Consider the following 61,795-nt stretch of genomic DNA (forward strand, 5'->3'; position numbering starts at 1 on the left):
TTGAACTTAAAACTGTATAATGTCAGAAAACTTTTTTAAATCCACTAAACTAAATGGGAAACAACTGGATTTACTTGAGAGGAAGAACAGTAGCAAACAACAAACAAAAACAAAAACAAAAACAGGCACAATAAAAAGATAGGAAAATCAGAAGCAAAGAACACGGAAGAAATTTATTGAAGCACAAAGTACAGACTGGCCAATAACTGCTTTCTACAATCCCAACAGTAAATAACAGAGCTACAGGAAAGTACAAATTTTGTTATAAAATAGTTTTAATTCAATTCTTTTCGCATTACAAACATTCTCTGAAACAGGCAATGGAATTTGTTTGTGGTCACCCTCCCCCCACTTTCACAATACTGAACCTGGAATAGCTGTTATCAAAATATACAATACATCTGTTCACCATAAAAAAAAAACCTGGGTTTTGCTGCCCCCTCATGTCTTACAACAGGTATAAAAAATTATAAATATGTACACCCTTTGTTACTCACATTCTTTACATGCAAACACAGGGATCCAAAGGACAGCCCCGCAGTCGCCTGGGTGCTGGGCTTGCAACAGATTCACACGGCATCTGGCAAAAAAACCCTGCCTGATTGCTAGCTGAGTTAAGGCCAACTTCCTCACCTGCATTCCAATAAATGGCCTGTAGTCAAGTCCAAGTGGTCTGAGAGCTTGTCCCCAGCTGTGCACTTGTGTTCACATGAAATCACTGGGGGTGGGAGGGAAAGGGCAACACCAAGCGTTCCCTCGTAGGAGTGGAGAAGACTATCCCCCAGCTACTTAGAGGAAAGTGGGGGGTGGGAGATGGGACAAGCAAGAACAAATCAGTTCCCAAAGGGGGACTCAGCTGCTCCGGGGAGAAATCTTTTAGCTAAACCAGCGCAGGGGATTGTAAGGAACAGGTCACAATAAAACATCACTGCTCTTATGGCAAACTTAATATCCCATTCCTTCCTACTAGTAAGATAACTACATTTTATGCCAGCAACCCAAGCCAAACTCTCAGCTATCACATCCTTCCTCCAGCACAGTTCACACCCACATGAGTTCAGGGAGGAACTAAAAAAGGTTAAGACTTCAAACCTTCAGTGCTAGGCCAGAAAAGCATTTTCGGGTTATCATGACTACCAGCACTAAAAGGCAATTTAAAAAAAAAAAAAGAAAAAAAACTTTGGTCCACAATTTTTGCAGAAAAACCCTGAAAAATGTATTAAGAGATCTGTTTTGCAAATAAACAGGCTAAAGATTAAACAAAGATGTAAGGCAACATCGGATTTTGTGAAAAGAGAAGGCAGAATGGCATGGGGAGAAGCGAGGACCATACACTAAGGCCACCTGAACATAGTACAAGTTGGCTCAGCCCACTAGATGTAACTCATCTGCTGCAGAATTTATAGCCGTTTTTCCCTAAGTTCTGAATCTGAGGGGGTGGGTTAAAAAAATTTTTAGCCTGGGTCCATTCATTCAATAATCCAACTCAGAAGCCACTGTTTGCTGCTTTGAACATTTACATCTATTTAAACCCAATTTTCCAATCAATTAGTTTCCCTTTACTGATCATCACAGCCATGACCGCAGCTTGATAAATCAAAACTAAATTCCTGCCCTACAATTTCACTTAATTACCAAAGAATAAAATAAAAGCACAGTATACAAGGGTAATACCACAAGAGTAAATTTAGATTACACTTATACCATTTTTAATCCTCTTCTATAAAAGTTACTTAAACTATCTTTTGCATATAAATGAAAAAAAGATTAGAATATTTGGTCAACTGGAATATTGCTAGGCACAGATGACAGCAACTGCATCAAAAGTATAATACAAAGATTCAAACAAATGCTGAAGACAAGCAACAGGGACGATGGTAGGAACTACTTGGTCTCAATAAAGGTCAAACTGGAGTCATGAATATACTTCAGCTTAACATATCACTAACTTAGGGGCTTTACCCTACAAAAGAAATCCCAAAAATCACTACATGCACCTACAAATTTGGAAAAATTCATGCTGATTCATCTTCAAAAGGGTTCAATCAATGATGAAGTATAATAAGCTTGATCAAGTCATAGGCAGGGACTCAACTGCTGTCAACACAGGAATAAAAATGTATGACAAGGGAAATTGACTTGCTCAGACCTATTTGCTTGGTCAACTGAATGTTTCTAACCAACCCCACTGACTTCTGCTGGAAACAGAATACCGATGGAGACACATTGGAAAGATACATGATATGCAGATTATGAGACAATTCACGGACAGTAGAGACAATGCCCAATATTTTCTTTATCCACTTGGCCAACTTCTCATCTGCTCTGAGCAGAATGAGCTTCTCCTCATCCCCTTCAATGCTCCAAGCTCAAAACCTATTTTTCTGCTGATCTACCATGGTAGTTCCCTGCTTCCCCACTCTCCCAAAAGAAAAAAAAAAGTTTAAGGCACAGGATAGCAGAATCCAGGGTTAGGAGCATGATCCTAAAACCCAGGACTTGGATGGGTCAGGGAACCCATCCTATACTTTGCAAGATCCTGACTCTCAGGCGACAGAGTGATCACACAGTGGTTTGGGGGTCTTTTAAAGGCTTGACTGGGTAAAGAAAATTAAAAGGCATCAATGTGAAACCTGATAAACTTGTTAGGATTCTTTTTAGGGGGTGGGGAGAAAATTCCCAGAGCAGTTTCCAAAAAAGCGTAAACTTAACTTGTGATTTTTCATCATGTAGCTTTTGTACAGTCACCAAGATTGTTATCCCACCACCGCAAGGTTAACAATGTGAATTAGATTTAATTTTTTTAAAAACAGGTAAACTGATTCACTTAAAAAAATAAAATCTCTGGTCTTTTTTAAGGTCACTTCAGCTGCTTTTAAAGTGGCTTTTTAAATCTGGAATGATGGAAGTGATCCCAGGTGCTCAGCCTTTTACAGACCAGGCTGAAACCCTGGGGTTCTCGTCAGTCAGGTTCATTCTGTCTGGTGCCTTCTCAAATTTTAAATGGTAGACTTTGAGAAGGACACACGAAGGTGGTGGTTTTCTCCAAGGTCATGGTTATGAAGGTCAATAAGGGACTGAATGGCCTCTTCCACTGAGCCCATCTGGATCAGAGCCATCTTCCGGTCCTTTCTGCCAAGACAAAAACAAAAAACAGCTATATTGCTGCTATTCTCAAGAACCTGTTTCCTCCTGCATCTAGCACAGTACCTGGGGCAGGTTATCAATTAATAGGAAAGTTTTTGGTGCTTAGTTTGTCATGTTGGTTTTGCTTAGCAAAAATACTATAGTGGCTTGTCATTGGCTTCTCCAGTTAATTTCAGAGATTAGGAAGCTGAGGCAAGCACAAATTAAGTGACTTGCCCCAGGCTACACAGCTAAAAAGTATCAGGCTGGATCTGAAATTGGCCCTCCAGGCTTGGTACTCAATCACTGTACCACCTACCTACCCAAAGAAATGTTGGTTTCCCTATTTGGGGGAAACCCAGTGATTACATTTTTCCTCCCACTATACTAATTTCTAATATGAAATAGTAACTTTACTTACTGGAAGAACTTGAATCCTTTGACCATTCCCCCATTACTTGAGAACAACATCTTAAGGTCTTCTTCAGATATAGAAGGCCTGAAAGTAAAAGTTAGATATTTTACCATCTGATACCTTTAGCTTCATATTCCCGTCCTCTGTCTTGGAAGGAAATGACAAAGACTGAAGAGACAACTAAAGAATCAATCTCCCATTCTTGACAGAGCCAGTTTCACCCCACCCTCACCTCCACCCCCCAAAAAACACTTTGGCTCCTCCTTACAATTTCTACACCTCCATCCCGCCCCGCTTGGGGGGGGGGGGCCGCAATAGATAATGTATTATTTTGCCCAGGACCTGGGATCAATGAGCCCAAACATAACCTCGAAGAGATTAACTGACTTGTCCAAGGTTATGCAGCCAGGAAGCAGAAAGACCAGACGTGGCTCCTTGGCCACTCACTGTCCACTGAGCTATGCTAACCAAGGGAAACAGGAAGACCAAAGAAGCGACACAACCCTTTGATTTGGGTAGGGCTGGGACAGTGGTGGTAGTAAATTTGAGAATCTCACGCTTTGTTCACCTGGTCAGACACAAAGCCTTTCCTGCTGGAAGGTGATTAACATCCCCCACAAAACAGGACTTTAGTAGACTATTAGAAACATGCTAACAACAAAACTTTCTAAAAAGGGCACTTTAAAGTGGTTTGGTAAATTCCACATTGGATGAAATGAAATATCATGCCATGCTCATTTTCTGCCTCAAATACCTGGTTTCCCCCCCAAAAAAACAACTAAGATTGTTGGCGAGTAAAAAATTCCATTTCTGGGATATTTTTACATGGCTTCTCAATGATGCCCTCAAGTTCATAGTTCCTAAAACTACCCTCACCTGCTTTCCTCATAAAAGCTGTTTCTAAATAAAGGGATTATAGTCACCTTTTCATGTCCAGTGTTTAATACTTGCATACATAAATGTTCTGTGAACTATGGTCTATAATTCAACCTTTCCAATGCAAGGTACTGGAATAGATACTAAAGACATTCCAAATGATGCATACTTACGGTATATTAGAAAGGTGCAGGGTAGCAGATGGAGGGAAGATATTTTGAAAGTTTTTGGAGCCTGGTTTCTTGAAACGGTGGAGAGGTGAGTTTCCATAATCTTTAGTCAAGCCTTGGTCTTCTTGTCCTTCACGGGGAAGCTGAACTGTCTGGTGCTTAGAAAGAGTGATTCTGATTGGCTTCCCATGAAGTTTCTGTCCATTTAGATGGCTCATGGCTAAAATGGTGAGAGACAAATAGGCTGTTTATATAGAAATGTTATTCCATACCTCTTGAAGAGAATCGCTAAGCTTGGTCTTTAACAACATTCCTGCTCAAACTTAAGTTCTGGTTGTAATCCTTGTCCAATAAAAACCAAGAAAATTTTACATTTTAACTTTACTATCAATTCTGTGAAAATTGAAGCAGGGGCAGCTAGGTGGCGCAGCGGGATAGAGCACCGACCCTGGATTCAGCAGTACCTGAGTTCAAATCAGGCCTCAGACACTTGACACTAGCTGAGTGACCCTGGGCAAGTCACTTAACCCCAACTGCCTCACTACCCCCCCCCAAAAATTGAAGCAAAATCTAGTTATAGTAACTAGTGCCATGATTTTTTAAAAACCCTTCTATGAGATCTTATAAAAAATACAGGTCTATACTAAGTCACCTTGTCTAAAGCAACCCCCCAGTCTTCCATCCTATAAAATGGGTTTTATATATTTTCACATTTATATATTATAATATATAATTATATATTTATTTACATATTTATATATTTTCTGAAGGTTTTCCAGATTAGGACAATGAATTAGCCTTACCAAGTTGGGCCTGGTTTCCATCTGCCATCTGAACCAAGGCATTCTCTTTCTTATTGAATAAGATCTTCACTCGCTGAACATCTCCATAAACGCCTTCAAAAATTCAGGAAACAAGACAATCCTTAGGTAATTAATAGGCTGGGAAAAACTAATAATTACAACTTCTATGAATTAGCCCAAAAAGGAAAATAAAACCCCCAAAAGATAATCCCATTCACATGATGAATCTCATTTCAATAAACTATTATTTATTCTGCTATTTGAAGAAACCTTTATGTAGCAGAATTATGGAATACTGGATTTTAGTAAATTAAAATGTAAACCTAACTACCAGAGAACTGTCAATCTAGCATGCTACCAATATATTTTCTCTTAAAGACATGCAAAGCAATAAACCATGCATATCTAAGGGATCACAGTAAAATAAATATAAAAGGCAAACTATGATAATACAAAATGAAATTATGCATTCAAAATGGCAAACTGCAAACAACTGGACATTTGAGGCATCAAAAGTAATCTCAAATAAATGAAAACAAAGTAATAAAAAAGTGTGAATAATAACATACCGAAAAGAATAAAGAGGCATTGGGGTGTAACTCTCTTTAGAGAACAGCAGAGCAAGGCAGCGGAGGGACAGGGGAGAAGGTAAGGAATCGAAGGGGAGAGCGGAGGTTGCACAAATCGTCCACCACGAGGAAGGGCAGTCCCCGCAGGAAATGGCGAAATTGGTTGATGGATGATGAAGTTTTCAAGATGGTTAATATTGAAGGGCAGGTTGGTTTCCGAAGAGCAGGGTTTTTTGGAAGGGGAATTTTTATTGTGTGTTTTGTTTTGGTTTTTTTGTTTGTTTCAAGCAACAACAGGAAGCAGAAGTACCGTGCAGTCAGTTGGCAAAGAAATTCCGGATCAAGGGTAGGAAAAAAAAATGGGAAAGGGGAAGGGGAGAAAAGAAAAAAAGTAGCAAAAAACACAGGTCAGTAAATACATAAGGAAATATGTAGTGTTCCATCAGTGATATAGAATACTCTATACAATACTTGTTTACAGAAAGTTATTAGGTTTTTCCTAGTGGAACACATTGATAAAGAGAAGTATCTTTACTTGATATACACAGAGGGCAAGAAACAATATTGGTGCAGAGTGACTTAAAAATGCCAAATTGTTTTCATCGAAAGTGGCCTAAAGCACAATTTCTGCTATAAATCTGTCTTGTGGTTTGAAAGAATAAGTTCTAAAACAGCAGTGCTGTAAGATTTTGTATGCACCAACTGCACAATGGAAGCTGAGAAAAACTGGAGTCAATTAACAAGGAAGCACTAGCTTGCTCTCTTCCCTTTAATTGCCCCAGAGTACATTTTTAAGCAGGTCATTGGATAAGCAAATTCAGTTCCAAGATGATCCTACTAATAGGCCATGTTTGGAGTTATAGGGAAGAGGGAGAGAGATAGGAAAGAAAGAGGTAACCAGCCCCCTTTCTGATACTTCCTCTTAATTTTTCCAGTTTGGGTTCCCAGAAGTTTCACCTACATCTTTAAACTCACTCCACAAAAACATTGTCTCTTACTAACTGGTTACAAAGACAAGTTCTAAAAACATTGATTACACAAGCAATGAATGACAAAGTTTGAGTCTGTTAGTTTATAGCTTCACTACAAGTATCAGTCTTTCTAGCTCAAAGATAAGCTGAATGGATAGTAAAGAACTCATCAAAAATGTAAAAAGGCATGACATAGTCAATGGTTCCTTTGACTAAAAAAGTAGTTGCTCGAAATCTATTAGCAGGAACAATGAATTTCAGTTCTTTTATAAGGAATCCTGGCCTTCCTAATTATTCTAAAATTCTTTCTATTCCATCCCTGTATTATGTACAAATGATGATCATGATCCCAGCTGGAAAGGGATCAACTGAGGGAGGGGAAAGGAAGACATGGGAGGAAGGTGTGTCCTTCAGAGAGCAATTGACCTATCTCATGCCTTATGGAAAACAGTATAAGAGTGTCAGATGAAAAGAATGGTCTGAAATACTGAGTAAATGTTAATCCTGTCAAGAGTTAAATATTTTGAGCAATACTCTCATCCGAGCTCTTTGAGGCAATATTAATCTGACAAAATTAATACATTTGCTTCCATATGCAGTCTATACTTTCAAACATCACCAATTCTAGGTCTCTTCCCCTAGTGCTATCGGAAATTTTTAATATTTCCAATCCAAAGTTTTATTTGGACAGAAAGTCAACAAAGCTTGGTTAGACTGCATCCTTTAGTTTTAATCTCAATTTTGCATTTTAAAGATTGCCTTCAGTGAAAAACAAAAAATATTTCAACTCTGAGTAAAATTAGAGAATCGAAAATGTAAATTTCAAGGTGTTAGGGGGAAAATAAGAAAACTTCAAGCAATCTTCAGAGAGGAAAATAAATGTGAGCAAATGGCCAGAGGGGGAAAAACATGGCAGGAGTACACAAAAGCCAAGCTGGCAAGGTTTAAAGACATTTACAGAGAGTAAAGGGCAGAACAGACTCTCTTCATATTCAATTTCTTTAAAAACAGTACTATAATGAAAAAGGTTTTTTGAGGACCCAACCATCAGCAGATGGAAAATTAAAGCAAATAAGGGTCAGAGTTTCCTTCCTTGGAATCATGAAAATGGATGATCCAGGGTTTTGTGATTTACCCCATTTCTAAGGACCAACCCTACAGGCTTTTCTAGTTTGGCTGCTTCCTTAAAGGCAATGAGATGATTTAAGATAAGGTGAGACATTCTCTGAAAGTTTCCAGAAAGTAAAAGTTGACTGGAATAAAAGGTGATAACAAAGCTCAACTAACCTCTGGGTTCAAGTTGCTAACCAACAAGACAGAATTCCCTGCCCCTGTGAGGCCAGGAATGGCAATTCGTCCGGCTGCAGCGGCAGCAGCAGCAGCTGATGGAATAGCCAGAGGAGCGAGGGCTCCATGAACATTTGGAACGGAGAGTCCTAGAAATTAAAGAGAAGAAACCAATATAAAACCAGCACATAGCCTATAGTTCCCTGGCTGCAGCTGAGGGAAGAAATTTATATCTTCCCAGTGCCATGCAAATGATAATGGTTAAAAGCCCGTTTTCCTATAAAAAACTAATACTGATGCTGTTAAGTAATTTCCATTACTTTAAAACACTTTCAATGATGCTTGCTGTTTTATTTCAGACACAACCTTACTAGCTTCAGAATTCTTAATTTCTACATGCGATCAAACATAACACAAAGCTTTGGGTCCATGAGTGCAAAACAGAAGGAAAAAAAATTACAAGCAGCGTGTCTGTAAAACCATACTGACCAACTGCATGCTGAGTACACCATTCTTCCATGCATATAATCAAAGACATTAACACAGATTATGCAACTGACCCTCTTGGGGCCAAAGGATTCAATTAGTCTTGGTCCACTGTCATGTAAGTAAAACAATCTTCCACTCTTATGGGCAACAGCATGGATAAACCACCCAAAGGGCACCAGAATGATTTCCAAAGACGAATGGGAGAAAGCGTAAGGAATTGCCACACGGAAACAGACTACTTGAATGAAAATGTCTTTAGGTGTGCCCATTGTCATCATGCTTCTTAAAATCTCATGTATGCTGTTTGCTTACCAGGCCATTTATTCAATTTACTATGAATAAACTTCAACCATTCAGTCCAGGCCATCTCCCCTGGAAGCTTGAAAGGGAACCAGAACCACAGAAACTATCAAGTTAACTGGCAATGAGCGGAGGGGGCTCTTGCCAACATGAGACTACGACAAGCATTAGCATCTTCACAGCTCTCCTACTCACTGTCATCATTAAAAAGATACAAGTTAACCTCCAAATATTTTGCTACCACTTCAATTATTACCCTGGTGATGCTAATCAAGGCCTCCCAGGAAGTTGGCTTTCCCTCAGTAACCTGTGCACTCAGGACTGCTTAATTAGGAATAGTTCTAAATGGTTTTATTTTTTAAACTGTCATGGGCATGGTTTTATTATGGTTTTTAGTGTTTTGGTGATGGTTGTGTGGAAAGGAGGGGAAGTTCTTTCGTGTTTTTTATTTTGCTTTTACAGTGAAATGGGCATGCATAATCAAACTACGGGTGAGGATCACAAAATTCATGAATACCTGCAGCTTGAGGAATTGCAAAGGTGGGAGGGAAACCAGCTCCTGCGTATGGAGAGGCAGAGATTATACCAGGTGCACCTAGAAATAAACGAAATACTAATCATCGCACCCACAAACCTCCAGGAGAAAATGTCAGAATGAATCCCAAACAACAAGAGATTGTATTGACTATACACCATGCTTTGCTTTAAAGGGAGAGGCTCAAAATTTAAGAGCACTTTTTATGCTCTCCATACGCTTTCCCCCCAGTGTATTATGTTTAAAATACCAGTGAGTCAAAATTTCTCTAGGATCCTTACACACAGCTAATTGGAAGGGGTTATTATTGTATCCTCAAATGAGAAGGCATTTAAAATCACTAGTCATATTTATGAGACTATCTATCTAGGTCCTGTTTAATTCTCTGCTTTTGTGTAAAAAGTTATGCATTCTTTCCCCCACTAATTAATTCCTCTTGAATTCCTACATAAATGTTAAAAAGTCAGGATGTCATTCATGAAGCACAGAAGCTGTCCTTTCCTGGGCTCAAGGTCTTGGTGTTCATCTTCGGAAAATCCTAATTTTGGTGCCCAAACTGAAATGTGACAGTGGAAGCGTGGCGTTTTTCTGCTTCTAAGTGCTTCACAGGGCTTATTGTTGTACACATTAAACATTCCTTTCAGCTGTGCAGCAGGGAACTTCAGCCAGTGACAGAAATGAGCAAGTTGTCTCTTACTGATACTTAGCACAGAACAGTTATCAGGTTGGCATCAGATCAGAATGTGGCCAACAGGCTAGATCAAGAAGTTGCTAAGGTGAGAAAGAGTCCTTACCAAAGGCTGCGGCCATAGTCTGGTCGAGAGAAGGCTGGCTGTCACCAGAGGGCAGATCTGGGCGGGTATAGTCTCTGCTTTTATCATTGTTGTATTTCACATTGAGGCTGGTGAGTTTAGAGAAGTCAATTCGCAGTGTACAACAGGCATTGTAGATATTCTGCCCATCAAGAGACTAGAGAAAGAAGAATCCAGAGAGATAATTAGCAGACCAGGCCCAACCACAAGGTCAAACCATTTCAAAGGGAGAGGGAAGAAGGCACTACTAAGTAACAGTGGGTACGCACTCACCAATTTAGCATGCTGGGCACTCACAGGGTCAGAATATTGTAACAGAGCCTGGAACTGGTTGTTCTTGGTGAAGGTTATTATTTTCAGTACTGTGCCAAACTTGGAGAAAATCTGTAAAGAAAGTGAACCATGGCAAGTCCCCCAATAGTTCAAAGGCTACCTCAGCATTTGTTATAATACCTAGACATGACCAATTATGACTTGCATTCAAACTAAAAACAAAATTCTAACCTAATCTTAAATTCTTTAAAAGGAAAGTTCTGGAATATCAGTAAATACCCTGGGCAAAAATCTATAATCAAGCTATTAAATTAAAGACTTAAAGGAACTGTGTAAAGTCTTTAATCATCTGCAAGGGTTCCTAACCTTGAGGTGAGAATCTTTAAAATGTTTGATAATACTTTAGTTTCCTTTGTAATCATATATTTTATTTATACTCTATAGGCTGTGCCAGACTGCCAAATGGGTCCACAGTGCCAAAAGACCACGAAAAATCTTCACTTTATGAAGGATTATGAAGCCAGAGTTGGCACCAGTCTTTAAGCTGAGTAATCATACAGCAAGCAAATCCAATTTTTAGATTGACACAATTGGAGGTGGGTTATGAAAGTCTTGAGATGGGTTACTCAAATATTGGTCAAAAAGCAGCAAAGATAGATCCCATCCAAGCTGATAGACACACAACAGCTTACACCTGGGTGTCGTTTGGATGGCCTGACCAAAATGCAATCCTACTTTCCAGGAGAACTGGACCTTGTAAGAAAAGGACCAAGAAGAGAACACTGGGTTCCCCAAGAGCTTTAAACAGGTAAAATATATCTCCAATATGCTATTACCCATAGTTCAATCTCACCTGATGAAGTACATCCAAAGTGACTGGGTAGAAAAGATTTTCTACGATGATCCTCAAAACTGGACTCTGGCCAGCCACTGCCATTCCTGCATCGGCTGCTGCAGCAGAGGCAGAGAGGGCCAAATTTCCTGACTGAACAGAGTTTACAGCTTGAAGTGCTGCCTGGGCACGCTGTGGAAGACATTCCCATCTGGTTAGTACTTTCCTTGTACTAGGTCCAAAACCTACAGGGTATTCATACTATTTCATCATGTGTAGCCAATTCTTCATTTGCATACTGCTACTACAACCACTACCACAAGCTGAACAACACAGCTCCCACTTTTTATTTGACTGGCAGTCCTCAGGGACAAACAGCCCTGGTATAAGCACTTTCTAATACTGTTTTCCAATACAATTTTATTCAAAGCAAAAAATTATCTCCTAAGTCAATAAATATTACATATTATGGTAAGAATACGAAATCAAACCTAGCTTATCTGAGCTTTCAGAATTCTATTTCTAGTAAATACCATCCCCTCCTTCCCCTTCAACCAATACCAATTGGCTTGTCTTTCTAACCAGCATGCCAGAGATTATATTGGAACCTGTAAGAAACAAGCATCCATCCTCATCTTTGCTCATTTTATGCTGCTCAATGAGATAATTCTAGCCCTTTTGCTGCCAACAATCTTATTGCTAACTATTGCTTGAAGTCACCATCTACTTGGGCAAAACCAACACTTAAAACAAAAACAAAATCTTCTGTATTCCCAATTATCTAGATCTACCTTCCTCTACTATATCACTGCCACCTTACCTGTATCAAGGCCCTAGTTAGTATAATCTCCATCCTCTACATTGTTCCACAATCCATCAAAACACCAAGAGAAGCTACCAGAGCAAATTGCAACCACATAACCCCCTTCTCTAAACTCTTCTGCATGGCTTTCAAGGTCTTTCATGATCTGGTCCCATCCAACCTAAGCCTTCTTTGCTTAGTGCAAATATCCCTTTTTCAGAGCTCAAGTCTTCATATCTCCCTCCATTGCCCTACTCCTAGTTCCTATGAGTTAATGGGCTTCACCTTTGATCACACTTGCTTTCACCTAAATCTTACCTACTCTATCCTTCAAGGGCCAACTCAAATCCACTTCTCAAATCCAAATCCAAAGCTCAAATGTCCTCAGAAACATGCTGGTAAGATTATCTCATTACATACTGCCTTGATTTGCTTTTTATCTGTTAGTCCTGTCTTTCTGGAAAGGAACAGATTCTTCTCATCTGTAGCAAGTAAGTGTTCCCCAAGAATACCTAGTAGATTTAGACTCAACAGTAATGCGAATACTCACTGCTTGGTTTGGAGAGTTGTCTGTTTTGAGCTCCTTGTGGTTTGAGAACTGAATGTAGATAGGCTGGCTTCGGAGGACAGGAGTCACTGTGGTATAGTAACTTACCATAGTGTTTGATGCCTCTTCTGTGTTCATTTCAAGGAAAGCCTAAAAGTAAGGATCCTTCAGTAAGTTGGTAATGCCCAAGGTACTTATCAAGGAATCATTCCTGATGAGTCAGAATTATGTACCAAACTAATCAATGAAGTGCACTGGAAAAGGGGAAGGGGGAAAGTGTTTTTAATCAACTCCTGGGGCCAAGAAGTGATGAGATTTGCTCATGGTCATAAAAAGCATTTTAATAGCCAACTGAGTAAGAACTTAATCCTCGGCTTTCACAGTCATGGGAGTACAATTAACACTGAAAAAAATTGAAATAAAATTTCTTAACATGACATTTGCTTTTTTTTTACTGGCTACTGAGTAAATCCCATTTTCATAAAACCTATGGGCATTCATTCTACCAACAGACTCTCAACACCATCACACAGACAACCAAATAAGGAAAATCTAGAGAGGGCCCACAGGTAGCTCCTTAGCAGACCCAAAATTTTCTCTACACCAGGATGGAGCATGACAGCAGGACTTAAGAAAACTTCCCCATTTGCTAAACTTTAAAGCAAACAGAATGGGAATGGCTCATGTCATGAGTATACATGAGTATGAACCTGATCATAATGAGTAGAGAAGGAAAAAAATATGCTAATCTAAGGCTCATTATCAACACCTACTGATTCAGTAAACTGGAACTGTTCTTGCCCCTTCATATTATAAAGGCTGGAAAGTAATAATTTTCCTGGGATTAAATCTGCTTCCCACATTTGAGATTCCAGTTCCACTATTACTAACACCAAGCAAAGCTGCACATTTAAACATGCTATCTGAGTATCCAAGTAGGGAAGCTAAAGAATACTGCATTTGGAGTCAGGACTTAATTTAGGTAATTTAGAATCTACTAAAGTTAGAATCTACTTACTACCAGACTTTGTTTTCTTGTTATACTTCCTTATCTAGGTGTTTCTTCATCTATAAAATTGGGGGGGAAAGGGAATGTTTTAACAGTTCGAGATTCCCCCATAGCTCTACATTTACTATCCTATGAATGGATGACTTTCTTAACCATGAGACACACAAAAGGTGAAAATTGGAAGAGAATGTAATTTTAATAGTTTGCATCTGTGTTGTTTTAAAAATTGATTTTTAGTGTTCACGTTCTCATTTGACCTTAACTTGTGAAGTTAGTAGTCTTCACCACCATATTTCAGATAAAGACATTAAAGCCCAGGAAAGTAATTTATACAAGGGTACAGATTTGAAAGGAACAGAATATCTCTGCTCCAAGAACAGTTGCCCCAGGACTATCAAAAAACAACTAAAAAACAGAAAAGGACCTGCTGTCACACATGCCTTTATCTAGCTAAAGGGAGCATCTTTAGTGCTATTTTAGGCCCACCAAATACTGCAACGGTATAGTTGACTGCAAGCCAGATACAGCTTTTACAGCAATTTTAAATTGATTTGGTTAACTTTCTAAGGTTAGGCAACATAATTATATTCCAAATACAGAAACATCAATACCTGGTTTTTGCCTTTCAGCATTAGAAGATTGGTGACTTTGCCAAATGGTAATCCCAGGGAAATAACTTCAGCTTCTGTGACGTCACCTGGGAGTTTTCTCACGTGGATTACTCTGGAAGGGACTCCTGTGCTTCTGTTATCACCTTTGAATTTCTTGCTGTCATTTCCATTAGCTGAAAAGAAATGTTTTTATAGCCCTGAATATTAAGTGAACTGTACTACGATTAAGACCAACTCTCAGTTCACATGAAGTTTTCAAAAAGCTGTTTTTCCTGTTATCAGTCGATTCTACACCAGGATTCAAATCCCAGGGGCTTTCAAACACAATGTTAGTTTAAAATTAGAAGAATTTCATTTTGTTTCTTGCTTGCTCAGAATACTATTTAACCCCTTCATACTTGAAGCTCTCATGATTCCCCAGAAGAGCCTTTTCCATTAGTAACTAGAATAAATCCTGAGGAAGGTGATCCATTCTGAAAATCAATGGACTGATCCTACACCTCTCTCCCACCCAACCCTTACCTTCCCTGAAGGTATTCCAGAAAGCATCCTGTTTAGATAAAACTCCCATAGCATCCAGATTTAAGATGAATCAATGCAACATACTAGTTTTCCTCTACCTCTTTGTGTTTTCTTGAAAAACTGAAAAATTCTAACTCATAGTCAAACCTAATTCCAAACTGTTTTAAGTACCTATTTAGAAAACCCAAAGATGGTAGTATAAAATAAATTACCCTTTACAAAAATCACATGTACAAGAAACTAAGGTATTTCCTCAAGTACAACAATCAGGAAACATTCTTAAAAGATTCACTGTCCCATAAAATTGCAGCCTTTCCTTAAGTTTCGTGCTTTAAGGTTCAGAGGTCAAACAGTGCAATTCAATGCATAATTCCTAAATCAGCTAAGACCACATAGGACCAGCTGAAACTGACTATACAGATCATACCATCTACTTTACTAAATCCAAACCATGAATTTCAAGTAAAGAAAAAAGCCAAGGACAAAATATTAATTCCCACATTCATGAGACTGTTTCTAGAGAAATTCCTAAGCGCCTTAAATCAATCAACTGTTGGCTTTCAAGCAAGGTGATGTGCATGCTCCAAATTCAGTTTCCAAGGTTAAGAGTTTGAGCTAAGAACAAACGAAAAGCCTTATGAAGGTGGCTCTTATTTACTAGAAAGAGATTCCCAGCAAACCAATTAGAATGATGACGAGGGAGAGAAGAACAAACAGGCTATTGAAGTCTTCTCCATATTTTAATATCTGGCTAGCAATTTTACCTGCAGAAGCAGAGTTGCTGCTCATGATAAAGGGTCCGTTAGTAACACAAGTAGAGAAAAGCTCGTCAGATCCCCGCTGGAAGAAAAAAGGAAAAGTGTGAGTTGTATTTACTAAATTTCAAGTACTTTGAGAACAGAACAATTCTGAAATTAAACCTTGAAAGTAGACTTCAATGGATTCAAAAACCTGTGTTCCACATGTATCTGAAGTGTCAACTAGATACAAGGATTAGCAGGATGCACCTTCCCTGAAAGATTAGTCAGAAAGACTGATAGTCCCAAAAGAATTTTTTAAATTTTCTCCTGAAGTCATATAAGATATATGATTAGCTAGCAATTACTGGCAAGTCAACAGATCTTCCTGGATGTGACCAAAAGGTGGCCTGGGAAGAAAGTAGAAAGAAAATTCTCAAGTACCCAGGTTCTTCCCCTCAGTTTTTCAAGTCTAACTATACTTGGGGTCCATACAACAGAAGTTCCTAATAATCCTTACTCCTACCACTGAAAATCTATGATGAGGTTCCAAACCATAGGTCAAAGTTAAGTGTTCGCTTATAACCAAAGCTCTGCTAAAAATTCAAAGATTTTTAGCTGTCTTGAATTATCACATAAAAAGCTAGAATGCAAGTGATCCAATGGGTGACAAAGAACTCCTTGTGAATAGGAAGCTGGCTACCTCCATTTCCATAGTATGCAATGCAGCCAACAGGAAGATGCCCTATTTTCCAGCAGCTCCAATGAAACCATACCCTCTGCTTTGTCACACTTTCAGAGATTACTCGAAACACTATCTCTTTTATCAAGTACTATCCAGTGACAAGTGGGGTAACTGTATCACTTCAAAATACAAGCGCTATTTATTCAGTCATTTCAGTGTCTAGGATACAAACTAGGTCGGGGGGGGGGGGGGGCTGGGGGGGGCCTCATAATTGTCTGCAAAGAAACTAGATTTGATTTCCCTGCCACCAAGTCCAGGCAGTCCCCACCTTCAATAATCCAAATGTGTGGAAAAGATAAAATACAACTTTTTCACTAATTCAATTTTAACCAAAACAAGCTGTGTGAGAACTGAGGCAATGAACACTGAGCAGAAAGCACCTACTAATAGAAGATCAGTATAGAAACCCAGCAAAAGCAAAGAAATCTACCAACCACTCTCTGAAAGAAAATACTAGAATGATTATCATTTCACATAATCCATACTGTTTACTTTGAAGGCTACTCAAAGACTACTGGGGGGAGGGGGAAGAGTTAAGCTAAAGAGGAATTAAAATTTAAGTTATGTACAATTTCATATAAAACTGTTATAGAACAAGGCATACATTTGCACTCCAGGTTTTTTCCCATAACTGCACTATTTTATTAAAATTACTGCTATTTAGAAAAGCAAGATCATTTAAGCCTACTACTTATCAGTTTTGGTTAAGTAATTTTCCCTAAGACCCCCAAATCTACTCAAATTACTAGCATTATCTTAGTGGACACATAGAACATTGATTAGGAATTACAAATCACTCGTATGGGGCAGCTAGGTGTCGCAGTGGATAAAGCACCAGCCCTGGATTCAGGAGGACCTGAGTTCAAATCCAGTTTCAAGACACTTGACACTAGCTGTGTGACCCTGGGCAAGTCACTTAACCCTCATTGCCCCACCAAATGACAGAAGAGCAAATGGAACAAAAAGGGGAAGAGTAAAGACAACCACATATAAGTGTTTAATGTAGTTAAGACAAGTAAGTTAATTTGTTAATAAGTTGTTATTAAGTTAAATTCCCTTAAGAGCTTCAAAAGTTGATATTTTTACTGCCATAGTTTTAAAATTGTAAAATTTAAAAGCTCCCTTTGTGCACTGAGAATAAGGCACCCATCTATTTATTGAACATACTAGCCAAACCAAAAGCAGGGTCAACAATTCAGGAGTCAAGGACTGTCCTGTGTGCTTTTCTCAGTCAACAGAATGGAACATAAGCAGTTCATGTGGCAACTTCATACCTCCTTTCAAAATCCTTCTCAATTCAATTTTACTGTCATTTTACTTACATAGTCACACTTGCACTTAGAATTAATTTGACAACTTTGAGAAACCCAAGCCCTTTTACCAGGGCCGTTAATTAGCAAACTCATAAACCTTTACAAGTGAAAGAATGAACCAAAGGAAGCCTTCTTTAAATAAGTGGATGAATAAGTGAAATGGGTGAATGGATGAATGAAAATTAGGTTTTCTTCAAAAATCAGAAAAGTGAAAACAGGATAAATATCAACCAACTTTAACCAAGATGACTGACTGAAAATATTTCAAGTTATTAAATATGCTAGAAAACCCCAAACAATTTTTGCTCTCCATCAATACTCCTGTGAAGGAACTGTCTCATTGGCTTAGGCTGGAACTGATCTTTTTGGTGAGACCCTCAAGAAACTTTTCTATATTTAGACAGGCATCTTTCCACAATAAGCCATCAAAAGTTTCCTCAAATGCTAATGTAGGCCATATAGGCCTGAGACCCTGGGGGTTTTCCAATAAATGCAAGATTTTGCCACTTTCCCAGAATTACCTCAGAAAAGTCTTAGTCAAGGTTAGAACATGATCCTGGATTTTAATATGAAAAGGACCAGAAAAATAAAAAGGAAATCCAATCCAATTCCCTCACTTTATAGTTGAGGAAACAAACAGGTAAGTATATTGTCCAAAGTCACACTGGTAATTAACTGGAGTTAGAATTTGAACACAGATCTTTGACTTGAAATCCACTTTTTTCCACTGTACCCAACTGTCTTCATAGAAATCAGTTTGGGGCAGCACAGCCCACCCCCCAAAATTACCAAATAATCTGTATGTTCTACAAGTAGTGTGAACCCTGGTGAGGGCAGAACTATGACTTACTCACCCCCATATATGAAACAGGAATTCCAAGAACTAGCTGTTGAATGAACTGAAACATCAATATTCTAACCTAAAATTAATTCAAAAGGGTAGGCAGAGAGTCAAGGACATAAGAATTTCGTAGCTTAATTAGAAAATTAAGGCATTTTCAATCTCTATTATAAGTGCTGATAAACAATGGACAAGTGGTTGGAATCTAACTTTTTTTCCTTGGGGCAATGAGGGTTAAATGACTACCCCAAGTTCACACAGCTACTAAGTGTCAAGTGTTTGAGGCCAAATTTGAACTCAGGTACTCCTGAATCCAGGGCCAGTGCTTTATCCACTGCACCACCTAGCTACCCCTGGAATCTAACTTCTTTAGCCTTGGCTAAGTCACTACACCTCTTTGGACCTTAACTCATCTACTGAAAAAAGGGGAGGTTTAGGGAAGTGCCAGCTTAGCTGGTGCTAATGTACAATGCACCAAGTAGAAATCGCTAAATCTGTCTACAAGTCAAAAATTTAGGTATACTAAAACTATTTAAGATTTACAAGTGCTCATACAGTGTTCTATAAACCAATGGCCAAATTTTGTTCCCACCGAAAACAAGAGGGAGGAATAGTGGGGTATTCACAACTCTGGCAGATACCTAAGAAACAAAGTAAATTGGGATGTGGCCTATACCTGGAGAAACATTTATGCACCATTTCCCCCCACAAGAAGTAGTGTCTATACACCCCCATATATAAACATTATTTGCTGCTTATGGCTATCTCCTAAATGTCAGAACTCAATTCAAATCCAGATTTCTCCTAATTCAACTTCAGCAGACCTTTTACAGTATACCAGAGGCAGAAGTTTCCTAGGAGAATTCTCAAAAAAGGCAAGATTAGACCTGTACCCCCCAGCACAGTTGCAAGAAAAAATAAAGTTTGGTCATTGGTGTATATCAATGGTAATGGTACCAAAAGCAGCTATGACTAAGTAAGCCCTGCATGTTAAAGAGTTTTACAAATCTCATTTGATCCTTACAACTACCCTGAGAGGTAGGTGCTATTATCCTCATTTTACAAATGAGAAAACTGAGGCAAAAATGACTTGCCCCAGGATCACACAGCTACTAAGTAAGGCCACATTAGAACTCAGATCTTCCTAACTCCTGGATCAAACAAAGACTATCCGCTGGTCCACCTAGCTAACTTACAGGCCTTTCATGATTATACACCAAATCCACAGCAGCAAGTCAACTTACTTTGTAAGACTTGCAAGATGAAGGAATTTGTTACTGGCAAAGGAGCATGGGGGAGGGAAGGGGAGTTGATCAAATACATAAAATCAGCACAGGAAGCTGAGGAACATACAGGTAATTACGAGGAAGTAAAATATTTTTCCTCAACTCCCCCTCCCCTTCTCATCTTTGGCTTAGAAACTGAATCTAAGTGAGGGAGGGCAATGCAAGGCCACCAACCTCACTCCTCTCCAGAGCCATCTAAGTCCGGTGGCAATATATATAAGGATAACTGGAAGATGGCCCTGAATGTTTAAGGCAATTGGGGTGATTAAGTGACTTTCTCAGGGTCACTCAGCTAAGTATCTGAGGTGAGATTTGAACTCAGATCCTCTTGACTCCAGGGCCAGTGTTCTATTCACTGCTCCACCTCCTAGCAAAGCATAAAAAGGCTAATCTTGGCAACTATGGAAACACTTTATGAAACAAACCAGCTACAAGAATGAATATTAAGGTGTGGTGGCCTTCAACTGCCAAAGAAATTCTGGAGCCTAGAAGTGAAGTAATGTAGTTCTTCCTGCTCTGTATACTATATTACACACCCAAGTCTACAGCCAGGAAGATTAAGAATCAAGTGCCATTTTAACCACTTCAGGATTAATGATTTAGCTGGTATGTAAACTCACCACCCCTCACTCTTCCTTAGGCACAACAGGATACAAAAAAATTCCTTTTAACTTAAAGCTTCCTTCAGAATAACAGGAGTTCTACCAACCCCCCCCCCCCCCGATATATATAAGACCAGATATCATGGTACAGGAAAACAGGCCTCTCAGAGGACAAACATTGGTGAACTAAACAAAAATTTAATACTAGCTGAGCTGTAACACTTTCCAGTTCAAAAAGCAGCATGAAATTTCAAATAGTCAGCTGTGGCTAAAATGACTCTGAAAATGCCAAGATGCAGGGGCAGCTCGGTGGTGCAGTGGATAGAGCACCAGCCCTGGAGTCAGGAGTACCTGAGTTCAAATCAGGCCTCAGACACTTAACACTTATTAGCTGTGTGATCCTGGGCAAGTCACTTAACCCCAATTGCCTCACTAAAAAAAAAATTTTTTTAAGCCAAGATGCAGCTGCATCCTGAAGGAGAAAGGTATCCTAGGATACTCAGGGTTGATTTGGGCCAGGTGTTCCCCACTGAGGAAGAGTTGGGGCTAGATGTCTAATAACATTTCCAGCTCAAAAATTTATAAACTTGGAACCTTCTATCCAAAGCTTATAATGAACTGGCTTATAAACCCTATTTAGAGGACTGAAGTGAGCATACACATGTTTAAGAAAAGGCAGACTAACCAAAAAAGAAAAAAGGCAGACTAGAAGTCTCTAAGTCACTTCCAAAGGTTAACAACTCCCCTTCCTCCCCAAAACAGGTTATTGCTTGTAAATTAAGAAATTAGCAAGTATCTAGAATGGGGGAGAGCTGTATTAAACATGTGGCATACATGTGTGATCATGCCTACAACAGCAAGCTTAAAAAAGTTTTAGTCTTTGAACTACAGCAATAAGGGGGTGATAGGGGGAGAAGGGTTGGAATTTCCTCACAGCATTCTTGGCTAAGTGCCTTAAACCATAATTGCTGTTCCCATGGCAAAAATCCTGGCTCAATCACAAAAACATTTCTATGCAACTAGGCTACATCACACTCAGATGAAGTGCCTTGGTTATTTTGATTTTTTTCCCCGAAGTTCTGACCAAATTTAGTGTACAGTACAGTAATCACATTCTAACAGCATGTGATGATCATGTTAAAGAGTCCCTTAATTTGACACTTGTGTCCCAATATCACAAAATTTAAATATATAAATTTATGGCTAGATTACTTAGGCAAAGTTAACCTGTCAACTATTATAAAAAAATTTATGATAATTTTTATGATATATTTATGATAAATTTTAAATAAAAGGGAGAACAAGAGTATACATGCAATGTAACTGCATTTCTATACCAATAAAGATGATAGTGTTTCTCCAAGTTAATTTGTACAAACAGTACAATTCTGTATGACTGGTTTGATGAGAAGTCTTTGCTGAAAACCTGGGACTCCCTATTTCACCCAGGCCAGAAGAGCAACCTAAACTCACTGCTTTGTTGTCCCAGCCCTCCACCCCACTTAGGCAGCCTGGCAGCACCCCAGGGTCGCTGAGAAAAGGCAGAGTTTACCCTATTGGTGTCAGACAGTCCCAATTAACTTAGGCCACCAAATCCCAGAACTCCTGAACTCAAGCTATCCATGGTTCTCATCCTCTCTGGGAACAGGGATGATTTTGAAAATTAAAAGTTTATCCTAAAAATCTGCCCTTCTGAGCATATTTTTTAAATGCCCTCCTCATTATTTATTCAACAAACTTCAATTCCTCCCAAAGAGCAACGCTGATCAAATTTAGACACTCCCTTACTAGACTAGAACCTCCAAGAAGACAATGCCTACTCAGTTATCTTTGTAGCTAATTGTATCCTCTGCATAGCACTCAGTTGACTAAATGAGTGGAAAAGCTTTGAAATCTACCAACCTACTAGCTGGCTGTAATGCACACAGGAGTGCTTAATGTGTGGCTCAATGAGAAGGAAGCCCAAAATGTGTATCTGCAGAAATCTCTTCTTGGGCACCCTAGTGTCAACTTAACCTCCAATTTGAAAATATATGCACAGCCTATCTTGCTTCCTGCAATTTTAACTCATACTCCAGCTTTGGAGTGGGGGGGTGTGGGGCTTGGGGGGAGGGTTTAAGGGAAAAAAAGAACAAATTTTCCATTAGTCCTTCAAAGGACAGTTAGCTTCCCAAAGCCAAGTATCTCGTTCCTTCACCTTAGTGTCTTATCCCTTGTCACCCTCCCAACTGAGGATGCTATTTGTTAAACAGTAGAGCAGTATTATAATCTGTTTCTATGCATCAATTAAGTCAGCCTCAAACTCAAATGAGCTTTTTTGGACTAATATGTCACACTGTTGACTCATGATAATCTTGCATTCTACTATTGCAAGATATTTTTTTCCCCAGAAAAGCTTTCCCACCCCCCTTCCCTAGCTCCCCTAGTCTATTTGGTGTTAAATGATTCTTTTTAAATCAAAAGGGCTTTTACATTGATCCCAATGAAATATCATGAAATTCAGCTTATTGTTCTAGTCTTGTTATGCTCTTTCTAGATGCAAAGTCACCACTATTCCCAGAATAATCTGCAAATAAGCATGCTTTTTACCCTTTGACCCAGCAATAACCACTTTTGGGTCTTTTTCCCAAAGAGATCATGGAAGGGGGAAAGGGACCCACATGTACAAAAATATTTATAGCTGCTCTTTACGTGGTGGCAAGGAATTGGAAGTTGAGGGGGTGCCCATCAATTGGGGAATGGCTGGACAAGTTGTGGTATATGAATACAATGGAATACTATTGTGCTGTAAGAAATGATGAGCAGGAGTTCAGAGAAACCTGAAGGTTCTTACGTGAGCTGATGATGAGTGAGATGAGCAGAACCAGAAGAACATTGTACACAGTATCATCAACATTGAGTGTTGATCTACTGTGGTGAACTATATTCTTCTCACCAATGCAATGGTACAGAAGAGTTCCAGGGAACTCATGATGGAAGAGGATCTCCAAATCCAAGAAAAAAAAAAGAACTGTGGAGTATAGATGCTGAATGAACCATACTATTTCTTTTGGTTTTGGTGCTGTTGTTTTTTTCTATTTTGAGGTTTTTCATCAGTGCTCCGATTTTTTCTCTTATAACACGACTAATGCAGAAATAGGATTAATGTTATGTGTATATGTGTGTGTGTGTATATATATATATCCTATCAGATTACCTGCTGTCTAGGGGAGGGGAAGGGAGGGGAGGGAGGGAGAAAAATCTGAAATTGTAAAGCTTGTATAAACAAAAGATGAGAACTATCTTTACATGTAATGGAAAAAAATTAAATACTTTATTAATTAAAAAAAAAGCATGCTTTTGTTAAAGTCCCAGATTATGCTGCTTCAGATCAAAGATGCTTCTCCTAAAAGTCCTTCCAGATTGAAAATGATCGGGGGCAGCTTGATGGCGCAGTGGTTAAAGCACCGGCCCTGGATTCATGAGTACCTGAGGTTCAAATCCAGCCTCAGACACTTGACACTTACTAGCTGTGTGACTGTGGGCAAGTCACTTAACCCCAATTGCCTCACTAAAAAAGAAAGAATGATCCATCCTGGAACTCAAATAGGTTACAACCCACCATTGCCCACAAGATTATCATAAAACTGTCAAAGGGGCTGCCAAAACACAAGTATATTAGAGCTATATTAGATTCTATAGTAACTCTGTCAAAAAGATAAAAACTAAGTTGGTCTGACAATTCTTTGTCATGTAAGTGACTCACAAGGCCTGTGAGTAAATACTCACAGGTTTCCTTTCTAAGGGTTAAAAGTCATACATTAATAAGCCCAGCAACATAAGCTAAATCTGCCCTTCTTTAAGTCCTGTGGGACCTCCCTTACTCTTTCCAATTTTTCAAATAGCATGTGAACATTCAATGTAACCTTGGCAGTTATGAATAGTTCACCATGGTCCAGTGACTCATTTAGAATTAGAGGAAATGACCTTAGTTTGGTGGTTTTACAATGTTCCCAAAGTCTTCATGTTTAAAATGTTTAATTCCTATATAATAGAAGTCAAAAATACCGCCTATAAGCAGAGGCAAGTGTCTGAGGCATTCTCCAGATTTACTACTCTAAACCCAATGAACCACAGAAAGTTATCCACCTACAGACATACAGCATCCATCCCACCTCCCTCTATTGACTTAGGACTAGAATCAAGGTGTCTTGGTATTCAGTCCTTTATTTCACTATAACAGATGTCTTACTAATTTATGCCTTAGGTCTCCCAGGGCCACCCACATATAGTCAGACCCTCTGGTTAACTGCTCACCCACATTCTAATAATGTCAATAGGCTTGTCCATCATAATACAATCTTTAAATTTGCTCTCCCTCAGACCTTACAAGTCTAACCTTCCAGAAAAATTTACCTTGGCTTTTAATAATGTACAATTTTTTGTGACCCAGAGCATTTATTACTGAGGTACTATGGCAAGCATATCAAATTCCAACAAAGCATTCACAAAGACAAAGCTTTTCACCCCCTCAAACCAGCAAGACAACACAACTTTCCACAGTATTACACTTAAAAATAGGAAGGCTCAATTTATGACATGCCAACAGTTGTTCTGTTAGTAGAATTGAGGCTTGGCCCTTCACAAACACACTGGAGACCATGTCACTATAACTAGAGTTACCCTCCATTGAAGAAGGTATTTCAGCGGATGCAATTTACTTCTCCCATACCTCGTTTGCATTCACAAATTAGCACTAAGAGGAATGTGCAACATGCAAATACTAGCAGTCTTTCAAAAAGTTAGACTGTATCAATATTCTCACACACACACACAAAAACAACTCAGTGTTGGACACCTGTAGAATTCTTTATCTGACCTCTGTAGAACTTCCCAGACATAGTTTCAGCTAAAGGTCTAGAATAAGTGGCTTCAGCAATACCAGCTATTGCTAAATGGAGAAATCATTACTAACTGCTAAATCATTTTCCCTATGAAATGGAAATGAAAAATTGCCAACCATTCCCTTCTGAGGCTCACCTAAGCTGAATTCAATAAACATTAAGGTCCTGCTAGGTGCAAAGCACTGATGTGAAACCAGAGAAATGAAACCAAAAATATTCTTGACCTCTGGGAGCTTTAGATCATTTCTAAATATTTTTGATGGGATGAAATTCAGGACATTAAGCTTAACTTTTGTCCTTTTGACTTCATTAATATGTCTTTTCCCTGAAGTTATTGGGGGAGACACAAAAATCCAAGAAATGAACCAAGAGGCAGCAGAAAACAGCATCAATTCTGTTGGGGGTGGGTGCTGGGGCTTTAATTATATTCCAAGTTGGACAAAAGTGAGCATAGCTCATATCCTAGTCAAATCATTAGAATATCCACAATTAAGAAACTCCTTTGCCTTTTATTTCCTTCACAAGGAAAAGTTGGGATAAGGCAATAGTAAGTATTACTAGCTCAAATATGCCTTTCATCCCTTGCACAGGCTGGCAACCTCTGGCCCCACCCCTAATTTAACATTTATTCCTCAAGATGGGACTGTTGAAGAAACTAATAAAATATTCAGGATGGCGCTTAAGTAAAAAAATAGATATTTGGCTAATTCAGAACTAGCATCTCTTTTGTAATCCCTCTGTTGAGGATCTTATCAAAATGCTTAATGTCAAGTTTATGAAAATATGGCAAAACTTCTCCCACCCCCCCCCTTTTTGGGGGGAGACAATTGGGCTTGAGTGACTTGCCCAAGGTCACACAGCTAGTAAGTGTTAAGTGTCTGAGGCCAGATTTGAACTCAGGTACTCCTGAATCCAGGGCCAGTGTTCTATCCACTGCGCCACCTAGCTGCCCCTCCCCATATTTTTAAACGTCTTTCATTCTAGATATCCTGATTCCTCACCTTACACCTACACACACAATACTTAACCTGGATTTAGGGTAACCTAATATACAAAGCCATTCTACTCTGAGGCCCAGAAGTTATGACCTATTACAAAGTCACACACAACTAATACATGACAGACTGGATTATAAAAATCATGGACCACCTATTAGTAAATCAACCCTCTTTTCATTATCACACTGCTGAATAATAATAGCATTTTTAAGATAAAAATCAAAGAATGAAATGTAAATATAGGGTAGGATTTTTAAAGAGATTAAGATAGCGAATTCATCCTTTAGTTATTGTGCTTGCAGATAAAAGAATTTCCTATCAGCACTTTGAATTTTAGGAAATGTTCTCCAGAGACTGGAGAAAACTAATGTTTGCATTTACAGTTAAGGAAAAAGAATTAACAGGTATTGCAGCAGTAAAGATTATAACACACAGTCAGGGATCAAATTAGGTGACATCTAGTTCTTTCAGCCAAAAACATTCCAATATTTGATGCTGATTCATTGCTCAGGTGACAATTATTTTTTAAAAAAGATTCTGGCTTGAAAATTCCTTATTTCCTAGATTCAAATTGCTGAAGAGTAGGAACACAGCGTTAGGACTGGAAAATACAACAAGAGATCTACCTAAACAATGGAGAGGTAGATAAGAGTTCTCAATCTTTTCAACTGAAGGCTAATACTAAACTAGATCAGATGCTCAGCAAGTGTAACAGGGAGAAAAGTGAGAAAAGTGCCTACCTTTGTACCAACTGTTATATCTGGGACAATGCTGTAGGAAAAAAGAAAGAAAAGGATAAAAAGGTTAGATAGGTTTGCCACAATAATCAGCATAGTCACAGCAGTAAGGAAAAAAAAGCTAGTCAAAGTGAATAGCTGTCTCCATAAGGAGTAAGAGCATAAAATGTATCACAGATGTTAGGTGGTGGTAAGGGGAGACAAGAATCAAAAACTAAAGGAAATCTGTGAATACCCCCACCTAATGCAGAACTTGCCAAGTACAGTAGAGAAATATAACTAGAACTTGATTGAAAGGAAGGGCAGGTAAAGTTCATAGTTAAGTAGTAAGTATACAGACTTCATCCAAATTAAAATTGACTCAGCAATTTAACCAGGCTATCTAATGTCATATCCATGCCCTTCGCTTCACAAATTTTGTGAAGACTGTATAACAGATGATCCTATATATAACATTTTAGTCAAAATCTTTTTTTTAATAGAAGAGGAAACTGAGGCATAAAGTTTTAACTTGCCAAAAAGTCACAAAGGTGGTAGGGATTTCAACCAGGTGACCTTAGCACTACTCTAATTAGCATAATTAAGGCTCTGGGGAGTATAGATCCACCACTTATCACTTCCCATTCTCCAGTTTCTGCTACTGAAGGGAGATATCTGGTCCAGTCACAGTCAATTCCATTGTGCAGTAAACTGAGGCTGAGAGAAAGTGAATTTACTTCCTTTCTCTTGGTAGGGAAGGTTGGTTTAAATTAAAACATGCATTTAATTATTCCTGTTGGGAAGTAACTGGCACATATATTTTTGAAATAAACATTAAAGTGACTAACCCGGGCACCCCCAACAAGTTGATGACAAAGCTGCTGTACCTAAAAACTTAAACAGCTAAACAGAAAAGATTTTCGTTATACGTAATGGCCATATCTCAAGACAACCTGGCTATGCTAAACATGCTAAGCCCAGTAACTTCCTCCTTAAATGATTTTATTGCTTTTTCTCCAACTTAAAAAAAAACTCATTAAAAACTGCCTTCAAATTAAACCTTACTGGGACCATTCACCTGAGAAAACTGAACAGGTCTGGTGCCACAGATGTACAAGAAACTCTTTGCAGCAGTTTTTCCAACATTAAACTGAGGACACTTAGCACTTTGCTTTCTAATAAAAAGATTAAGGAAGGTTGTCATAGAGGGCTCATTTTGTTTTCAAAAGAACTATTAATGGGGAGGCAGCCCTGGAAAAACCAAAGAAGGAGAAAGCATCAAGTTTCCTGAGCACTGGAAGTTATCAGAGCCATTTCTTTCAGCTTCCTGTTCCTCAGGAGGGCCTCAGACACAGGAAATGTTTTATATAAAGTAGCCTTTATAGAAAATATTCCAATTGTTTCAACAGGAAGAGATTTCAAACGCATCCCCCACCCCAAAAGCTATTTGGATTCATCTATTAAACCACAGAATACAGTACATTATATCAAAAGACAATCAAAAGTTGATGCTTCATGGAACATCAGAATTACATTGTCATTCATTTTCCTATAACATTTAGGCATTAAAAATTGAGGATCCTCCAAAAATGCCCATTTTTAAAGCCATTTTTAAAAATTCCACCTATTCCAGACTCCAGTCAAAACAATATAGTGAGATTTTTTTTCTCATGCTATTCCCCTGGTATGTTCTCAAAGGAGAGCTCACTATATAAAATTTCCCAAAATAGAGCACTTTATGCAAACACAAAAAGCAACACCAGTTGTAAAATATTTTGAAAACTGAACAGGGAAAGAAAAAGTATTAGATAATAGGTCAAAAATAAATAAAATTTCCAAAGCTGGATATGCAGCGTCGTCCAAAAGAGTGATGTGTGTATGGCTTTCTCCAAGGATTCATATTCACAGCTAGTTCAAATTAGCGTACAAAACGAAAGCCCCAAATGCCAATTACAATGGTCTTTCTTCCAAACGATATATAAAGAAAGGATTCATTTAAGTCAAATCTCTCAAAGTCCCAGTTAACTTATGTTACTTGCCAGACTATTAGTCTGGCTAAAGTGTAGCAAAAACTTCAAGCAACTCAAAACTGGCTGAACTCCAGACCCACACAAGCTATCCTGTACAATAGCAGAAGGGCCAAAATACTTTCAGATTGCAAAGATAAAAAGATAAGCTTTTCAAAACTATTACCCACCCAAAATTTGTTTCCTCTGTTCAGCGTAACTTTTTTTCTCTTTTTAAACTGAGAAATGCATTTAACAGTTTAGTTTACTTTTTAACTTTTAAAAAGAGTGCAATATTTCTTTTTTAGTTTTCCCACCACATAACTCTTGTAATAAAAATTTAACCCTGGAACACTGAACCCAATTCACTTAGAAGTGAATTTGAAATACTTCCACGAAAACAAGGCTTGCTTTATTATCATTTGTTTATGTTAGGCTTATTCAAGTCTCTGGAAATACTACCTTGGCTACATAAACATCGGGATTCTTAGTACAATTCCAGCTGAAGAGTAAAATGAGAATTTCTTTTAAAGAGGTACAATAGATCTTTAAGACTTAAAGACCTTGAAAAGTTTGAGTTCATATAGTGATGGTACTTCTATTCCAGCTGCCTCTTTCCGTTCCCTCCCCCTAAAATTGTAAAAGGACCCATGGGTATTTAAAAAAAAAAAAAAAGGCGCGACCGTTTAGTGTGTGTAAAGACTACATCCTAGATAAGGTGGCAGTCTAGTCCAAAGCATCTTAAAGGGGGGGGAGGGGGACGCTTTGCAAAAATTTGGCAAAATAGGTTATGTATACCTATTAAGCCGGGGTGGAGTAAAAAAATTTCTTGGGCTGAAAAAGGGGTCCAATGGAGAAGTTTAAAGGCCCTTGTCTAGTCCAATTTTTGCCACTAGGTAGCCACTGAGTGACCTTCTCAGGGCTTCGATTTCCTACTCTATGAACGTATAGAGGCTTTTTCCGTTGTACCAATTTACTAGTCCAATCTTTGGGCAAATTGTAGAAGAAAGTAGGTTTACAGCTCAGATCTAGTCCAACCCCTTCAAGTTACAGTTGAGGAAACTGAAGACTCAGATTAGATTACTTGCCCAACATTTCCTAAGTGGCAGAATTGTGTGTCAAATGTTTCTAAATGTGTAAAAAAGCAGAAATTACTGTTCATACCCCAGAAGTCAAATGAAAATCTAAGTTATATTTGGTTTAAAAAGTGCCCCACACAAAATGACTTAAGGAATTCCAACGAAACCCATCCCATCTATTCAGATGGATTGAGTTTGAAAACATGATTATCCGGGTCAGAGGTAATGAAATGGATATGAAGGGCCTCAGCCTTCCTTCCATCTTAGAAAAGTGAAGCCCTCTCCCACCCCGGGGTCCTGCAGGCTCCGTCAGGGAGCTCCTGGGAAGGGAAGGAGGGACGGGTAGGGATACACCGAGGCACAAAGACTGCAGGGCCTCCTCCGGGGCTCTCTGGCCCAACAACTTTGAGTAACTTACTCCTCCGAGCCTCAGTTTCCTCCTGGGGAAAAAGGCGAAACTAAAGGTGGGGAGGGGCATGGGGAATGAAGGCAGCCCCACCCCAGGGCTCTGGCGGCGGGCGAACCAAGTCGGGACCTCGAGGCCCAGCTTAAGCGAGCGAGCGACCCGCCCGCCCCGCCCCGGTCCCGTCTCCTTCCGGGCAGGGCGGGTCGCCCCCTGCCCCACCCGCCCAGCCCGAGGGGAGCCGAGGCCTCCACCCCGGAGAGGCGCACGCCGGGAGGGTGGGGGCGGGGAGGGCAAGAGTCCGGGGGCGGGAAGGCGGGAGGGGCCCCGAGCGCGGGAGGAGAGCGGGAAAGGCCTCGGCGAGGCACGAGGAGACAGCCACCGCGTGGGGCCGCGAAAAGGGGCGCCAAGAGCCCGCAGCCGGAAGAGAAGGGCGGAGGGAGGCCGGGCGAGGGGGTACGAGGAATAAAAAGGAAATCGAAATTAGTGAGGGGAGTGAGGGGAAAAAGAGATAAAGAAGGGCGCCTGCAGCGAAGCCCGGGCTCGCGCCGGCCGCCACAACACGCACGCGCGCGAGCTCCCAAGGGGGGAGGGGAACCGTTTGTCCCCCCCCCCAACCCCCAAACGCTCGAGGGGGCCCGCGCCCCTCACACACAATCCCCCGCCTCCCCACGGTCACAGTCCCCGTCCCAAACTCCGGCGGCACCCGGCCCGCCTCGGCAGCGTGACTAGTGGCGGCCATGAGGAGCAAGCTGAGGCGGTCCCCGCGGCGCTGCCCGCCGGTCGGGCGGTTAAGAGAAGGGAGCGCCCAGCGAAAGCCAAGACCGCGGCAGCAGGGGACAGAAGTATTCTAGGGGGTGAAAATAGAGCTTACCCGTCCATGGCACACGAGGAGACCCGAAGGGAACGGAGTGGAGGCGCCGGAATAGCAGGAACCGACTCAACGGCTCCGTGTTATAGACTCACAAAATGGCGGAGACGCCCCGACCACGTCCCCCGCGCGCCCTGCCCATTGGCTCTGACTGAGGGAAGGGGGCGGGGCGAGGCTTGCAGTGCCCCGCCAGGGTTACCAATTCGTTGGTATCTATCCTGGAGGGTGGGACCAAAAGAAAATGGAGAGAATTATTGGACCAAATGATTGCCCGTCAATCCCCAAGACGGAAACAGCCTGTAGGAATGAAAAAAAGGTCGAACCACGTGATCGTCCATGAGCCACTGAACGGCCATCTTGAGTGTGGTTTTGTGGGTTAACGGTAGCCATCTTGAGAGTGGGTACGTGGCGGCTCAGAGAGCGGGAAGCGTGGTGCCCGTTAGGGCAGCCATCTTGTCTAGGGGCAGGAAGCTCAAAGTTCCCCATCTTGAGTGCTAAGAAAGCAAGGCCTCGTCTCCAAGCTGCGTGGCGGCCATATTATGTGTGGGCAAGGGACTGCCCTGTGGCCATTATCATTGTGGGAAAACAGCCCAAAAAGAAGTCGTTAGGCTCCACCAACCCTGTCCCCATGTTACAAGGTATTAGACAAACTGCTGACTGGCCCTTCAGCCCGATAGTTTGTGAGACACAAGTGAAAAGTTGACTTGTGAAAAAGTTTAAGCCAACCCGAGACATGTATGAGCAATGGTGATGCCAGAGTCAGAGTCCTGGGACAGGAGAGCCCAGGGGACCTCAGAACACGGAATATCATATCGGGGAGGGCCCTTAGAACATGGGATGTCAGGTCTGGGAGGGCCCTTAGAACAGGGAATATCAGAGTTAGGAGGGCCCTTAGAACAGGGAACATCAGAGGTAATGAGATCCTTGGAATAGAAAATGTCAGAGCAGGAAGGAGCTGTAATACTAGCTAATTACATAGGGCTTTAAGTTTGCAAAGCAATTTATATTCACAATAACCCTTTTCCAGTTCCCCTTTAATTCTAGTACCTTCCCTCTTTTGATTATTTCCAATTTATTTTGTATATATCTTGTGTGCGCCTTGGGAGGTATACATAGCATATTGTGGCTCTTGTGGCTCAACCCCCTCCCCGTTAGAATTTGAGCTCCCTGAGAGCATGAACTATCTTTGTAACCCTAGTGCTTAACACAGTGCCCTGACCCATAGCAGGCATTTAATAAACATTTATTGACTGACAGACAACATATTATTACTATCTCCATTTTACAGATAAGGAAACTGAGTCTCAGAGTGGTTAAGTAATTTGCCCATGGTTATACAACTGTCTAAGGAAGGATTTAAACCCAGGGCTTTACCACAGGTCACCAGTCACGCTTCCTCTCTAACAGAACATAGAAAGTCAGAGCTGGGATGAATCTTAGAGACCTTCTAGTCCAAATTTATTTCCTCATTTTATAGAAGAGGAAATTGAGACAGAGAGGATTCACCCAAATCCTACATAGATTCAGTATTAGCCTAATACTAACATCTCTTCTGAGGGCTCCTTATCTTAGGCCTATCTAAGCAGCTCACCAACACCACTAAAACGGAGAACCCTCATCCTGAAGGATTGTTCTTATGGGCTCCAGAAGTTGTCAAAAAACACTGGCAGCCCTCGTTCTCAAACAGGGCACCATCCGTTAGTGGTGTGTGCATGAAAGAAGGGTTTTAATTTTGGCCTCAACTTTGTGGTTGAGGAAGGAGCCGATAATTCCCTAGCATACAAGACACCCAGGCCTTTTGTTCTGCCACTAACTTGGCAGCAAAGTCTTTCCATCCATCTGAGTATCAATGTTTTCACCTATAAAATGAGGGTCTTTGAGTAGATACATTTATTACTTCATTTTAAATATAAACTGAAATGTAACTGCCATTCTGACTCTTAGAGATACTAGGCTTCCCCAGACAGGTGATTTGAAGCAGGTTACCTGATTCTCTTGCTCTTTCAAGTGGAGATAAAAGTGTCGAATTCCCTTTTATAAACTATTTATGCTCAATGATATTGCTGCAGTCCCCAGGGTCTTTTAGTCCATATGTTAACTGTGTATTAGGGGGGAAAATGGCACATCCTACTTTAAGGATGGTCATTCTCCAGTTTCTTTCCCTACCCTATTTGGGTCATGTCCCTTTAGGGATTTCTCTGTTTCCCTTGAAATTCTACAGCCCCCCCCCCCTTTCTACCCTCTCCTTCCAGAATGGCAAAGGTAGCTCTTAATGTGGGCATGTCAGTTACATCTCTGCTCACATTTCTCTCTTGGTATCAAACTATTTCCCTTTCAATAAATGCTGCAAAAAGATGCAAAGGCATTTCAGGGGGAAAATCAAGTTAGTGTGTCGGTTATCTATCAAACACTCAGGCAATAGATTTCCTAGGGGAGAGGTGGAAGAAGAGAGGGAGAGAAGCTCCCAGGACCAGTATTCATGTGTATACCCACCAAGGTTTCTTATCATTCCTACAAATGGGCCCCTTCAGAAGGTTTGTCTACCTGTTCTTCCTCTCAGAGGATCTTTTTCCCTGTTTCTTGCATCCCATACTGACTCAACATCTCAAATGTCAAAGTAAAAGTAGTAATAGTATTATTTTGGTACCTTGGCTGTTTGGATGCAGAAGACAAGAGAACTTCATTTATCTGAAATGGGAGGCCCCCCTAAAGTAATAAGAATGCTTGCCTGACCATCCTGTCTCTCTGGAAGGCCCTGACCCTAGACCCCATACAAGAATTGCCTTCATATGGAATGGGAAAGGAAGGAAGGAGGGAGAACTAGCTCTGGAGCATGTGGCCATAGGGACCACCTCCATCTTGAACCCTTCCTTGACAACGCCCCTTGACCCTGATCAGGATCAGAAATTATTTTTCCTTCCCCTGACCCAGGGCAGTATGTTGTTCTTGTTCATTTGTCCTTTTCTATTTTGGATTTGTGTTATTTGTGTAGATTGTGTGGATTTTAGTTATTTAGTTATTAGTTATGTGTTTTGGGGAACCCAGGTCGTACCAAACTGGGAAAAACTTTGAGGATGGTACAAGGCAACAAGCCTAGTTAGTGATTATTGTCAGGAGATGTTATGGTGTATTAGAGAGAAGAAGGCTGTCAGAAGCCTGCATTCGAATGTTCGGTCAGAGATTCTCTAGCTGTTTGACTCTTGGGTAAGCTCCATAACCTCTCTGATTCTCAGCATCCTTATTTGTAAAATAGAAATGGGGGCCACTAGGATCTCTGAGGGTCATATATTATCCCAGAAAACCACACATGTTTATATCTGTCTTTTTTCACACATCGACACATTAAAATCAGGTAGGAATCACTTTGTGATGTAGTTCTGGCAGCACTGTGTGGGGTTGGATGTCTCCAGCCCAGGACACTGGGCATTTAAGCGATCTCTCAGCTTCTACAACATGCTGCCTCTTCAGGACGCTGTATAACTGTGAGCTATCATTGTCCAAGGACTGGCCCCAGTTAAAAGAGACTCTTCTGTAGCAGGTTAGTCACCAGGCTACACAAGCCGCTGCTTTTTAAAGCAAGGCAAGGCTGTAAAGGAAGAACCTTCAGTCAGTGAAATCACAATTACAAACAGTAATTACTGACACTGATAGACTTTAAAAGATAGCTTCCTACCCATACAATGGCTCTCCTCATTGAGATGACTGGGAAGGATGCTTAGGAAGGAGTAGTCTGGTCAACTCATTTCCCATATCATTAAATTTCCTTCAGGGAGAAAAGAAAATTCCCAGGACTTTTGACCCAATGACTTCTCTCTGAAGGTGGTTCAATGCAACAAACATTTATGAAACTTTTACTAAGCATTTATGAAACCCTACTATGTAGCAAACACAGTGCTAAATGGTGAAGATTCAAAGACTAAAAGAAAATAGGCCCTGTCTTCAAGGAGCCCACTTTCACCTGGAAAATACTGTCTACTTTAAGGTAGGAACAATTTCCTTTTTTGTCTTCCTATCCCTAGCACTTATCACAGAGCCTGGAACATAGTAGGGCTCACTAAATATCTGTTGATTGACTGACTGACAAGATGATATAACAAGTTCACAAGAAAAAGAAAATGTAAATTTCAAGAGGGTATTGGGAACTGTTCAGGGAATGTGTCACTAAAGGCCTATTGTAGGAAGTAGGCACCTGAGCCCTGGCTTTGAAGAAGCCTTGGAAATCAATGAGGCAGAGGTGAGGAAGGAGGGGTTACCCTGACAGGAGGCAGAATGTGGTACACAGAGAACAGTTTGACTGAAATGGAGACAGTCAAGAAACATGACACAACACTGGAAAGGTAGATGGGAGCCATCTTGTGAGGGCTCTAGATGCCTGCCTGAGGAGTTGGTAGGAAGGCAACAGGGCTCAATGGATAGCGAATGGCCTCAGGAGGCAAAGGACCCAGGTTTGAACCCTTGCTCTGTCACTTACTTTTTTTTTTAAGTAATAAACATTTTTATTTATAGTTTTGAGTTCCAGTTTTTATCCCTCCTTCCCTCCCTCCCTCCACTCCCCCCTCCAGGAGGCAGTAAGCAATCAGATATGGGTTATATATGTATGATTATGTCATTTACTATTTGTACACCTTTGGGTAAGTCATTGATTTCATCTCTCTAGGTGTCAGTTTCCTCATCTGTAAAATAGGAGAGGGAGGAAAAGATGACCTCAAAAGTCCCTTCCAGCTCCAAGTCAGTGAATCTCTCTGACTCTAGAGACAAAAGTGACTTTGAGTGATGGTCTTAAAGAGAAGAAAATGATAGAATTGAGTTCATTTAAAAATAAACCTTTATTAGGAAAGATTTTGTGGACCTGGACTCAGACTTCACAATTTGACTAGATGCTGGAGATGAAAGAAAGGGTGATTCTGAAACTAGAAACCTTAATTACTGGGAAGTTTGGAAGAGAGTTAGAGAAAGCTAAATGGGACTAAAGATTAGGCTCCATTGAGACTGATTCTTGTCTAACTCTGTGAACTGATGGGATCAAACCACACCTAAATACCCGACTTCATCAAGGGTTTTTTGCATTCTTCTTCCTGATGTCTATCATCTGAAGAGTTCATTTTAATTTAGACCACCCTTAAATCATGTCAATCAATTAAATTGAATGATACTAATTAGGTTTTTTGTGTTTGTTTTGGTTTTGTGGGGCATTGAGGGTTAAGTGACTTGCCCAGGGTCACACAGCTAGTAAGTGTCAAGTGTCTGAGGCCACATTTGAACTCAGGTCCTCCTGAATCCAGGGTCAGTGCTTTAGCCACTGTGCCACCTAGCTGTTCCCTTAACCAATTAGTTTTTATCACTATATAATGACCCACCTCAAAAGAGGAGAAAACCCTTGGCCATGCCAGGCTTGGGGCTTAGTTCTTGGCTCTTCCACAATCTCTTGGTGTAAGCTCTGGTCTGAAGGTCTGAAACCATGAGAAGTTAGGGAGACATGTGGTCAACCCTTTACTGATATATAAATAAAATATGCTTACTGAAAAAAAAAAAAAGAATAGGCTCCATTGACAGCCAGGAAGAGGTGTCAATCAACTGCCCCAATGTCACCCTCCTGGGGTTGCCTCAAGTCTATACTCCTATCTCCCCCTTTTGGAATGTAAACTCTGTGAAGGCAAGGGCTTTTTTTTTTTAGATTTTTATGTCAACAAGCATTCAATTAAACATCTACTGGAAAGAAAGAGGAAAAGCAGCCCCTATTCTCCAGCATTTCAGTCTACTGTTTTTGCATCACCCAGAAGTTATTCTCTATCCTCCCAGAGCCATCCATTATAACAAATCATTCTTTAAAAAAAAAGAAGGAAGAATAGGGGGAAAAAATTCAGCAAAACCTATCAATACACTCCAAAAACTTATACAATGTTATACACAATGTTTTATATTTCCATGGATCTGGACTTCTGCAAAGGACTAGAATGGTGTATGATGGGGGATGGCAGAGGGGAGTCTTCTATATCTTCATTTAACCCAATTTCTTTTTGTTTGGTCTTTGTATCCTTGGCACTTAGCACAGTGCCTGACAAATAGCAATTAGTTAATAAATGCTTTTTTAAAAAAATCATTTATGTTGAGTTTGAGATTCCAGTGGGACTTTGCCCCACAGAGCAAATCAGGCGCCAAGTCCTGTCCTTTCTACCTTTGAAAAATCTCCCCTCTGAGGCCACCCCTCTCTAGTGCAGGCTGCACTACTGTCATGGCCCGCTGGTGGGTGGGTCTGCCAGCCTCATATCTTTGCATTGAGCTGCCAAAGTGTTTTCCTAAAACCCGGGTCCAATCATGTCACCTCCTCCTCGATGAACTCCAGTGACTCCCCATCACCTCTGAGACCAAACAAAATCTTCTGTCTGAAGAGCTTTCATAACCTAGGCCCCTCTTCCCTTACACCTCACCCCACTCCACGGACTACAGTATTCTCAAATCCTGCTCCTTTGGCTCTCCAGTAGTCCCTAGTGCACAAGGAACTCTCAGGCTCTATGCCTTCCTCTAGGAGGTTTCCCAAACCCGGAATGCTCTCCCGCCTACCCTGCCTCCAGGCTTTCCCAGCTGCCTCGGTACCCCACCTTCTGCTAGAAGCTTGTCTCAGTTAGATTACCTCCTATTTACATTGAATATGAATCTTGCAGGGAGCTCCAGGAAGGGGGAAGGGACCGAGTTTTTACCTTTCTTTTTATCCTCATGCCTAAGCACTCTGGCTGGGTCACAGTAAGAGATCAATAAATAATCCTTGACCAAAAGACCAAATTTTTTTATTCCCGGTTCTGACACTTTCTTCATTCCTTTCTTCCATCAGTACCTCCTCTCTACCCTCAGTACTTAGGACCCCAGGGCCTGCTTACTCTCCATTCCAAATCCTAAAGACGTGCAGGAATACACCCGTAGAATCAGTCTCAGGGAGATCCACAGCTCTTCCATCCCGAAGAAAAAATAAGTGAGTTGCTGAGTCTCACTGGCAAAACTGAACTCTGCCTTCTCCAGCACAGGAAATGAGTCAGCAGGGAGAAGCAGTGGAGACAGAAACATGCTGAAGTCATGGGCGGAGATAATACTCCCTAGGCCATCGGGCAATAGCAGGGCTAAACTAGCCTTTCTTGGGCCTCTTCTGAAATCCAGCCGCGTTGGGAGACCCTCTTTTGGAATGCGTGTGTCAGTGGACAGGAGAAGTAGGCCTTTATGATATGTAGCTGTTCCAGGGAAAATAATTTAACCCAGACGCTAGGCTAGCCAATGAGCTGTTACTCTGAAGTTTCCTGTGCTTTTTTGCCTCTTTCCAGCCCCAATTCAACTCCCACCTTCCCCAGGAAACCTGGGAGGCCCAGCCCAGTGAAATGAAAACAGCCCCCCAACCGGGCCCCAGGAGCCCTAGATCCTCCAAGAAGCCTCTTGGTATGGTGCCTTAGATTTCTGTCTCTATAAGTAAAAAGGTTGGGTCTTCCCAGCTATGAAATTGTAAAATTCTCTGACCACTCTAGCATACAGGAAGCATTCCCACTGAACTATTTTTGGGCTTAATATTTGCACCATGAGCCAGCACACAGTGGACAATTGTCTTATTTCTTAGTTATTTTTACTTGCGCGTATGTCTGGCTTGTTGACTTATAGATGCCCAGTATGTGTGTGTGTGTGGGGGGGTACTGCTTCTCATCCCCCATATTGCCTAGCACAGTTAGACAGTCTGCCCTTGAATTATAGGATGTCAGAGGGCGCCAGGGAACAGAGAGATAATCTGGTCCAACTCCCTCATTTTACGGAGGACCAATCAGAGAAAGAAGACAAGTTGCCCAAGGTCACACACTGAAAGTTAGTGGGGGAGCTAAGATTAGCCCTCAGGTCTCTCCACTCTCTTCTCAGGTGGGGGGGGGGGGCCTTCTATCACTATATTGTTGATCATTTCTTTTCTACTTCTTTTCTCAGCAGTGCCAAAGGCTCTTATTCTCTAATGTTAAAAAGAAAAGAAACGAAAAAACCCAACTATTCTGAAAGACAATTTGGAATTACTCTGGAAAAACCAGGCCCAGGAGGTGAAGGCCAGAGGGAAAGATCCTTTAATTTATTTGTTTTGTTTTGTTTTGTTTTGTTTTGTTTTTAGTGAGGCAATTGGGGTTAAGTGACTTGCCCAGGGTCACACAGCTAGTAAGTGTTAAGTGTCTGAGGCCAGATTTGAACTCAGGTACTCCTGACTCCAGGGCCGGTGCTCTATCCACTGCGCCACCTAGCTGCCCCAAGATCCTTTAATTTATGACAGCATTTTTTGGTTGTAGCTAAAAGCCTGGAAACAAAAAGGATGCCCATCATTTGGGGAATGGCAGAATACAGTGTGGCTTACCAATGGAATGGAATACAATTTTGCTGTAAGAAACTAAGTCTAAGAAAATGTGCCTACCTACCTCCCTTTTTATAGAATGAATTAAATACTATTCAGAAAGTCTTTCTCATGTGCTAAGCACTGTGCACAGCCCTGCGAATATAAATACACAAAGTGAGACTCTCCAAGGAACTTACATTTACATAGGGAGGAACAAACATATAGAACTATGGTTGTGGAATATTGAAGATCTTGATATTTTGATGAACTGCTTTTTTTTTTCTTTTTCCCTCCCAATCTTTCTTTTTTCCTTTGTTACAACATAACAGCAGTCAAGCCTCTCTGATGAAGTTCTGGATTGGCTGCCCTCTCCCCACAACATATCCCTGATATGAGCGATTAAAAGGAAACCAATGGACTATGTCATCCCAAAGCACCAAGGTCATTAGCTAAGAGCACATGTCACTGGCCAGGACCCAGGTCTATTCCTATACCCCAGAGTATGGGCTTGGTTACACAAGGGATGTCTATCTAGGGAAAGGTAGCAATGATGTAAAAACAAAAGGTAGTAATAATTTTTTTTTAATTTTATTTATTTATTTAGTTAGTTATTTGCAGGTCAATGAAGGTTAAGTGACTTGCCCAGGGTCACACAGCTAGTAAGTGTCAAATGTCTGAGGCTGGATTTGAACTCAGGTCCTCCTGAATCCAGGGCCAGTTGCCTTATCCACTGTGCCACCTAGCTGCCCCTCTAATAATTTTTTAAAATAAATTTTATTCCTATCTCCCCTACCCCTCCCAGAGAGTCATCCCTTATATAGAAAAAAAAATGGGGGGGGCGGATTTCAGCACAACTAACCAACAGATCTGAAAAAGTCTCACATGTGTAGTGTCCACACTCATAGTCCTCAACTCTGGCAAAGAAGTGGAAGGCGATACCTTTTCTTTTTTCTTTCTTTTCTTTCTTTCTTTCTTTTTTGCAGGGCAATGAGGGTTAAGTGACTTGCCTAGGGTCACACAGCTAATAAGTGTCAAGTGTCTGAGGCTGGATTTGAACTCAGGGCCTCCTGAATCCAGGATCACTGCTTTATCCACTGCGCCAACTAGCTGCCCAGGAGGTACCTTTTCATATCTCTTCTGTGGGACCAAGCTTGGCATTTTAATTTTTAATTGTTCAGTTTCTATTGTTAATTATTTTCATTATTATTGTACTTTCCATTTCCATTGCTATAATCCTTATGTATATTGTTTTTCTAATAAGAAAATCTAATATTATGTAGGTATTTAAGTTACACAAAGTGCTTTATAGATGTTAACTCAATTGATCCTCACATTTTACTTTTGGGGGAAGAAAGGCAAATGAAACTGAAAACAATGACTTGTTCAGTGCCCTACAGCTAAGGAAGATTTGAATCCAGGTCTTTCAGATTCCCAAACCAACTTTTAAGTCTTCTCAACCATCACTGACTCCTAAGCTATCAATTACTGCTCTGACAAAATCAGACATGGAAAGACTTCTCTATTCCTCTCCACCCAGACTCCCTAAGGCTCACTCTCTTGACCTTTGAAAACTCAGAAGACTAGAGCCTCCCGATTAATCTCCTTTACCTACAATGAAAAAACAAAGTCTGAGCCAGACAGATAACAACCAAGGCCTTTATTGAAGTGGCCCTAGCCTCCCAAGAGAGAGAGGGCCTACCTTCAGGAGCTTTCTGAAATCAGCAAACACTACAAATCATGGCTTGGTTTATGGTGTATGGTTGTTTTTTTAATTGCGGGTTAATAATGCAGATTCAGGGGTAGCTAGATGGCGCAGTGGTTAAAGCACAGCCCTGGATTCAGGAGTACCTGAGTTCAAATCCGGCCTCAGACACTTGACACTTACTAGCTGTGTGACCCTGGGCAAGTCACTTAACCCCCATTGCCTGCCCCCAAAAATTAAATAAATAAAATAATGCAGATTCAACTGAAAAGTATATTCTGGATAAATTTTTTTCAGACTCTGTTAAACATTTCCTAACATACCCCTACCCCAAGACCTCTCCCCTTAAAGCATTTTCCTCATTCTGCATATGTAAAAAGTTCATAAATTATCCCAAGTTTCTTTAAGTTCCACATATTCATTGTTTTTTTATGGAGCAATTATATTCATGTGCCACAATCATTCCCTAGTTTATGGTCATTTATTCTGTTTCCAAATCTCTGAAGACATGAAAAGTCCTATTATAAATATTTTTGTGTGTATAGGGCCAGTTTTTGAATACTGAACTCCCTGGGTAGCTAGGTGGCACAGTGGATAGAGTGCCTGACCTGGAGTCAGGAAAACTTGAGTTCAAATCCAGCCTTGCATACTTACTAGCGGTATGACCCAGGACAAGTCACTTAACCCTGTGTGCCTCAGTTCCCTCACCTGTAAAATGAGCTGGAGGAGGAAATGGCAAACCACTCTAGCATCTTTGCCAAGAAAACTCCAAATGGGGTGACAAAGAGTCAGGCATGACTGAACAGCAATAACAACTCCTTGAAGCATATGCCTGGCAGTAATACCTTTGGATCATAAGATATGGAGAGGTTAGCTACTTTCTTTTCAGAATTCTTAGTTGTTTTCCAGCATGTTTGGACCAATTCATAGCCATCCAGCCTTCCCACCCAGGCCTTGTCAACATTGGCCTGCTGCTGCTCACCTGCTTCTCCCCATGTGAACTAGCACTGTCCACAATGGATCTCCATACATGATCTGAGACTTCCTGAATGCAAGCCAGAAATCACAGGGGAAAATAGTCCATTCATCTTTGGAGCTCCTGCCCTTGGGCCTTATCCAGTTGATTGGTGACAGCACCTGGGCCAACTACTCCCCATCATCATATCTAAAGACTAACCCTAGACACCAGACAGCACTTCAGCTACACATTCTATCTACCTAGCCAGCCGGCCATCTACCCTGGCCGTGTCATCATCTGTTGGCTGCTATCCCTCTAAAGTTCTAAGCACAAAGGTTTCTACCATATCTAATACCCTGTGTTCAAAGGGCCTTCCAAAAGCAACATTCTATGTTCTAAGGACCCTTCAGCTCTAACAGACATTTTTAAGGTCTCTTCTTATCCTGAGCTCTAGTTCCAAACTGCTGTCTGTTGGATTTCTCTAATTGTATATTCTTTAGGCAAATACACACACACACACACACACTTTGACATGTCCAAACCAGAACTCATTATTAGAAAATCAGCCGTACTCCAAAATTCTCTATTTAGGTAGAAGACATGTTTTTGGTTCCAAGTTCACAGCTGTGGCATCATTCTCATCTCCTCCTCCTTTCAATCTGCATATTTTTTTTTCAGGGCAATGAGGGTTAAGTAACTTCCCCAGGGTCACACAGCTAATAAGTGTTAAGTGTCTGAGATCGGATTTGAACTCAGGTCCTCCAGAATCCAAGGCCAGTACTTTATCCACTGCATCACCTAGCTGCCCCCACAATCTGCATATCTAAAGACCTGTTATATCTTGTTCTACCTTCAAAACATATCTCTAATCTGTCCCCTTCTCTCTACTCACATAGCCACTACCTCAGTTCAGGTCCTATTCCCTGGACTCTGAGACTCATATCTTTGTTGTTCAAAAAAACCCAAAAACCCCATTTGGGGGGTTTCTTTGGCAAAGATGCTGGAGTCATTTGCTTTTTCCTTCTCCAGCTCATTTTACAGAAGAGGAAACTAAGGCAGACTGGGTTAAATGACTTGCCCTGGGTCTGAGGCAGATTTTGTACTCAAGGAGAGCAAGGAGGCTTCCTGATTCCTAAGCCGAATGCTCCATCCACACTGCACCACCTGGCTGATCCTAATAACTGGTACCTACAAAATGGATTAAGGTTTGTGAAGTACCATACATACTCACAACAACCCTGGGAAAGAGGTGCTATTTGTTCTCATTTTACAAATGAAGAAACTGAAGCTGAGAGAAATCAAGTGACTCACCCTAGATCACACAGCTAATAAGTTTCTGAGGCAAGACCTTCCTAATTCTAAGTCATGTAAAATATTGCACCAGCTTCCTAGTCAGAGTACTTGATTCTTGTCTCTCTCTTCTCCTAAGACACAGCTTCCTCCCACCACCACCACCGCCCTTTCCTGGCTCCCTAGGGCCTACAAGATAAAGTGCAAACTCCTCTGGTATTTACAACTGTTCTGGCATTCACCTCTAGGCTGCCTGCACATTATTGTCCTTCACTCTCTCATTCCAGCCAGAGTGCTCTACTTCCTGCCCCCTGAACAGGACACTGTACACTCTACTGCAGTACCCTAAAACAATCTCTCTGATGGATTTCTTCTGGTCTTCCAATCCCGAGCTTCTTTCAAGACTGAGTTTACATGCCACCTCCTAAGGAAAGTCATTCCCCTTTGTCTGTTGTTCCTGTTTCCTGCCTACCCAGATTATCCTGCATATCCTTCCCTGTTTATATGCTGCATCCCCCTCAATGGTCTATAAGCTCCCTGCGGGCAGAAATACTTTCCTTTTTGTCTTTGTATTGTATATTCAGCCTCCAACACACTGAAAGCTTTTAATCAGTTCTCCATCTGCCACATCAGACATTCTATGTTGTAAGGTTCCTCCCTGACATAGTATATGGTCCCCATTCCAAGCCCCAGGACACATTCTTAACCTTTGTTGTGTCCTGGACCCCCTTTGGTAAAGCCTCTGAACCTCTTCTCAGAGGACTGCTTTTAAATTTGTCACAAAGGAAACCAATTATATGGAAATAGTTATCGAGATATAAAAACACAACCAAGTTCAAGGACCTCCATTAAGAATCCCTGATCTTGGTTCTAGGTCCTATCCCCTTGTTATATTTCTTTTATTTATCTTTTTTTTTGAGGCAATCAGGATTAAGTGACTTGCCCAGGGTCAAACAGCTAGTAAATGTATGAGGTCAAATTTGAACTCAGGATCTCCTGACTATCCACTGTGCCACCCACCTAGCTACCCTTGCTATATTTTTTCTTTTGGAAATCTCATTCAGTTTCTACAGCTTCAACTTGGTTCACAAGATCCTAGCTCCTCCTGAGCAGGAAACATTCTCAAAGTCCATCTTCTCAGGGTTTAGGTCCTAAGGCATCTTACATTTCCAACATTTTATTTTCCAGCTTCCAGCTCTAGTTTTCTATATTCAAAGGTCCATTCCAATTCTTTGGGCCAGTAGGTGGTACAGTGGACCTGAAGATGGGAGGACCTGAGTTCAAATACATCTGTAGACATTTACTGACTGGGCAAGTCAGTTAACTTTTGTCAGCCTCAATTTCTCAACTGCAAAATGGAGATAATAATGGTTAAGAGGTCAATTGAGATAGTATTTTTTAAAGCACTCAGGACAATGCCTGGTCACAGGCTAGGAGCTTTAATAAATGTTGGTTCCAAATAAAATAAAATAATAAAAAGAAAATTTAAATAAAAAAAAATGCTGGTTCCCAGGACCAAAATGATCCCTCTTTTGAAATTCGGATTTTAGCAGGGCATAAACCTTCAAGTTCAATTTGACTTGCTTAGCTCATTACTGAAGAGGCAGGGGATGATGGCCACTACATTCCCAGAGTAAGTAGGGATCAATGGGTAATAAATAACTGTTAGTTGATCACAGTCCCCTGGCTGTTGCCTGTCAGACGGCCTGAGGGGAGTAATTCCAGAGGAGAAAGAGAAGCCATTTGGTCTCTCCTTACTTTGGTTACCTCCAAAAGAACGTACAAATCTGCATTGTAGGTCCAAAGGAAAAATTGGACAGATGCACCTCACAGGGGCTCCCAGCTCCCAGAGTGGCCCAGCTCCTCAGGCTCCCCAAGTCTGTCCATCCTTTTTTTTTTAAAGTAATAAACATTTTTATTTATAGTTTGGGGTTCTGTCCATCCTTTTTACACACAATGGACAAAAAACGGGAAAAGACCACCAGGAAGCTATGGGGGGAGGGAGGAGGAAGGGGAGAACAGGGGCTAGATCACCATCCTGGGAGGTAATGTGAGAGAGAAGACAAATACAAGTTAACGAGGAAACATCCACCTATGCTTTCATATCAGCTTTCAAACCCACTCCAGCTGCCCATAAATCCATCAAGAATTCATCGGGTCATCCAGCCCTGATTCAAAAATCTCTCTATAACTCTTTCTGCCAGGTGGGTAAATAGTATTCACCCGAAACGTGAGTAGAACAGTAGAGGTCTGTACGCGGCCCCCCACCCCCCCCCTCAATAAACAGTAGGTCCCTAGATGCTCCAAATATATTCATCCCCAATTCACCGATAATATTCCCCTTAATAACGCGTCAAATGCTGTTTCCTTTCCTTTCTCAGCCTGTCTTCTTTTGAGAAAAGATGTCTCTGTTAGGACTTGCAGAAGGGAACATAAATTCATCTCGAGGGTCAGTGCCCAAGGGGCATTGCTGCTTAGAAAGCTCAGTGGGAGGAGGGAAGCGCCTCAAATGCCCTGCCCTGCCCCGCCCCAGCCCCCGCCCCTGCCCCGGCCCCAGCCCCCTCCGAGTCCTCCGGGGAGCCTGCCGGAGGTTTCCCAGCGATGTGGTTACGGAGTCCTCCCAGCTCAAGGTCCTTTTGGCATTCAGAGCTATGCAGAGCTTTGTAAATAAACCTTTGCTTGAAGCTCCAAACAAAGCCGGTGCCCAAGGATTGGAGAATGGCTGAACAAACTGTGGTCCGACGAATGTAAGGGGATATTATTGGGCTGGAAGAAGCAACAAAAAGGGAGAGTGCAGAGAAACATGGGGAAAGGCATGTGTGAATCGAGACCGAGTAAACTGCAGAACAAAGTAGCCGGGCGGTGATGTGACAGGACACCAAAAGGCAGGCTTCCAGACTTGACTCTGATGAATCTTGTAATGAGAGTTCCCCAAACAACCCACTGGGAGCTGAGCTTTTGTTTTGGACTTGAAGTATTTATCAGCCCACCTCGCTTGGGGGAGGAGGGAGGATGTGCTTTTGGGAACCTTGCCCAGGGCACTCCAGGTAGCTCTGGATGAGGATTCAGGGACTGGGGTGGGGGAACCCCTAAAATGAACTGCTTGGCTTGCTTTTTTTTTTTTGGCAGTGCTCTAATTTTTTAATGAGATAACGTAATTAAATTGCTCTGCTGATTCTAAAGTGGGTATAAATGCTATTTGACTCCTGGGTGGGGAATGGTTACGGGTTGGGAGGGAGGGAGAAAGAGAATTATTTTATTGACAATGCAGTGCAGCATGGGGGGAAATCTCTACACCATTGAAACTCATTTGTACTTGGTTATGCGTATTATTATAAATAAAAGAACAAATTCAGGCAAAAAAAATAGCATGGGGCTGACCATGCACCTCTCCCCACCCCCGACTCAATAAACTTTAGGTGTTTCTTATTACCTCCAAGATCTACTGTTATTTCAAGTTCTTCCTACCTTTCTAGTCTTCCTTCACTCTCCTCTCCTCCGTGAGCTGCTACACTAGCCTATTTGCTAATCCTCCAACATTCTTGCTAATCCTCCAGGTCCCAGCTTCATTACTTTGCTCAGGCTGTCCCCCATGCCTGGAATGCTCTCTCCCTCCTCACCTCCGCCCTCCCGGATTCCTACAAGGCTCAGCTCAAATTCCTACTTCCAGCAGGAGGCCTTTCCAGGTTGGACCCCTCCCCTCCTCCCTGCACCTTCTGGAAGTTGACTCTCTTTGGTATTGCTCCTTGAAGGGAGGGACAGTGTTTTTGCATTTCTTTGTATCCGGGATTCTTTAACTTGACCTCTAGTCTGCGGAGGAGAATCCCTTTTCATTCACCTATCATGGTTTTAGAGCTAAAAAGGGATCTCAAAGGACATCTAATCCAATCTGAATCTCAAGGATGTTAAGCAATTTTACACACCATCTCAGAGGGAATTGAAGCAAGAAGTAGGATTTGAATCCAGATCCTTTGGTGGTAGAGTATATTGAGTACTGGAATTCAAGTCCTGTCTCAGACTCTAGATGTGGGAAATAAATTAACTTGATTTAATCACTTAACTCTGCCTCAATTTCCTCACCTGTAATGGGGATAATAGCAAATTCTTACTATGTGCTAAATACTCATGATACAAAGAAAGGCAAAAACATGGTCCCTGCCTTTGTGGTTTTTTTCCCCCCATTTTAACAGCATTTTATTTTTTTCCAGTTACATGAAAATATAGTTTTCAACATTAATTTTTGTAAGATTTTGACTTTCAAATTTTTCTCTCTCTGCTCAAGAGCTCGTAGTCTTAATAGTGGAAAGAACCTGTAAATACAAGATTTGTTGTTGTTTGTCCTCATTTTCTTTTTCTTTCTTTTTTTTTTTTTTGGAGGCAATCAGGATTAAATGGCTTGCCCAGGATCACACTGCCAGATTTCAACTCAGGTCCTCCTGACTCCAGGTTCTCTCCACTGTGCCCCTTGTCCTTTGTTATCTTGATTTTCTTTTTTCTCTTTCTTTCTTTTTTCTTTTCTTTTTTTTTGCTGTAAACTAATTTATTTATTTCTTAGTATTTTATTTTGGGTTTTTTCCAATGACATGCAAAGATAGTTTTCAACATTTATTTCTGTAAGATTTTGAGTTCAGAATTTTTCTCCTATCCTTCCTTCCCTCTCCCCTCCCAAAGCCAGAAAACAATCTGATATAGGTTATACATTACATTTATGTTAAACATATGTCCACATTAGTCATGTTGTAAGAGAAGAATCCGAAGAAAAGGGGAAAAACACAAAGAATAAACAACAGCAACCAAAACACAACATGAGTGAAATTAGTCTGCTTCAATCTGCATTCAGACTCCACAGTTCTTTCTCTGGATGTGGAGAGCATTTTCCACCATGAATCTTTTGGCATTGTCTTACATCATTGTATTGTGGGGAAGACTTAAGTCTATCACAGTTGGGATATCTTGATTTTCAAATGAATTAGACTTAAGTCGGGCAGTTACACAATGTTGTCAGTCAGTCCCACTCTGTCTTCCAGGGTCAAGAGGACTGGCAATGGCTCCGAATGCAGCGGATGATGTTGGCATCATGTATGTCTAACCAAGCTCTAAGCACTCCACAGGGCTTGCTTCAGCCACCTTCATGGCCAATTGGAATGAATTGTTCTCATCTGCCCATTCTGCCAGGGAAAGTCTTCACGTGATTGGGGTAGACGGCTCCCTAACTCACTGACAAGTTTGAGGTTTGTTGGTTACCCTTAGCCTACTTTTACCTGGGAGTGGCTGCTGCCTGTGCTACAGATTCTCAGAGACACAGGTGAGAGAGTTGGGTGAGAGGTGGCCACCAAAGATGGATAAGCAGCCCTGATAAGGGCTCAGCAAGCCCTCACACCAGAGCTGCTGGTCCTCCCCAAGCACCCCATATACCCCACAAGAAATATACAGGGGAAAATGGAAGGTGATTTCAACTAGAAGGTACTAGCAGGGGAAGGCTTTTTTTTTTTTTAAGTGAGGCAATTGGGGTTAAGTGACTTGCCCAAGGTCACACAGCTAGTAAGTGTTAAGTGTCTGAGGCCAGACTGACTCCAGGGTGGTTGCTCTATCCACTGCACCACCTAGCTGCCTCTGGGAAGGCTTTTAAAAGTTGTTGAAGTTCCTACACAGCGCTGATCCTGTCACTTCCCTTACTTAAGAAACTTCAGCTGCTCCCTATTACCTTCAAGTTAAAAGAAAAACTTCTCTGTTTGACCTCTAAAGCCTTTCCCAATCCAGCTCCACGTTATCTTTTTTTTTTTTAAGTGAGGCAATTGGGGTTAAGTGACTTGCCCAGGTTCACACAGCTAGTAAGTATTAAGTGTCTGAGGCTGAAATTGAACTCAGGTCCTCCTGACTCCCTGGCCAGGTCTCTATCCACTGTGCCACTTAGCCATGCCTAGCTCCATGCTCTCTTAACAGGTAGGTTACCCATTACTCTTCTTCATGCATTCTATGACTCCACCTGGCCTGAACTCCTTCCTGGTTTTTGTACTTGGCATCCCCCCCCCCCACTCTATACCTTTGTAAAGGATGTCCCCCATGCTTGGAATAATAATAATCATAGGATTTATATAGCACTTGAAGGTTTGAAAAGTACTTTACAAAGAATTATCTCATCCTCACATCAATGCTGAGAGGTTGGTGCTATTATTACCCAATTTTATAGATGAGGAAACTGAGGCAGATAGTTAAGTGACTTGCCTAAGGTCACACAGCTAGTATCTGAGACTGAATTTGAACTCAGATCTTCTTGACTCCAGATCCAGCACTTTACTTACTGTCTTTACCTCTATCCCCAGATCTCTACTTCTTGGCAGGACAGCTAGGTGGTGGAGTGGATGGAGCACTGGCCCTGAAGTTGGGAGGACCTGAGTTCAAATCTCACCCCAGATACTAGCTGTGTGACCCTGGGCAAGTCACTTAATCCCAATTGCCTTAAAACATCTGGGACCATCTCCAGTTGTCCTGATGTATATATTGCCACTGGACCCAGATGGCTCTAGAGGAAAGAGTGAGGTTGGTGACCTTGCACAGCCCTCCCTCACTTAAATCCAAGTCAGCGCAAGTCAGGACACTGAAGGACAAACAACAAATTCTTGGCACTCCCAGCTCTCTTTAAGAGTCTCTACAGGGGCAGCTAGGTGGCACAGTGGATAGAGCATTGGCCCTGGAGTCAGGAGGACCTGAGTTCAAATCTGGCCTCAGACACTTAACACTTACTAGCTGTGTGACCCTGGGCAAGTCACTTAACCTCAATTGCCTCACTAAAAAAAAAAAAAAAAAGAGTCTCTACAAGAGGGGCAGCTAGGTGGCACAGTGGATAGAGCACTGGCCCTGGAGTCAGGAGAACCTGAGTTCAAATCCAGCCTCAGATACTTAACACTTACTAGCTGTGTGACCCTAGGCAAGTCACTTAACCCCAATTGCCTCACAGAAACAAAAACAAAAACGAGTCTCTACAAAAGCCTATTCCTGATTCCCCCAATTGTTAGTCTACTCTAACCAGATGACAGTGATTTTGTTTTGTGAATATTTTGTATTTGTTTATCTATTTACATGTTGGATCCCCTCAAAAAAAACAAACATAAATAGGCTAGGCTATAGGTGTTTCTTTTTTACTTCCTATTCCCAGCACCTAGAGCAGTGCCTGGTACTCAGCAAGCACTTAATAAATGCATGTTGGATTAAACTGGATCATAGAATTAAAGGCTTAGCAGTGGAAGGGACCTCAGAGGTCATCTGATCCAATCTCTTCATTTTACACATGAAGCAATTGAGGCCTAGGGAGATAGAGAGACTCCCAAGATGATAGAGTCAGTGAGCCTCAAAGATGGAATTGGAACCTAATGTGGCTCTTCCCACCCCAGAGCCAGTGTTCTTCCTTCTCTACCTCACTGTATATATTTTTCTCTCACTGTCTCCCATACTCCCAATGCTCTCCCTCCTCATCTCTCTCCCTCTTGGCTTCTCTGCCTTCCTTCAAGTCCCAACTAAAGTCTCACCTTCTATGAGAAGCCTCTCCCAATCTTCCTTAATATTATTGCCTTCCTTGGGGCAGCTAGGTGGTGCAGTAGATAGAGCACTGGCCCTGGAGTCAGGAGAACTTGAGTTCAAATCTGATCTCAGACACTTGACACTTACTAGCTGTGTGACCCTGGGCAAGTCACTTAATCCCAATTGCCTCACTAATAATAATAATAATAATAATAATAATAATAGTAATAGTAATAATAATAATAATATTGCCTTCCTTCTGATGATCATTTCCAGTTTACCCTAGTAAGGGTCAAGTGTCTGAGATCAGATTTGAACTCAGGTCCTCCTGAATCCAGGGCCAGTGCTCTATCCACTGTGCCACCTAGCTGCCCCTTACCCTGTCTGTATTTTGTCTGTACAGGATTGTTTCCATGTTGTCTCCCCCACTGGACTGTGGACTTCTTGAGGGCATGGCTGCTGTTGTTTTTGTTGTTGTTGTTGTTTTGTTCTTGCCTTTCTTCGTATTCCCAGACATAGCCCAGTACCTATATATAGTATAGCATATTGTAGAGCTTAATAAATGCTTGTTGATTGAATTCATCAGGAAATTTTCACCTTTTCCCAATCTGTTTTTCTTCTAGTGAGAGCAGCAGGTTGGGGATAGGGCTCACCCACCCACTCAGGATATATCAGTGATTATCCTGTGGCACACCTCAAATCCTGAGAGCAGAGTTTTTGGACACCTTTGCTTTTCTTTTTCCCTTTTCTAAGTAAATCAATCAATAAACATTAAGTATGTATGTGCCAAGCACTGTGCTAAGTGCCTGGGATGCAAAAAGAGGCAAAAGATAGTCCTTGCCTTCAAGGAACTTACAGTCTAATGGGGGAGACAATATTCATGTACACATATGCAAAGCAAGCTACATATAGGATAAGTAGGGAATAGTTAACAACAAGCCACCCAGGAAGAATGTTTTTTGTTTTGTTTTGTTTTGTTTTTTAGTGAGGCAATTGGAGTTAAGTGACTTGCCCAGGGTCACACAGCTAGTAAGTGTTAAGTGTCTGAGGCCGGATTTGAACCCAGGTACTCCTGACTCCAGGGCCAGTGCTCTATCTACTGCACCACCTAGCTGCCCCCACCCAGGAAGAATGTTAAGGGACAAAGGCATGAAGGAGAAAAAACAAAACAAAACTTGGACTTGTTCTCTGTATGACTTGTTCAGGTAACAAGGTAAGAAAGCAACAAGCAGTTATTAAATGCATGCTGTGTGTCAAGCACTGTGCTAACTTCTGGGGATAGGAATATAAGCAAAAAGATAACCTCTGCCCCTGAAGAGCATGCATTCTAATATCCCAAATCTACTCTTTCCTGGGAGTAACTCCATAGTTCTATACATCTTACCACCTACAAAGCTCAGGCCAGGTGGAACATATAGTTTATGTTAAAATTCTAGCTAGTCTGTCTAAAATCTAATGAGTGGTCACCAATAAATTATAAGCTTTAGCAAGAGTTAGACTTTTAAGCATTTATTAAGGAGAATAAGAATTTGGTAAAGAGAGAGAGAAAGGCCTACATTCATCTATCTATTAAAGAGAGAACACATTTCTAGCTCAGCTCTCTGCCAGAGTCCACAGGAAAGAGCCTGGGTCAGAGCGCCAGGCTTCCCCTTTCCTCCTTCCTGTCCCCTCCCAGAATGGGGAGGTTCTTCAAGTTGGTTGGTTGATTGGGCCGGAAGTTCAAAGTTTTTTTAGATTCTGAGAACCATGCTTTCTTAAGTACTCTCAAGTACCAGCCAGATGTGCTTAGAATCTAGTCATTACTAATACAGTCAAATCAGTCAGTAATCCACTCAGGTGGGCTCCTGAGTATCTGCCAAATCTCATCTATCACATTCCATTATCTTGACAATATGAATAAAGAGCTTAAGAGCATCATTGGCAAATGGTACACTGAAACTCATTTGAAGTGGCCTAATGTTCTACTCTTGGCACTATTCTATCTGCACAGCAAGCCAAGAGGAGAACTACATATATCACCTTTTTAAATTAAATTTTATTTTTTTTGGTGAAGTGACTTGCCCAGGGTCACACAGCTAGTGTCAATCATCTGAGGCTGGATTTGAACTCAGGTACTCCTGACTCCAGGGCCGGTGCTCTATCCACTGCACCACCTAGATATCTCCATATATATCACCTTTTGAGATGCTTTTTGTCCACCTTCCTATCCAAGCAAAACCTTTTTCCCCAGTATATACATCATTAGTGGGGGGATAGACCTCTGTTGCTTACTATATACAGGAAATACAAGCCAGGTTACATGAACTCCACAAGGCAGGAGCAGCAGTACAGGCTGGCTCCTTGGACTTCTTACATGATTTGAAACCAGGAGATAGTGTATATATCAAATTTTCAGCAGACTAGTGGGACCCAGCCAGCTTGGGAAGGTCCTTTCCAGGTATTGCTAACAACTACAAGTGCCATCAAAAACAGAGAAGGACTCTTGGATCCATTGCTCCCACGTAAAACCAGTACCAACACTTGACAAGTAATGAATTGATGGAAATTATGTAATAATGAATAATAATGTCAGTCATTTACATTCATCATCTACTATATGTGATTATGATTATATAGTTGTACCTGAGTTCAAATCTGGCCTCAGACACTTGAGACTTACTAGCTGTCTGACCCTGGGCAAGTCATTTAACCCTCAGTGTCCCACAAAAAAAAAAAGAAAGAAAAAAGAACATTTGCAAAAGCTTTTCATATTCATGTAATGAAATTTACTATTGCCATAAACAGAGACATATTTTGTAGAAATGCAGAATTAGACAGAAAGATAATATGAGATTTGAGGATTTTAGATATCGAAATAAAAAATATTCTATATTCACTCAGAGAAATAATGTCAGTTCAAATGTTACATAAGGGTTTCTTTTTTATGCTCTTGTATCTACATTTTGAAATAAATAGTATGGGCTTATATCCTTTTAAGATGGTATTTTAACTTGTTTTAAATATGTTCTGATTTTTCACAAAGGTAACAAATAAAAAATATATTATTTGGAATTTTTGTATATTGCATATTATATCCTGAGTCATGAAGCAAATTCACATTTTTTACTGTCATAATTATTACTCAGTTGTTAAATCCATATGAGACTTGACCTTACCATTTGAGACATTAATTGTCTTTATGGAGTTATCAGATCAGAGCAGCCAAGAAGCCAGCCGTTCATGAAGGGAATACATGCAAGAACAGGTACTGAACTGTCACAGAAGAGGAAACATGCATGAAGTCCAGGCACTACACTGCCTTGGGAAAGGCTGGGAGAACAGCCATTGGCAAGAGCTAAGGTTGGATTCTCTTAGTTTAATCCACACCCCCACACCCCACCCCAGCCCTGGACAACCGGACTATGCCATCTCATTCTACACCTGATTTAGATTCCCCCTCCTATATGCCTGATGCCATGGACATCTCAATCCTATACATGTGATTAAGCCTAACTCAGTTTTCCCTCAGCATACTGCATCAGCTGTCTGCAGAGCCATGAAGTTTGGCAAATGCTCATTTCTCTTATTTCTCTGTTCTTTTATGGTAACCCCATAATTATCTCAGGTTTCGTAATAAATACAATGTTGGATTTGGCCTTGGCATCTGTTACCAGTTATATTAGATTCTTCAATTTCTTATAATGGCATGAGGATAATTAGGCAGATAATGCAAAAAGTGATGAAACAAAAATAAAAATTCTTTTCTTAATTAATATCACAATTGTCTTAGCCTTGTATCAAAGAAGAGTATACCAGCACAACTGATGGACTCTCTTGCAAGTAACTTAAGGAGACATCCATTTTTTTTTAAGTGAGGCAATTGGGGTTAAGTGACTTGCCCAGAGTCACACAGCTAGTAAGTGTTAGTGTGTTAAGTGTCTGAGGTCGGATTTGAACTCAGGTACTCCTGACTCCAGGGCCGGTGCTCTATCCTAGCTGCCCCCAACATCCACTTTTGTTAGAAGTTACTATAATTGAAATTAATCTGACAACTTTTATATTACATCTTCTCAATTTATTCTCCACAGGGGGGTTTACAGTAATATTAAGTTAAAAAATACTTTCAATTTTTGTCTTTATTATATCTGTTTTATATGTAACAACTGGACAATACATAATGGTAAAATCTCTAAAAGATTCTGAATCTCCTTAGACATATGTTTTTGAGAATTCTCATTGATTTGGTTATTGGCAAAGCTATTTAAAGTTGTGTTAAGATCAATTTTTTAGGAAACTTTCCAGGTGATCATCAGTATCTGAAACACCTGAGAGACTTCTCTACAACCACACCAAAACTCTCCAGCTGAGACTTGATAGGTGATCATCAGCATCCACACCTGAAAGACTTTAGTTTTACAACTACACCCACATGACATCCCAAGAATCATCTGAGAAAAGACTTCCAAAGACTTAAATGGACATTTTCCTGTTTTTCTTTTCCTATTGCATATTTGTAATATCCACCTACTAAAGGGGACTGCTCCCTTTAGTTTTTATCAATTCATTGCTCAATTTCTTTTCTCTCCTTTCATTCCCTTTACATTGTTATTGCTTCATTTAAGGAAACTGTTTCTTAATGAAGCACAGAGGGGGTCGATAAGAAAATAATGGAAAAAAAAATAAAAGGGGGCAGCTAGGTGTCTCAGTGGATAAAGCAGCGGCCCTGGATTCAGGAGTACCTGAGTTCAAATCCAGCCTCAGACACTTGACATTTACTAGCTGCGTGACCCTGGGCAAGTCACTTAACCCTCATTGCCCAGCCAAAAAAGAAAAAAAAATTTAAAAAAAAAGAAAAGAATGGGCTTTGCCAACACCCAAAGGCCCCAGCTGGGATTGATTTGGACTGATTGGATTGACTGAGAATTGACTGACTTCTGATGATTAAGGTACCTGAAGTTGACTAGATTGAAACCACACCTGGCTGACTCTGAAGAGGGTGTGTTCTCAGAGACTGTGGACTTTGACCTCAACATGGGACCACCCTCAAGTCCAGTGAATCAATGGACTTGAATGTTACCAGCCAAGTAGCTTGGAGTGGTGTATAGGCACCGCCTCTCTTCCTCACTGGCAGGTAGCTTCCAATCTGATAGGCACAGGAACTTCCTCTTTTTGGCCTGAGACTGGTGGGTGAAAGCAGCTCATTTTCTCTTCTCTCTCCCCTAGACCCTAGCTAGGCTTTCCTATCTTTCTGACCCAAGTGTTCTCTTTTTATTAATCCCTGGTATGCTTTAATAAATGCTTAATGCCCAAAACTGGTGCTAAAGCTTCTAATTTATAAGTAAACTCTAGCTAATTTTCCCTACACTTGGGACTAGGAGTAAGGTGATCACACATTTTGTTTTACTCATCCCAATAGCTTGCATATATGTTTAAGCTTCTATAACTGTTGGAGCCTAGGGACTATACAGATATTCAAGGTAACATGTATATTTAGTTGAGGTTTTATTTTATCCTACAGAAAATGTAACTAGGTAGCACAGTGATTAGAGCATGTGGCCTGGAGTCAGGAAGACCTGAGTTCAAATCAAGTCCCAGACACTTATTAGCTGTGTGACACTGACCAAGTGGCTTAACCGTGTTTGCCTCAGTTTCCTCATCTGTAAAACAGTAGTTCGGGTAAGAGTAAACCATTTCAGTATCTTTGCCAAGAAAACCCCAAAGAAAGGTCACCGTCGGACACGACTGAAAAATGACTAAACAACAAACAGAAAATGCAGATGACCAACAAATTCATAGGAATCCATAGGCAATGACAGAAACATATGAAGGACTTAATACTAGCAAGGTTGTACTTTACAAACATTATCTCATTTGTTCCTTAATAACATCTCTGGGATGTAGGTGCTGTTATTATCACCATTTTATAATTGAGGAAAAACAGACGCTAAATGACTTGCCCAGGGTCACACAGCTTAGTAAGTAAATGGGATCAACATTTGAACTCAGGTCTTCCTGAGTCCAGGCCAGGAGCTTTATGTCCCATAGCACCACCTAGCTGCCTTTCCTCTCAGTAAAATTCATCAAACTGTAATCAACCCAATATGCTAGTAATAACGATAAAGATTATGCCTGCTTTGAGTCGACACTTTTTTTTTTCCAGGGCAATGAGGGTTAAGTGACTTGCCCAGGGTCACACAGCTAGTAAGTGTCAAGTGTCTGAGGCCGAATTTGAACTCAGGTCCTCCTGAATCCAGGGCCAGGGCTCTATCCACTGCGCCACCTAGCTGCCCCTGAGTTGACACTTTTTAATGTTTTTCTTTTTATAGGATCACAGAGCTAGAGCTGGAAGAGAACTTAGAAGCCACTTAGTTCAACTCTTTAATTTTATAAAGGAGGCACAGAGAGGTTAAGTAATTGGCCCATGGTCACAAAGGAAGGGGCAGAGATTCAAACCCAGCTATTCTGGCTTACAAATCCAGTGTTCTTTCCCTTGCACCATGAATCACTCCTTCCTGATATCAGGGTGTTGTATCTGACAGACAGATTCTCACCAGGATTGTTGAAATCACCACATGAGTTAGCCTCACCTCTGTGTGAATTAGCTCTAATACACAATCTCTAGCTGCCCTGCTGATTCTGATAAGAAATCCTTGCCACTTTTTTCTTTTTCTTTTCTTTTCTTTTCTTTTCTTTTCTTTTCTTTTCTTTTCTTTTCTTTTCTTTTCTTTTTGTTTCTTTTCTTTTCGTTTCGTTTCTTTTCTTGTCTTTTCTTGTCTTTTCTTTTCTTGTCTTTTCTTGTCTTTTCTTGTCTTTTCTTGTCTTTTCCTTTTCTTTTCCATCTTGACCCCATAGATTCATCCTGTGTCTGATTTTCCAGTACTGACCAGCTCCCCTGATCTCAGGAGGCAATCTCAGTACCTGCACACTCGTTCCAACAGCCAGTCTCGTCCTTTACCATCTACTCTGATGACATTGCCTGTCCCTACGCAAAACCCAGCCCAGGGAATTCTGGTCAAATCTAGTTAACTCTGTGGGCACTTGGGAGCCTTTTAATTTGCTTCTTCATCTTTCAAAAAAATGAGGAGTGGACTCTTTTGAGATTGATTACATTCCCTAATTTATAATCATGTCTACACAGCTCTAGGAGGGTCCTATAGACAGTGCTTTGGAGAAAATGAATTAACACAGCACAGTCCCTACCCTCAGTGAGTTTAGGGTCTACTAGGGGGAAGAAGGGTACAATAGTAACCAGTAATGGAAGGCAAGATGTGAGCAGGACAGAATTACAGATAAATTGATAAATCAACACACAAACATTTAAAAATGCTTACAAGTGCCATGCAAAGTCCTAGGGAAACAAAAATAAAAAGGTAAACTCTTCCTAATCTCAAGGGGCTGTGGTTTTATTGAGAAAGACGATGGGTATATATCTTTGTATACAACCCCCCCCCCCCAACAAACAAACAAAAAAGGGCACAAGGCACTAAAAGGGCTCAGGAAAGACTTCATGAAAAAGTGGTTAAGCTTTGAAGGAAGAGAATTCTGAGAGACCTGGGTAATGAGTGAGTGAATTCCAGGAATGAGGGGCAGTAAATGTGTAACCTAACTTTCTTTGGCAAATGCCCAGGTCATGCACCAAAGTAGAAGCAGGGAGCTACTTCTGGGAAAAAAAGACAATCTGTGATTTCCTACCATGTGGGTAGGGAAAGGGACCTACTATGTGTCAAGCCCTACACCACACTCTTTGTTTTGGTTTGTTTTGGTTTGTTTTTTTTGCAGGGCAATAAAGGTTAAGTGACTTGCCCAGAGTCACACAGCTAGTAAGTGTCAAGTGTCTGAAGCTGGATTTGAACTCAGGTCCTCCTGAATCCAAGGCCAGTACTTTATCTACTGTACCACCTAGCTGCCCCCACACCACACTCTTTTTACAAATATTATACAGTTGAGGAAACTGAGGCTTAAGTAACTTGCCCAAGGTTATATGGCTGTTAAGTGTCTGAGGGCACATTTGAACTCAGGCCTTCCTGACACCAGGGCCAGCTCCCTATCCACTGTACCACCAGCTGTGTCTGGTGGAGAATGGCTTCTTTCCATTAGCTACATAGTCAACATGGCTTAGTCTTTAAAACAAGCAGGCTTTTCTGGTGGCATCCATGCTTGACACTCTTGTTCACCTGCAGTGTGAGCATCATGTAGTAAGCTGGGGGTTAGGGAGGAAGGTACACCTTCCCTTTTCTCTTAGGCCATGTGGCCCCAAGAAACAGGTTTGGGGTTTTGGTCTTTTTCAGTGTTCTTCTTCAGTTCTAAGCATGGTAGAGAATTTAAGCCAAGGCAACCTTAGAACCAGGATTCCAGGCTGGATGTGGCTGCAGGCATAGCAGGGAAGCCCAGAGAAATGTGTGTGTGTGTGTGTGGGGGGTGTTAGGATAAAAGCTCAGGGGAGGGCTTTGAATTTGGAACTGGGTGAGGTTATGCTAGTAGGAACTAAATTTAACTGTTAACTTGGTCCCTCTCCTCTCCCCAGAATCCAAGGAAGTAGGGGTGGGGGTGGGAAGTGAATGTTTGTGTGTTTGATCTTGCTATGCCTTGGAAGTAAATATTCCTTGTGCAAAAGCACAATCTGACTGTTAAGTGGGTAAATGGCACTGAGGTACTTGGATCCATAAAACTGGGGTAACACAATGGGTAGGGGCTTAAGTCAATGTCAGAGACAAGATGTTCCCCAATCTCTTCTTCTTCTTCTTCTTCTTCTTCTTCTTCTTCTTCTTCTTCTTCTTCTTCTTCTTCTTCTTCTTCTTCTTCTTCTTCTTCTTCTTCTTCTTCTTCTTTTTGCTGGTCAATGAGGATTAAATGGTAAATGTCTGATGACAGATTTGAATTCAAGTCTTTCTGACTCCAGGCCTAGCACTCTATCCACTGCACCACCTACCTACCTACCCTAGATTTCCTCCATTCTTTTTTCTTTCTTTCTTTCTTTCTTTTTTTTTTTTTTTTGGTGAGGCAATTGGGGTTAAGTGACTTGCCCAGGGTCACACAGCTAGCAAGTGTTAAGTGTCTGAGGTCACATTTGAACTCAGGTCCTCCTGACTCCAAGGCCGGTGCTCTATCCACTGTGCCACTTAGCTGCCCCCCTAACTAATAAGTGTCAAATGTCTTAGGTCAAATTTGAACTCAGATCCTCCTGAATCCAGGGCCAGTGCTTTATCCACTTGCTCCATCTAGCTGCCCCAGAGTCTTAATGTAGTATTAATCTTCTTGGGTTTTTTTTTTATTTTTTTGGTTTTGGGGGATTTTTCCTGGGGCAATGAGGGTTAAGTGACTTGCCCTGGGTCACACAGCTAGTAAATGTCAAGTGTCTGAGGCTGGATTTGAACTTAGGTATTCCTGAATCCAGAGCTGGTGCTTTATTTTAATTAATTAATTTTATTTTTATGTGCCATCTAGCTGCTCCCTTCCCCCAATCTCTCTCTCTTTTTTTTTTTTTTGGTGAGGCAATTGGGGTTAAGTGACTTGCCCAGGGTCACACAGCCAGTAAGTGTTAAGTCTCTGAGGCCGGATTTGAACTCAGATCCTCCTAACTCCAGGGCCATCCACCGCGCCATCTAGCTGCCCCCCCAATCTCTTAATCATAAAAGTATTTTATTATTGTATTATTTATTTATTATTTTCTAGTTACATGTAGAGATAGTTTTCAACATTTGTTTTTATAAGGTTTCTAGTTCCAAATTTTTCTCCCTTCCTTCCCTTCTCCCCAAGACAGCAAGCAATCTGATATAGATTATATCCACCAATCTCTTAAGGGTACCCAAGAACCCTGGGGGAGAGGTGAAGTGTAACAAGCCTGCCTTATGGGCAGTTGGGATCACAGTAATCCCTGTTACGGGGGCAAAGGCAGGGAAACAGGAAACTCAATGTCCCCTGTGAGGGGGACAGCAAGAAAGTCAATTTGGCTGGAAATGCAGATTAGGGCCAGGTTATAAAGGGCTTTAACAGTCAAAGGAACTTATTTCACCCCAGAAACAAGAGAGTCATTAAAATTTTTTAGATGGCAGGTGGGAGCTTGTGAGGGGTAGGAAGGAGGTGACAGTCAAACCTATGCTGTACGAAAATTGCTTTAGCAGCCATATGGAGGAAGAATTGGAGAGAGAAGGGAGAGACTCCAGAAAAGCAGACAAATGAATAGGCCATTGTACTATATGATTAAACAAAATTATTTGGTACCAGTTAAAAATTTTAAAATAGACCAATGAAACAGACCAGACAAGAAAGAAACAGAAATAATTGAGATCAATAATCCTATATTTGATAAACCCCAAAATATAAATTACTTTGGAAAAAATAGATTATTTGATAAGAATTGCTGGAGAAACTGGAAAGGAATATGGTTGAAATTGGGTTTAGACCAGCTTTATAAACCATATAACCCCCCCCAAATTAAAAACAGATATGCAACCTAAATAATCAAGATTATACCATTAAAAATTTAGAGGAGGGGGCAACTAGGTGGCGCATGGATAGAGCACTGGTCCTGGAGTCAGGAGGACCTGAGTTCAAATCCAGCCTTAGACACTTAACACT

The 61,795-nt window shown here is 41.0% G+C and overlaps 1 protein-coding gene and 1 long non-coding RNA gene across 5 annotated transcripts; both read right to left on the reverse strand.

The window, feature by feature from the left end:
* Positions 1-1,558: 1,558 nt before the first annotated feature.
* On the reverse strand, positions 1,559-31,546 carry PTBP1 (polypyrimidine tract binding protein 1). Of its 4 annotated transcripts, XM_043976359.1 has the most exons (15): positions 31,433-31,546; positions 27,095-27,125; positions 15,714-15,789; positions 14,428-14,600; positions 12,811-12,957; positions 11,480-11,650; positions 10,627-10,737; positions 10,336-10,510; positions 9,524-9,601; positions 8,218-8,366; positions 5,960-5,993; positions 5,391-5,483; positions 4,591-4,807; positions 3,548-3,625; positions 1,559-3,132 (listed from the first exon to the last, which is right to left on the reverse strand). In XM_043976359.1, exons 1-15 carry the CDS (start codon positions 31,438-31,440, stop codon positions 3,000-3,002), a joined length of 1,674 nt encoding a protein of 557 aa, XP_043832294.1. In that variant the 5' UTR covers positions 31,441-31,546; the 3' UTR covers positions 1,559-2,999. The 4 variants fall into 4 exon arrangements, with proteins under 4 accessions (XP_043832294.1, XP_043832303.1, XP_043832314.1 ...); XM_043976368.1 differs by lacking the exon at positions 9,524-9,601; XM_043976379.1 differs by lacking the exon at positions 27,095-27,125 and having other exon boundaries at positions 31,433-31,536.
* A 3,191-nt stretch (positions 31,547-34,737) lies between these two features.
* Positions 34,738-38,435, reverse strand: LOC122736634. The gene is made up of 3 exons (XR_006354209.1): positions 38,305-38,435; positions 36,787-36,879; positions 34,738-35,015 (listed from the first exon to the last, which is right to left on the reverse strand). It is a non-coding gene; the product is annotated as an uncharacterized LOC122736634 (long non-coding RNA).
* Positions 38,436-61,795: the final 23,360 nt, after the last annotated feature.

Source organism: Dromiciops gliroides, chromosome 1 (assembly GCF_019393635.1).
Source record: "Dromiciops gliroides isolate mDroGli1 chromosome 1, mDroGli1.pri, whole genome shotgun sequence".
Taxonomy (NCBI): Eukaryota; Metazoa; Chordata; class Mammalia; order Microbiotheria; family Microbiotheriidae; genus Dromiciops; species Dromiciops gliroides.

Excerpts from the sequence above, each read along its gene's own strand:
- PTBP1 (XM_043976359.1), bottom strand. Across the intron at positions 14,601-15,713 it reads CAGCAACTCTGCTTCTGCAG|CTAATGGAAATGACAGCAAG; the intron begins GTAAAATTGCTA and ends ATTTCTTTTCAG. Across the intron at positions 5,994-8,217 it reads TTAGCAACTTGAACCCAGAG|AGAGTTACACCCCAATGCCT; the intron begins GTTAGTTGAGCT and ends TGTTCTCTAAAG.